At 38.3% G+C, this 72089-nt stretch overlaps 3 protein-coding genes and 1 long non-coding RNA gene across 7 annotated transcripts; all 4 read right to left on the bottom strand.

Moving 5' to 3' along the window:
- Window positions 1-14764: 14764 nt before the first annotated feature.
- Window positions 14765-15676, bottom strand: LOC107766850 (uncharacterized). The gene is made up of 2 exons (XR_001643792.2): window positions 15228-15676; window positions 14765-15101 (listed from the first exon to the last, which is right to left on the bottom strand). It is a non-coding gene; the product is annotated as an uncharacterized LOC107766850 (long non-coding RNA).
- Window positions 15677-17524: 1848 nt separating this feature from the next.
- Window positions 17525-22994, bottom strand: LOC107766847 (mitogen-activated protein kinase kinase kinase 5). 4 transcript variants are annotated; one of them, XM_075249715.1, is made up of 10 exons: window positions 22152-22994; window positions 20849-21466; window positions 20661-20748; window positions 20200-20262; window positions 19946-20109; window positions 19790-19865; window positions 19407-19466; window positions 19204-19329; window positions 18319-18532; window positions 17525-18212 (listed from the first exon to the last, which is right to left on the bottom strand). In XM_075249715.1, the coding sequence occupies exons 1-10, from the start codon at window positions 22628-22630 to the stop codon at window positions 18169-18171; spliced, it is 1932 nt and encodes a 643-aa protein (XP_075105816.1). In that variant the 5' UTR covers window positions 22631-22994; the 3' UTR covers window positions 17525-18168. The 4 variants fall into 4 exon arrangements, with proteins under 4 accessions (XP_075105816.1, XP_016441218.1, XP_075105815.1 ...); XM_016585732.2 differs by having other exon boundaries at window positions 18323-18532; XM_075249714.1 differs by having other exon boundaries at window positions 20849-21469; window positions 22152-22984.
- A 14043-nt stretch (window positions 22995-37037) lies between these two features.
- On the bottom strand, window positions 37038-38390 carry LOC142176786 (uncharacterized). The gene is made up of 4 exons (XM_075245133.1): window positions 38160-38390; window positions 37639-38087; window positions 37459-37539; window positions 37038-37329 (listed from the first exon to the last, which is right to left on the bottom strand). The coding sequence occupies exons 1-4, from the start codon at window positions 38388-38390 to the stop codon at window positions 37038-37040; spliced, it is 1053 nt and encodes a 350-aa protein (XP_075101234.1).
- A 3869-nt stretch (window positions 38391-42259) lies between these two features.
- Window positions 42260-45195, bottom strand: LOC107829680 (uncharacterized). Its single transcript, XM_016657144.2, has 3 exons — window positions 44710-45195; window positions 44235-44364; window positions 42260-42704 (listed from the first exon to the last, which is right to left on the bottom strand). Exons 1-3 carry the CDS (start codon window positions 45097-45099, stop codon window positions 42496-42498), a joined length of 729 nt encoding a protein of 242 aa, XP_016512630.2. The 5' UTR covers window positions 45100-45195; the 3' UTR covers window positions 42260-42495.
- Between the last annotated feature and the right edge of the window lie 26894 nt (window positions 45196-72089).

The following is a 72089-nucleotide window of genomic DNA, read 5'->3' as shown; positions in this document are numbered from 1 at the left end:
AAGCATTACAATACACGGTATATGAACCTGACGCTGATGGCAAAACTAACACTGGAGTTGTGGTCAAGGCTGTCTTGAGCATCTGAAAACTCTCCTTACACTCGTCCGACCATACAAAGGAAGCACCCTTCTGAGTCAACTTAGTCAAGGGCGATATGATAGATGAGAATCCCTGAACAAACCGGCGATAATAGCCTACCAAACCAAGAAAGCTACGAATCTCTATGGCTGAGGACGATCTGGGCCAACTCTGAACCGCCTCTATTTTCTTCGGATCAACCTGAATACCCTCGCTGGACACCACGTGCCCCAAGAACGCCACTGAACTGAGCCAGAACTCACACTTGGCGAATTTTGCATAAAGCTTCTCCTCCCTCAATCTCTACAACACAACTCTCAAATGCTCCGCGTGCTCCTCCTGACTACACGAATACACCAAAATATCATCAATGAAGACTATGACAAACGAGTCGAGATAAGGCCGAAACACACTTTTCATCAAATGCATGAACGCTGCTGGGGCATTGGTCAGCCCAAAAGACATCACCAAGAACTCATAATGACTGTATCGGGTCCAAAAAGCTGTCTTAAGAATATCCGAGTCCTTGATCTTCAACTGGTGATAACCTGAACAGAGATCAATCTTGGAGAACACTCTCGCTCCCTGACACTGGTCGAACAAATCATCAATGCTAGGCAAAGGATATTTATTCTTAATTGTTACTTTGTTCAATTGCTTATAATCAATTCACATCCTCATAGTGCCATCCTTCTTCTTCACAAATTGAACCATCGGACCCCAAGGTGACACACTAGGTCGAATGAACCCTTTATCAAGGAGTTCCTGAAGCTGCTCCTTTAATTCTATCAACTCTGCTGGTGACATACGATACGGTGGAATAGAAATGGGCTGAGTGCCCGGCACCAGGTCAATACCAAAATCAATATCCCTATCCGGTGGCATGCCCGGCAGGTCTACAGGAAACACATTGGGAAAATCCCTCACAACTGGAACAGAATCAATACTGGGAGTCTCAGCACCGACATCCCTCACAAAGGCTAGATACGAAAGACAACCCTTCCCAACCATACGTTGGGCTTTCAAGAATGAGATCACTCTACAGGGAACATAATCAGTCACACCTTGCCAGTCAATATGTGGCACACCCGGTATAGCCAATATGATTATCTTAGCATGACAGTCCAGAATAGCACGACATGGAGATAGTCAATCCATGCCCAAAATGACATCAAAATCTACCATACACAATAATAAAAGATCCACACGGGTCTCCAGACCCCCGATAGTCACCACATACGACTAGTACACACGGTCTACAATAATACTATCGCCCTTTGGGGTAGATACATGAACAGGTAAAGCAAGAAACACACTGGGCATGCCCTAATAATGAACAAAGTATGATGACACATAAGAAAATGTGGAACCAGGATCAAATAATACAGAGGCATCTCTGTGGCAGACTGAAACATACCTGTAATGACAGCATCGGAAACAATAGCATCGGGTCTAGCTGGAAGTGCATAGAAATGGGCTTGACCGCCACCTGATTGACCTCCCCCTCTGGGGAGACCCCTAGCTGACTGAACTCCACCCAGCTGGCTGTGCAGGTGGTGATGAAGTAACTAGCGCTGATGTCGATGACTGACCCCTCTACTGAGATGAACTCACAAGACGACGAGGGCACTGCCTCCACATATGACCCATCTCACCACACTCATAACAACTCCTAGGTGCTGGAGAAGGGACTGAAAAGGACCCCTCACACCGGAGTGACTAGCAGATGCACCTGGCATAGAAAAACCCTGAACTGATGGAGCGCAGGACAAGCTCTAATTTGGAAGGGCACTAAGGGATTACTGGCCCTAATGAGAACTATGAGAACCATGACCCACTAACGCCCCACGATAACCTAGGCGAGCTGGCTGAGCATGCCTGAATGGATAGCCTCTGCCGTGCTGAAATTGACCATTCGAAGTAGTACCACTGTAACTACCAAATCCTCGAGGACTCTTGGCCTCCCTCTCCTCGCGCTCCTGGCGACGAACAAACTCAATCTCCCGAGCAATGTCTACAACCTCCTCAAAGGTAGCACCAATCACCCTCTCCCTGGTCATAAGAATATGAAGCTGATAAATGAGGCCATCAACAAACCCCTAATCCTCTCTCTCTATCTGTCAGAACCAACCAAATAGCATGACGAGCTAACTCAGAAAACCTCATCTCATACTGCATCATAGTCATCTCTCCCTGATGCAACCACTCAAACTCCCTACGCAACTCCTCTCTACGGGACTATGGCACATACTTCTCTAGAAAGAGAACGGAGAACTGCTGTCAGGTAAGGGGTGTTGCACCAACTGGCCTACGCCTCTCAAAACCCTCCTACCAAGTGAAGGCAGCTCCAGAAAACTGATAAGTAGTGAAAGCGATCTCGCTTGTCTCCAGAATACCCGTTGTACGAAGCATCCTCTCACACTTATCCAAGAAACCCTGGGCATCCTCGCCCTATGCGCCACTGAAGGTCGGAGGCTGAAGTCTACCAAACCTCTCCAACCTATGTTGCTCGTCCTTTGGCATGGCAGGAACTACATAGTCTTGAGCAGCTGCAACCGGCTGGGCTAGATGTGTCCCTGGCGTCTAAAGTCCCTGCACGACCTGCTCAGGTGTGCGGGCGGTGGAAGTATGATTGCCTCCCCTGGCCTGAGAAGTAACTACGGCTGTAGTAGCTAAGACCGTCTGAGCTAGGCCAGTGCAAACTGATAGGATCTGAGCCAAGGCCTCCTGAAGACCCGGAATCATAATGGACACCGCTGGTGCCTGAGCTGGTGCTGCTGGAGCACCCATAACTGGGACCTGATCCTGAACTGGGGCTGCTGGTGGATCTACAGGTGCTGCCCTAGCTGCTGTACGGGTCACACCTCTGCCCCTACTGCGACCACGACCGGATCCTCGGCCTTTAGTGGCCACAGCTGGTGGTACTGGTTGTCGTCTATCCTGACTGGTAGCACGTGTCATCACCATCTATGAGAGAATAAAATAACAGAAGTTTAGTACTCGAATCAGCAAATTCGCACGACAAGAATTTCAAGATTATGAAGTTTTTCCTAAAGGTTCTGCAGCCTCTCGAGAATAAATATAAACGTCTCTGTACCGATCCGCGAGACTCTACTAAACCTGCTCATGACTCGTGATACCTATGTAACCTAGGCTCTGATACCAACTTGTCACGAACCTAAACCCGGACCCGATCGTGATGGCGCCTCTCGTGAAGACAAGACCAGCCGACACTTCCCAATTCGGTATTTAATAGTTAAACAGTAAGAAACAATCTAGGCATGATAAAATAATCTAAAGTTTAAGCAGATAATAGCATAATTTGCGCAATACAACCCAACACAGCCCGATACCGAGGTTGTCACTAGTTATGAGCATCTAACCAAATCCAGAATACTCAGAGAAAGTTTCAGAGTTTAATACAGAAACTAAGAACATGAAGAAATAAGATAGGAAAGAGCTCTGGGCTGCGAATGTCGACAGCTACCTAGAGACTCCTCGGATCTGCCTGAGCTGGAAATGATCACCACTCGGGAGCGGGACCAAATACTCCTGAATCTGCACACAGGGTGCAAGAAGTAAAGTGAGTACTACAACTCGATGAATAATAATCATAAATAAAGACTGAAAGCAGGAAATCACGTAAGGCACAAAGCATGCTATAATAAAACAGTAAAACAAGTAAAAACAGTAATTCAGTGAAAGATAGGTAAAAATACTTTAACTCAAATTAAACTTCATGAAAGAGCCTTTTTCAACAATTAAGCAGGTAATTAACAGGCAATTAAGGAAAATAAACACATAAAGGATCACCCCTCAGGCACAGTATCAACAAATCCGCCCCTCGGGCAATATCTCAGAACAATACTAGCCCCTCAGGCTATATCTCACATCACATTGGTACCCGCGCTCACTGGGGGTGTGCAGACTCCTAGAGGCCGCCTTACGGCCCAAGTGCAATATTAAACAATCTCGTGGCATCATCACTAGACTCTTAGCCTCATATCAATCAAGTCACCTCATGGCGTACATATCTCATGCCCTCGACCTCATAATCAATATCAAATGTTTCCTCACAACATAGGCCCTCGACCTTACTTAGTCAAAATCCTCACAAGCTACTCGGGCAATAGTAAAACATGATTCTCAACCCAAAATATCATTTAAAAGATCATTTAAGTGTTAAAACAAAGTAAACGTGGCTGAGTACGAAAACAATGAAATATAACATGACTGAGTTCAGGTATAAAGTCAAAATAGTGAGGAAATATCAATAAAAGTCCCCTAAGGGTTCAAATAGTTGGCACGAAGCCCAAATATGGCATTCAGCCCAAATAATGATGATAGCAAATAGATTTCAGTCAAATATGCGGTAAAATAGTCATTTGGGACGGACTAAGTCACAATCCCCCAACAGTGCACGACCCCACACTCATCATCTAGCATGTGAGTCACTTCAATATAGCACAACGATGTGAAATCTGGGATTTCATACCCTCAGAACATCATTTACAATCATTACTCACCTCAAACTGGTCAAATCTCTAGCTCATGACGCCTTTGCTCCTCGAATCGGCCTCCACTCGCGCCGAATCTATCCAAAATTAGAACGGGGGCGTCAAAATATGCTAAGGGAATGAAGCCCAAGCAAAAATAATCAATTAACAATATAAATCCCGAAATTACGAAAACCCGACCCCCGGGTCCACATCTCGAAATTCAATAAAATTCACATCAATAGGTTCTTTATCTTTATCCCCCCACGAGTTCATACATATCAAAAGTACCAAAATCCGACCACAATAGGTCCTTCAAATCCTTAAGCAAAGATCTAAGTTTTCAAGCCCTAGTTTTCCCCAATTTTAACCCTTAAATTCCATTAATTAGAGATATAATCCGTGACATAATAGCATAGGGATGAGTTTTAGGTCCAAATTCCTTACCTCAATGAAGTTCCCTTGAAATCCCTCTTCAAAATCATCCAAAAAGCTCCAAAGCTGAATTAGAAATGATGAAAATAGCTCAAAATCGCGAAGGACACAATTTATACCTTATGCCCATGAATTTTTGCATCTGCAGCCCTATTTACTACTTCTGCGGTACCGCATTTGTGGTTCTTGATCCGCTTCTGCGGAAATCACTTAAGCTTCCCATTATCCGCATTTGCGGTCCCATACCTGCATCTATGACATTGCAGATGCGGTCCTCCTCATCGCTTCTGCAGTTCCTGATCTTCAAGCCCCATTTTCGCTTCTGCGACCAATCTCCTGCACATGCGGCATCGCACCTGTTGTCCCCAATCCGCAAGTGCGGAAATACCAGAAGCAGCAAAAATCTGCAATCTCACAAAGTCGCAAACTCTTCCGTCAATCACCCGAAATCACCCCGAGGCCCCCGGGACCTCAACCAAAAGCACCAACATATCCCAACACCTTATTCAAACTTGTACCAATGTTCAAAACACCTCAAACAACATCAAATCAACCAAAACACATCGGATTCAAGCCTAAGTTCCCAAAAATCTTCCGCATTTCGCTTTTGATCAAAAACCCAACCAAACCACGTCCGAATGATCTGAAATTTTGCACACACATCCCAAGTGACATAAAGGAACTACTAAAACTCTTGTAATTACATTCCAACCCCTATATCAAAATCTCACCTATCAACCGGAAAACGCCAAAAATCCACTTTCGCTAATTCAAGCCTAAATCTACTCTGGACCTCTAAAACACATTCTGATCACACTCCTAAGTCCCAAATCACCTCCTGAAGCTAACCACCCCATCGGAACTCACATCCGAGCCATCTAACAATAAGTCAATATCCAGTTGACTTTTCCAACTTAACCTTCCTCAAAAGAGACTAAGTGTCTCAAACCTTACCAATTCCTTTCTGAATCCTAACCAATCAACCCGATCACATATAGAACCATTATACAAAGCAATAAGAAGCAGAAATGGGGAAAATGTAGCGGTAACTCATAAGATGACTAGTCGAGTCGTCACATAAAGATTTGTAATCTCCAAGATAACATGATAAACTTACGTTATGTACTTTCAAAAACGATCTCATTTCCGAGCTTACATTAATAGGCGTACGACGTACTCTCACATATGAAAATATTGTATGTACATCATTCTCCCCTTTGGAATATTCGTCCTCGAATGTTGACTAATGCATCTATCAGTCTCATAACCTGTAGCTCTTACGAATACTTTATATTATCCTTAACATCTAGGAAACTATTCTGTAAATAAATCCAAAGTCCAAGGTATTTCCCCCCCCTTTAGGCCTCTTTATCATACTACGACTTGTGGTCGGAATTCTTCCAATCTCGTAACTGTTGTTACCTTCTGTCATGCATCATGTACAACTCATGTACTTGTATGTGGGCCTATGAGACTCTTCTCTCCTTTTTCCTCCAATTTTTAGCCAATATCTAGGCCTCACTTTGTGAACATATACAGAACTATGACAAGATGTCCCTCTAGACATCTATAGGTGTACTAAAGTTCTTTGCATGGTACTTTCTCAAACTTACGATTGTTGAAATACCTTGCTTCATAGCCTCGGTTATCTATGCTTATGGTTTTACTACATCTAGGTAGGTCATACTATATCCTAACTCTTACTTCGGTTTATTATTGCCTAGGTATGCCACCCAGCTTCATGTTACTCTTTCGCTGCTTGTCTTATATGTATAAATCTAAGTCCTTTAATGCTTCCTCATTACTATTCATATTAACAATGACGGTCTAATATCATCTCATACTTTGCAACTTTTATCCATCCATTGGTAATTCACCTTAATATTGATCCATAATCTACCACTGATAACTTGAAACCTCTTATGTAATACATTGTCACTAGGGCTCACGTCTCATCGGGGAATATCTGAAGTGATTTGCCCGATCCACCTAGGGACATTACTATACTTCAATAACCGTATTTCATAGCATCCTAACATGATTCATCTTATGGGGGTATTTCAATCCCGTGCAATTCATAAAATCCTTTTTCTTTAAATTATTCCTCAATCAAAGGCCTAAATGTCATCCTCTTATCTATCACAATTACACCCTTATTTTGTTACCGGGGCAGCATTTCATATCTTCTAATTGCTCCTAGTCTTAGACTCCTCTATGTTCATTCAGGCTTTACCGAGCTTTTTATTACATATGGAAATCATCGGATCCCTTTTTTTAATGGGTTTAATCCCGAGGACTTACATATTCTCGTCACCTTCTCACTCATCTTTTCATATCCTTACTCCTATCTACCTAAAACCTTGTTTCTCTATGATACTTTATCTTACGACCTACACCTATCTATTTATACTACTCGCAACCTTCCTTTAACTTGCTAGCACCATAAATTTCCTTTCGTGCATTCTCAGTTGTCCTTAAATGTAAGCAATTATTTTTCTTGGTCGTTCTTTCACTTGTTGCATGAATACTTGGCTTGTCTTATTGCCCACAAATATTGTAATTTCCCGTACCTCACATGATCTCAATCATCACCTTTGATTTTTTTTTCCCATTCATTAGCCACGATAGGTGCCACTTTCTTATGGAGTGTATAGTATTTTGTAGTGAGACTGTTGTTACAAGATCATTTACTCTTTAGCTCACTATGCTTAGGTGGAAACCTTCTTCCTTATTTCCTCAGCTAGTCTTTCATTGTAGTACTTAGGGAGACCTTCTGGCTCTTGTAAAGTTGCAAGCTTGATATATCGTACACCTGAAGGAAATTTTCGTTGTTTTTACTCACCTATAATAATCCTTAGTTACATAACTTCGTGCCTTTGTGCTCGTACGGTTACTTCTAAGCTCAAATTTTGATTGTCTCCTTAGTGGCACTCTCTCTTATTTTCATAAAACTTAAATGGTACCTTTAACTGCCTCAACTTCTATCTGAAAATTTTTAGATGATTGCGATCTCGTATCTGCGAGACTTAATTCCCTATGTTGCGGTTCACTACATTTATCTTGCATGATCTATTGATTTATTTGTGACCTCTTGTCTAGCCATAACTGGGCTCTTCTTGAATCAACTACTAACTACTCATTGGTTCATTCTCATACATATATTCTGCATAATCTCTCTTGGGATATATCCTTTGTCTTAACTTACCTCTCGCCACTAACTTTTGATGTATCAAGTGTCCATTCATACTTATTTATCAATAACATCCTGGCCGAAAACTTTTACAGCCCCTCCCTGGTGTCGTGTTTGTATAATGTTCTGGAGTCGCAACATATCTATAGGAACTGAATAAATGCAACACCATTATTCGTCTGTTGTCTATTCTATTATTGTTGGAACACGATCTCTGAAATTCTCACGATGTCGACCATTATCAAATCCTCCGGTCCCTAATTCATGTTGGGTTTTATCTTGTTTACTAGACCATACTAATTTCTGTTACTACAGAGGGTCTAACTTAGCCTTCTGGTAATCGCGTTGGACTCACCAACTCATTTCTCAAAATGAGGATATGACCTTTGGCTTATACTCTATGATTGTCTCAAGGCCTGTTACCTATTGTCTTTTCCTTCACTTAACTATAGACTCTATAATCGTGTCATATTTTGATTTACTGTTATCACCCATTTATCACATCTTATTCATAATACTTTTTTTACTCTCTTTTTATTTTACTGCTAATATTTCCGTATATCACCTTATTCTGAAAACTTCAACAAAATATTCTTTTGCTTTTAGCTCCCCTTGCTCCATCCACTGGCCCTTCGGGTCTCCTAACATTCTCTCTTTACTAGGGACGGGAGCCATACAAAGGTAAATATTCATCTCTTCTAGGATTGTGTTAATCATCTACATTTTTCTGGACATTCTAGTATCATATCTAAATGTATTATTCTAGAGTGCACCATCGAGTTGTCTCACAAGGAGAACTATTACCACATTTGCAATATCCTTTGGGAAATGTCAGCTAATGCTAACAATCCATCCACCATTTTGGGTTGCTCTAACTCCAACCAAACTCTGATATCCTATATGTCTCTTAAATAATATCTGTTAGCTCCCGCAGGGCATAACTGAGATGGGTATGGCCAATTGTATAGATCTCTATTATTGTTGAAAGTAATTCATAATACTTATGTTTCTCTGCCTGAATTGTAAAAACAGATAATCTTCACTAACTAGAGACATCGTACCCTTCTTCACATTGCTTCTTTTACTTGTTGAAACTTGTATCTACCTTCTGATTCTCTTATTGCTTTTTACTATATGGGTGGATAGATATTCATGCTTTAGGGCTCCTTAAAAAAAGCTTACACGTCTTAATATACACATAATCTACTAAAGACCTTACATTTACTCATCATAAGCATGATGCAAAATCGAGTTCCTCCAACTCAGTTCTTCTAGAGCCACACGCAATCTCTTACCAATTGTCTTTGTGGATTTAGGTATCATTGTATTACAACTAAAGTCGAATTTAGGAGTTTGAATTCTTACAACTGAGCTCTACCACACGATCTAGAATAAGAAGAAAGAGTGACAGTCCTAAATTACATGTAGCCTCTTGCTTATAAGTGTGGTGCACAACACACCTATAAACAAGACTACGAGACACGACTTGTAGACTCCCTAGGACAGAACTGCTCTGATACCACTTTCTTATCATACTATCATGGGTAAATAAGCCAGAAAACCCGGCATGAGATAACAAGAATAAAACATACGGGAATACTCAATATATGATGACCCAACATGATATACAAACTTATACATGTGGCATACGGGCCTATAAGGCCGACATGACTATTTTTAAACTCAAAACATAGGCCGACAAAGTCATACAAGTATCCATACACTTGACATCTGTCTACAAGACTCTAAAAGTAAATAAAATCATAAAGGTCGGGACAGGCCCCATCATACCAATCAATACATATCCAAAGCACACTGACCAAATAGGCAACTCCGGAGCAAGTGGAGTGCACCAACACCTTTCGCTGAGCTGATAACCTACTAGGAGGACCATCAACCTATCAATCGAGACCTGCGGGCATGAAATGCAGCATCCCCGGGCAAAAGGGACATCAGTATGAATAAAGTACTGAGTATGTAAGGCAAGAAAGCATAAATAAGAACAGTAATGTAAAGAGAGATAGAGCAGATACAACATGTAACATATGAGTGCCTCTAGGGGCTACTGACATGAAATGCATAAACTTTTATATATATATACTTTTAAGAACATGTGCCTCTATGGGAATCATCATCATCATATCGTACCCGGCCTCAAAGAGGACTCGGTAAAACGTGCCCGACCATCATAAGGCTCGGTAGAATCGTACCCGGACACGTGGAGCTCGGTAAACCCAACTGATCAGTGGTTGAACAATAGGTGTCGTACCCGGCCGACTATAGTGCAGCTCGGTACAGTAAAATAGATACTATATATAATGCATGCTAGACTCATGGAATCACGTTCTAAACCTTTCGGAGTGACTTAAGGTCGTTGCACCTTCGATTAATATTATGGACATCCATACCCTCAATATGAACCTTAGTAGGATTTAAGGATCATACACACTTGCTTAGAATAACTTTATAAGGAAAGAACAACATGGACAGCTTTAGTTCCTAGGAGTAGATCTGTTATGAATTAGCATATCGTTTATGTTCCTATCGTTTTAGATCATGCGAAAAGAAAGAAGTAAGTGCCTTAATATACCTTTGAAATCTTCTATCCAATCTTCAAGCAAGCTCAATATGATCTTCTTACGTCTACAATGAGTAAACTGACTTCATCATCATCATATAAATGTTGTAACTCTCATATTTGGAAACCAATATTCTACAAGAAAATAGACAGCACCTCCTCTATTTTTACTACATCCCATATGTTACCAAAAGTCACCAAACAGCCCAAACAACAACAATATAATTCACAATAAGCTCTCCGATTGGTTCAACAACCATTGAGCGCCATGAATCTGCCTACAATATATATAGCATCGTACTTATGGTTACCATATCATTTTCAACCCAAAACATCATAAGCATAATCTTCAAATATAGTCCACACACATAGAACCTTAGCCTTTATCGTCAACATCTCATTTTTCATGTTATCTTCTTCAATCCACTAAATTAGCACATAGATAAGCTTAAAAACAGCAGCCACAACATAATAAAACTATTTATAAAAAATTTCAGCCACAACAAACCATATATATAGCCTCAATACAGCCCACAAAAAAGATAATGATTCCTTATGCCATGTCAATTACTATCTTGTAGATTTTCACTCAAACAACCCAACCAACACATGATTGAACTTAAGCACAACCAAGAACATGATTTGTTTACCTTAGGCAGTAGATACAACTTGAAATCCCTAGCTGGTGTAGCTCACAACAACCCTCAATCATACAACAACGCTGTAGGAGTTGTATTCTCTTCTTGAATCAACTTTTGTGTTTATGTTGGTGTGTAAACACTTGTATTTCGCCTTGAAACTCTAATATACATGAAAGATCTTAGCTTAATCATAAAGAACAACACGAAATCTAAGGTTACTTACCTTTAAAAAACCCTCCAAAACAGCCACAAGATGAAGAATTACGATCTAGCAAGCACCACGAGATTTCTGGCATTGGATTCATGTTTTTATCTTAGGTTTTCACCCTAGAATCATGAGGAACCCTTAGAGAGAATTTAGGAGGGTTTAGGAACTGTTGTGGATGAGAAAAATGAGTTAAAACGACATATAAATGACCTAAATACAAGCTGAAGTTTAAACCGACTTTGTAGGTCCCATGGGAGTTGCTTGCGCGGTCTCACAAAAATGCGAATATCTCTCTAGTCCGATGTCGTATCGACGAACGGTTTAATGAGTTAGAAACTAGACTCGTAGATATTCAATTTTATATGTAGATAATCCATTGATTTCAAGTATATTGGGATAAAAGTGCAACTATATTTGACCTAAATTTCAGCACATTATGAATGCAACTTGTGATGACCTTTGCCAACTTTTATTCTACAACTCGCTTGACTTAAAAACATAACACACAACTATAATATAACTAAAATAACTCATAACTTAACCTCCTCATTATGTTAATAACCCTAGTATCACCCCAAAAGCATATGTTATAACATTTCAAACTTGTCGACTTTCGACGAAACTTATTTTCTTCAATTCGTTTAGCGTCTAAGCTTTCCAACCCTTTTGGTACTTGTTATTCATGATCTTAAAGATTTGTAACCTCCAAGATAACATGATGAACTTACATTATGTACTTTCAAAAACGATCTCATTTCCGAGCTTACATAAATAGGTTTACGACGTACTCTCGCGTACGAAAACATGGGACGTAACATGATTGTTGAAAAAACTTCACACCATTTTTGATTTGTGAAGGAAATATAGTTTCTGCATTTGTTTTTATTCGGGTCGACTGGGTAGTTACGCTTCTGAAGGGATATATCGTGCAAGCATGAAGGATGGACAAAATATTAAAAATCTCCCCTATATTTAAGGGGTTATATAATCGTGTCTGTTGGGATTAGGCTATTTAATGCCAATTTTTTTGGGCTACTACCGCCAAACTAAATTTAAGGCCAATAAAATGCCCATTATAATTAAGCATTGTTATACGGTGTCTATTCCTCCAAATCAATTGAGACTAATATTTTCATGTAGAGCCATCAATATGGGCTTGGCACACTCGGCCGACCCAGCCCATGATTTAATAGTATTGGGCTAAGATTTTTTGATTCCATTAAAAATGAGACTTTTAAGCTCGGCCCAAGTAAGATCGTGACCCATGAGGCTTCACTGAGGTTGGGTTGGGCCGGCCCGTGAGCTTAATAACGTATTTAATTAAAAATATTAAAAAAAATAAGGAACTAAAAATAACAAGAAGAGTAGTCCAATCTCAAACAGATAATATTTTTTTATGTAAATATAAATATTTTTTGTTCTTAAAATTTGAGTTATTTCTTAACGTTTAACTAATAGCATATAATTAGACTTGGATGAAAATTAAGATATTAAGATTTTTTTTTTATAAGATGATTCAAATGTGCTTGGTAAAGATGATTTATTGGTGTTGGATATATTAAGAGCACCTTGAATTTTTTTTTTGAGTAGTTTATTTGAGTATTGACTTTTAATAAATGAAATATTGTCCTCATTTTTTGTGTTTTATAGTAATCTATTGGAACAATGTAAAAACTTATTAAGTTTTGCAAAAGCTTTATATATATATATATAAATTAAATTTTAAAAAATACAAAAAATAATTTATAAAAATGATGGGCCGGTCTCGTGACCCACGTAGGGTTGGGTTTGGCTGATCATTTAAGGCCCATCAAATGGACCGATCCAACCTAGCCCGTCAAATAGCATGGACTGGACTGGCTCATATTGACAGCTCTACGCGTTAAGTCGTTAATTACTAGCAACGGAAGCATGAACAAAAGTTATAGGTAGTAGCTTTTTCAACAAAATGTAAAATAACGGCGCTAAAAAGGAAGAAAAAATCATTCTTAGCATCATTAGAGTAATCGAGCCTGAGAATCAAAAATTTCTTGATAGAAAGCTTTTAACTTTTATTAGTGAATTTATCCGACACGAATCCAAACTAGTCAAATACGATTTGCAGGATCAAGGAAAGGTAAAAACTGCACGGGGCGCGCTATTTGGTCGTCCCCATTTAACCTATACCCATTTTTTTAAAAACTTTTAACTTGTACCCATTTTTTAAATAACTTCAGCTCCCTTTCTTCTCCTTCGTTTTCTTCTTCTTTCTTCTGCTGCTGTTGGTGCTGCTATGGAACTTCAGTTCATGGGATGATTTCCATAAATATGGGCTATAAAATTGAAAAGTAGGGAGCCCAATTGTTCTTATGTGAAATTTTCCCTATTTTATCTGCTTTGGATTGGATTGTGCATAGATAGATTTGTTAGATGGTAACAGTGGGACCGTGTATTTACATTTTTGCAAGCTAGTTCATTTTTACGTCCTTTCTTCACGCAAATCGTCTACTATCTTGAACTGGTTTGGAATATGCTTCCTTCAGTAGTTAAGTTTCTGGAATTCACTGTTGTTTGCAGCCTGTATTATTAATTAATAGCTAAGGCAAAACAAAAACTTCAGTTGTAGAGCTGAAGTTTGCCAGTTACAAAACAAAAACTTCGCCAGTTACAAAAACAAAAACTTCAGCTGAGTTCGCGAGTTACAAAAGTTCGTCAATTACAAAAATAAAAGAGCTGAAGTTCGCCAGTTACAAAACAAAAACTTCAGCACACTTGCTACTTTAGGCTCGTCTACTAGAATGCTGAAGTTTTGCATGATTGTTTTTGCTACTTCAGCCTCGTATGCTGAAGTTATGCAAAAAAATAGGTACGCTTGCAATTTTTTTTGCAAAGCGGACACAAATTAAACCGTGACACAAAAGGCGGATATAGATGCAAATGCCCAAAGAAAGTGGTATATAGGGCTCCACCAACAGTGGGAAACCCACTTTAGGCCAGAATGCCAATGGATGTACAGACCAGTATCCCTGGGCACTAGGCAGAAGGGAGAAAATACCTGACCATTCTTCAATAATTTATGACTAGTTATCATTTGTCAACTTCCCTTTACTTTATCTATTAAGGCTCACAACTGAAACACAAACTTTTTATCAGAAATGTGCTGAAAGAACCAATGCCTCTTTAATTATCAAAATTGATTAATGCACGATCAAAAAGGGTTCAAATTCTTTCTAGCATATAAGTTTATGAACCATAGGCATATAATTGGAAAAAGACCACTATAACCTAATAAGAAGCCAACGATAATCTCATTATAATTTTTTTAATGTTACTCGAGTAATGTACTGCAAAATAAAGCTAACCAAAAGCGAAAGAACATAATTAGTTCATCTAACAAGTTCCCTTTTGGAAAAATTGTATCCCTAGGAACACCAGAAATCATAGCAGCACAAGTACTCCAAAAGGCTATCAGTACAGTCGTAAAAGCAAGAACAACTGCAGAAACACAATAAAAAGATTAGAGTAAACCAAATCGGTCTAATTAAAACAGTAAGAAAATATAGAACAGAATAATAGTACTAAGTAGAAAGGAGCAAAACAGGGGAAGTTGGAATAATATACCATTGGTCGACTATTTTGTCTTGCTCGTCTTCAATTGGGGGATAGCTTTTGCTGGAGGTGTCTATGGCTTGTACCTGTGGTGGATCCATCTCTCTCTCTCAAACAAGATGAAGATGAAGGTTTAGTTTTATGGAAATTTTGGATATTGAAAGGAGATGGACGGGCAAAAGAAAGGGCACGTGATAGCACTTCGATTGGGGGATGTTTGTTTGATTTGGTTGGAGGGCCAAAAATGGAAAGAAGACCAAAAGTCTTTCTACTTTCTGTTTTTATGCTACAGCCTAAGCTACATGCTTTATTCTATCATTTTTATTTCTTTCATTAATGTTTCTCCACTTCTCTGTTGACCTAACTTTCCATATCTGCTCCAAACAAGGTTCCACTACGTGCCACCTCAATTTTAGCTTATTTTGTTTCATTGTTCAGTGCATCGTTCACTCCGTGTTCAATTTGTACTCACTCATCTACCTAATGAATTTTAAATACCAGTTACATCCTACCACCGAAAGGGTTTCCTGTACTTCTCTTTATTCAAGTTAATACCACTTTAATTGATTTTTTGGTTTTCTTTTTATGGTCCATAACATTTGATTTTTTTTAGATATCAAAAAGGAATTAATTTATTTTTTCCAAAATTATCCTTGGAGTAAAAAGCTTATGAATATTTGTTATATTTCCAATGAACAAATTCAAGAAATAATAAAGGTTAATATGATCAATTTTATTTTTAATTAATATTAAAAAGTGAATTCTTTAATATGTGTGAAAATAGTCAAAAAATCAATTAAAGTAGACCTGACGGAGTAATATTATTTATAATTACTGTTTAAAGACTTCTTTCTAGCACTATTCAGTTGGTCATACCGTTCACTTACAAGAAATTATATCAATTGACTTTGAAAATAGATGGTCTTAATTTTTTGACCTGCGCTTGCCTCATTGGCAAACCTTTAAGATCAAAAGTAAAAAATGTTGTCCATCAGGCAAGGGAGAGGCAATATTTGTTAAACTTGAAATTTTGCCTATGGGACAAGTGGGTCAAAAAATAACGGAAAAGGTCCAAATATACCCTTGTATTATACAAAATTGAGCACATTTGCCCTTCGTTAATACTTTAGCTCAAATATGCCCTTACCGTCACATAGTTGGTCCATATATGCCCTTAGAGAAAAGGAATTCACCCAAACTAATTAGCTCTTTCGTTAATTGTACTAAAGTGTATTACAAACACTATTTCCTTTCTATTAGTACTTTTTCTTTACCTTTTTCTTTTATTTCTTCTTCTCTCTTTTTTTCCCCTTTTTCTTTCTCCCATATCCGAGTTTCTCCATTTTTGATGCCTTCTCCATTTTCTTCACCAATTTCACTTGACAAAATTCATGAATTCATACTAATTTAACTATCACAAACCCCACAGGTTCTTCTGACCTAAAGGAGATGAAAATTGTCGCAGAAATTCTTTCGGTGGTGTTAATTGGGTGAAAATAGGATATGGTTATTCGGATTTTGAAGGTTTTGTTCCCTTCAGATTTGAAGCTCCATGGTGAACAACACCTTCAAAATCTGAATAACCATATCCTACTTTCACCAAATTAACACCACCGAAAAAATTTCTCCGACAATTTTCATCTCTTTCTTTTTAGAAGAACCAGTGCCTTCTCGCTAGGAAGCTTTTGATAGTGTAGGTTTGATTTTTAGGAACAAAATCACGTGAAATTGGTGACGAAAATGGAGAAGGCATCAGCAATGGAGGAAATCGGATATGGGAGAAAGAAAAAGGAAAAAAAAGAGAAGAAAAGAAAAAAGAAGAAAGAAAAGATAAAGGTAAAGAAAAAAAGTACTAATAAAAAGGAAATAGTATTTGTAATACGCTTTAATACAATTAAAGAAAGAGCTAATTAGCTTGGGTGGATTCCGTTTCGAAAAGGGCATATATGGATCAATTATGTGACTGCAAGGGCATATATGGACCAACTATGGGAGATCAATTATGTGACTGCAATATTAACAAAGGGCAAATATGTTCAATTTCATACTGTACAAAAGGCATATTTGGACCTTTTCCGAAGAATCAATACTGACACCGAAGTATCCTATTTGCGCAAATCACCCGTTTACTTAATCCTTTTACTTCAGGTTTCGTCTTGAAGTAATAGGGAACATGATGACATTTGACAAAACAAAATATTCTGGCCTCTACACACGAGTAGCAGTGCTTCAAGTTGCACAAAAACGACCATTCCATACACCATAAACACTAGACATGCTTGTCAAAATTTAAAAGAAAAAATGCAGAGTACGAGATTCAATAATGAATTGTATAAATGGTCAAAGCATTTCATTTTCTTTTGATTGTTGTTGAAGCTCCTCCTTTGGAAGTCATTACAGAAAACCTACTTCTAAACTCCAAGGTCTGCAGGAAAAAGACTTCCCTGGACGATAAAACTATGTTCCTCTCAAGGTGTAACATATTGAGACAAGGCGGAGTACCTACTGGCTCCAACTCGCTTTTCGCCTGCAAGCTATCTGTAGAGCACGTGTATAAAGGTCTCCATTGTATTCACAAATCCAGCTCTCATGGAAAGCGACACCAAAAATATGTCCTGCTACTTCCATTGCAAAATCAGTTGACGTTTCGTAATTGCACCTGGTTTTGGTAATTACTTACATTTATAATATGCTAACATCAATACACCGAGCAGGGTAGGAATTAACTGGGGACAGGGCCATAGGAGTTGAACGAGCGAAATGATGGGGCTCCGATGGAATCGATGACACACAGTTGGCCTGTCCCAATTGCACATATAGATTAAGTGTCCAGGCATGAAGAAATGCCCATATCAAGGATGTGTTAGCCTAAGTATTCCACCATTTGGAATGTAATTTTCACTTCATTGACAGTTCTTTTGAGAGCTACCTCTCTAGAGATAAACGCCCTTGGTCAAGATTGTATGTTGTCTGCTCTTTTTGAGAATTCAACTTTTCCTGTTACATTATATTATTGCATTAAAGATCATAACTCATACACCATAAAAAAGAAAAGGAGGAAGAAGAGCTGGAGAGGAGAGGAGGGGAGAGGAATTGAACGTACTTACTTTGATTCGTACTCCACCAGCTGGTTTGAGGAAAGAAGGAACATCTGGCTGATGAGAGATTCTCATAAATCGATGTTCTAATAACATGCTGGCCGAGGGCCTCTCCGCTGGGTTCCTACAGAAACACCAGCGTAGGAAATCTTTTCCTTCAGGTGATAATGTTTCCGGTATTGGAGGTGTATCTTTTAGAACCTTGAACATGGCTGCAGCCTGCAAAATGGATATGGTTAATGTGGTGCAGCTCTGTATAGTCAGTCTGACATGTTAATTTACAAATTAAGCCTGCAAGAATAGGAGATAAACTAGCATTCGACTTATTCGACTGTTGTAAGATTTAGCGTCCGTTTACGAGATCATACATTTGAAGAAAACTAAACGGTGAGTTCTGATTAGTGATTGGAGTAAAATTAAAGGATGAAAGAAACTATTGAACTCTGTGCTTGAGAGCAAAGACACAAAAGGAGGGGCAATTAGACGAGTTGCTTGACTTTATTGGTTCTATGCAGAGTCAGTAATGTATCTCTGCAGATCTTACTAATAAAATGAAATTACTTACTGATCCATGAAAGAAAGTCAAATATTTGTTTAACACCTATGAATTGGGAAACTATATGGACCCATCTACTGCGAACCAAATGAACCCAAGTGTAGTGAAATCGAACAAGCTCCTCGACATGATGCAAAATATAGTAGAATCAGTCTTAATGAATGTAATTACAACTACGAGAAAACCTCCTTCTCACTCTAGATAGGGTTGCACGTGAACCTACAGGAGCATGCAACAGAAACGCATGTCTTTCAAGTAAGATTACATGTGAGCTAAGCATGAGAAAACCAAAAGAGTATGTGTGAGCTAAGCATGAGTGAATCAAAGTCCTTACTGCTTCATATTCACTCCAAGGTGGTTTGCCATTTAGCATTTCAATTACAGTACAGCCCAAACTCCATATGTCAGTAGCAAAGGCGAGATCACTGTTAGTATCCTTCTGCATAACTGACTGCAAAAGCTGCCAGGTAACAAAAGGTATAAGCATGAGAGGTAAGAGAACGTAATCAGGCAGAAGTAATGTTTCAAACAAAGCACCTCAGGAGCCATCCAGTAAGGACTTCCCTTCAAGGAGAGATTAGCTGCTTGCCCATTAAGCTGCATAGAAAGAGTAAAGGTTCAAGATCGAATATAAAACTAGCAAAAATCAGCAGTACAACACAGTCAGTGTAAGTTATAAAGGTTAAAAGAACTGCAAGCTTTACAACAAAACAGATTAAGTATCCTTGTTATAACTGTTATAGTTGCCATTCTAAACATTAATTTTCCTACTGGGGTTGTTATTCTAGTCATGAGTGTAGTCAAAGTGATTGGTAATTCTACATTTACTGGCTTCCAGGAATAGGGAATCTCCGAACGACTTGTTTACTTCCATTATTGAAACAAAATGAGTATACTCCATATTTGAGTTGAGAACTTACATGCTTAGCCATCCCAAAATCTGCAAGCTTTACAACCCCATAAGCATCAACAAGCAAATTAGCCCCTTTTATGTCCCTATACATGTAAAAATTTCCAATTTGTTCTTCAGAATGTTCTGTATAGTCCTCATCATAAGTGAAGTCTCAGACTGTTACCTGTGAATGGTTTTTTTGCTATGCAAGTAAGCCAATCCACAAAGAATATGGCGAGTGAAATTCCGTACTATGGATTCTGTAATTGCTCCACAATGGTCATGGATGAATTTATTGATAGAACCAGGATGAACATATTCCAGATAAATGTAAAATCGGTCACCAACCTGCACAATCAAAGTAGTAAAGACTCTCATTGAGAACAACATGCTCAGATGGATATATAACTTAATTGGAGAATAACAATTAGTACTTACTATTTCACTGCCGTAATACTGGACAATATTTGGGTGCTTGAGTTGACTGAGAACATTAATTTCCTATACCATCATAAAAATTGGAGAAAATTAGAAGTCGAAACAATTTTACAATAGAGATGTTTTCATGTGCTCATGATAGTGCTTGGCGGCTGCTATCGAGATGTATTCACATTCAAGTATTCATACCCAATGTGCTTGCTACTGCTGCTTTGAACACACAATATAAATTATTATTCTTTTAAAATAGAAGGAGAACATGTTGTACTTGTTTATCATTCATGTCACTAACTCATAAATGTGTAGAAAAATCTGCAGATAAGAAGCTCCACAGTAAATATTTGAATCAGTTGCAACAGATAGAGAAAACAATTTAATGATGTCACTATGAACAATCAAAATCAAGACACAAGTATAAGTATTAAAGGACTAAGAAACGAAGAGAATGAAGGAAATATAACCTGCTGTAATTGCCTTATGCTCTCAGCAGATTTTGGGTCATCCGGTAATAATTCAACTTCTTTCATTGCACATAAAGCTCCAGTCTCTCTGGTCAAGAGCAAAAGCCACCGGGCAACATTTAGAACTACACGTGTATGGACGAGAAGAAACAAACTTATATGCAATGAGATCTATTTGCAAATTATACCTGTTTGATGCAACATATACACTTCCAAATGTCCCACGCCCAATAAGCTTCCCTTTTTGCCATTGGCCTTTGATTGGCGTCAGCTCTGCGTTAGGGGAAACTGGTGGAATTGCCGTAGGCTGCTGTGACGGAGTGACACTTAAAGGAGGAAGTGGTAGTGGATGGACATTACCCTGAGCACTACTCTCACGGCGTGCTGAGCTCTCGTTTGGTAATAAGTTATGCAAAGGCGATGTAGATCCACTTGCAATCTTTCTACTCCTCTGAGGACTTGCTCTTGGACTATGATGAGGAGAATTATCAACACTAAAAGCATTTTTCTCCGGAATAACTTTGTAAGAGAAACCTGGATAATGAGGTGTGTCCGATGGAGGCATCTCCGGGGCAGAACAAACTTGAAAAGCACCAGGGAATGCCATGCAATTGGGATTTAAAAAATCCTCAGCTTTGAGCGGGCTGAGTCCAGGACTTGCATAAGGAGTGGTAGGAGCACTAATGGGCGCACTGATCCTGATATCAGAGACTCTATCAGTAACATGCAGCTTCTGAGGTGTCTTCCTAGACAATCGACTTCCCAAGTGCTCCTTTTTCTTCTTTCGAGCATCTTGGCTTGATAATCTGCTGAAACAGGATAACAGAAGAACACAAATACAGTGTCAATATAATCCAAAACTTACACGAGTTAGCCAACTGAATGACCAATTCCATGCTAAGAGAAAGCAGAATGTCCTTCCAAGTTATCTCTTTTTTTTCCTCTTATTTTGTAAATATCTGAAAAGAGAAGAAAAGCAAAAGTGCAAGATAATCTGAACTTCAATCATTTTTCATGGAAAATGCCACTACCAACAATGAGTCGAAAGTGGCCCATTTTGCTGAATGCTGACCCCAACCCCAATCTAATCATTGAAGGTCAGAGTATCCTTTCCACTAGGCTACGTTTCAGTGTCGAATCTATTAACTTCAATCCTTTCATCTCCAGCATTGGTTTCTTTTTCCTCTTTTTGGAGGAGTTAAGATTTATCCATAAACTAGACCATCCTCTCTAATTCAAGAGTTAATAACCATGAATTTTCAGCTCTCTCCTCGAAATGAGGAACACTATAAAAAGTCTAATTTTATAAAGAAAACCGAACACTCCGTATTAACGTAACCTGAGTTTTTTCAAAAAAGAAACACAAACATCCAATTCGGGATTCACAAGTAAAAACAAAATAAATAGGAATATAATGAGACAAGTAATAATCTAATCCTATGTGAAATTAAAGCAAAACTAAAAAAAATGTTGAGAAAAAAGATTGTATACCTTCCATGGGACGCTACACCATCCTTATGTGTATCCTCATCTCTTTCCTCTCCAGTTTTATGATGCGAATTATGCGCGTCTGTGGGGGACGGCAACGGAACGCTGGGTTCATTCGAAACCGCAGCATCGGCGTCGTGGCGGAGCAACAGCTGGAGTTCCGGCAAAGGCAAAGGTTGCGGAGGCGGACGACGGTCGGAGGAGGAAGAACATTTGGAGGACGACAAATTCTCGTTTTCTGAATAGTGCGAACGCCAGTCATCGACGTCATTCTCCGCGAGGTTCTGGAGTTTTTTGGCACGTGCGTGACGGCGTCTGCGGGCGAAGAAAAAAGCGGATTTTAAGGGGTAACGAATGCTGCCTCCTCCACCGGAGGAGGCAATAAGGCTATCGTCAGAGTGTACTTTGGATGATAAAGAGGATGAAGAGGAGGCTGATGATGAGGAAGTTGAAGATGAAAACGCGTTCTGCCACCAACGCATTGCCTGTTTTAGTTGTTGTTATGAAAAATATTACACAATGCATGGGTACGCGCGCCTAAATTAGGAAATGATAATACTGTACAAACCTGGGTTCAGGAGCATGGTTTTTATTTGGAGGAAGGGAATTAAAGGTGGGAAACTCGCCGGCGTCGTGTTCGTCGGCGTCGGTGGGTTCCCGGAAAAAGTTTCTAAAAGGAGGAGGGAATGGAGAGTTTTAAGGAAAAATGATACGAAAAGGACAAGAAGAAAAATATCTCCATCCTGAGGTCAAAATATAATACCCTCCTCTTCCCATTTCTATTCTTTCTTCTTCTTCCTCCTCCTTTTATTCTTTCTTCTAGTACATTTCTGTTTTTCCAACTTTAAATAAAAAAAGAAATACTTAATAGAAGATGTTTATTTTAATAAAACTTACAATAATTACATCATTTTTCAATATTCTTTTGACGGTGACAGGACCAACACATTGGACCCACCTCTTTGAATCTTTGAATGATTTGGGTCTTTTCCTTGTTCTTTGTACATTTACTTGTGTGGTACTTTGTTTATTACATTTCATGTAACAGCATTTTATTAAATTCAAAACTAAAGATACTAATTAAATTAGAAAAAAATATTAAAATAATAATTAAACAGGCTAGTATGTTATAGTTTAAATTTTTTCAACTTGTATCTCAAATTACTACAATTGTAAAATATAGGCAAACACTTTAATAGCCTGTTTGGCCAAGCTTCTCAAGACAAAAAAAGTGTTTTTTTTTTCAAAAATACTTTTTTTTCTAATTTGAGGTGTTTGGCCAAGCTTATTTGGGAAAAAAAGTGCTTTTGGAAGAAACAGAAGCAGTTTCAAAGAAGCAGAAAAAAGTAGTTTCTTTCCAAAAGCAGAAGCAGTTTTGGCTTTTCTTCTTACCTAAAATACCCTTAACAAAATATAGTATATACCAAAATAACCCTTAAACCCAATACTTAGGATATTAATTTATAAATATTTCTTCTTATTTTTAGGAAACTTTCTAATATATAGTGACTTTAGGAGTGAATGTTTTTATATTTGTTGAAGGAATTTTAATATATTTAACTTATATTAAAAGAATTAAGTACTTTTTAATTTTATTTTCATATTTTACTTAAATAAAATGAATTTTTTTTAATTATTGCATGTAATAACAAAATTTTGATATTATTTATTTACTTATATTAATTATTAAGTAAATCTATTCATGTCCTTATTCGTAATTTGACATTTAAAAGCACTTTCTAAAAAGTTTGGCCAAACACAAATTATTTTTCAAAAGTGCTTTTCAGACTGATTAGCCAAACACAAACTGATTCTCTCCAAAAAAGTACTTTTTTCAAAAGCACTTCTCAAAGTAAGCTGATTTTTCCAGCTTGGCCAAACAGGCTATAAGTCGTTCTAAACCCCAGAGTAAAGTTATTGGGTAGAGGGAGTATATTAGGCTGGTATGTCCGTATGACCAATTTTAGCTCTCTGTAATATGAAAATTGTAAATACGACGTATCTCAGAATTTGTTATACCGTGGAAAAAGCACAGATCACTATTGGAAAGGACAGAATAGAAAAACATGCACAATAAAAGCTGTAATTTAAAGATTTCAATAGCTCGAAAGCAACGAATTTCTTAGTTTTTGCTAAGCCAGGTTGCTCTTATGGAAATTTCTTTCTTTCTTTCTTTTTTTTTTGTCTGGGAAAATAGTTCGTTAGAAATTATAATGTTTGTGATTGGTTTTTCATTATTACCCTCAACCCAGTTTATTTATTCTTAGTTTTAAGATAACAGATCTTCCGTATATTAATTGTGCACACACCCCACAGGGCTTGTAAAGGACTAGAGAAATTGTGAATGTCACAAAATTTAAGAGAAGATTAACAACCAAAAAGCAAAAACAAATACTTTCTCCGGTCCAAAGTAAGTGATTTTTTGGCCTTTTTCTTGTGATCCAAAATAAGTGATTTTTTTAGATTTCAAGAATTAATTAATTATTTTTTTTCTATATTGTCCTTGGAGTAAATAGTGTTGGAATATGTGTTAGGAGTATTTATGTGAGATAGTAAAGGTTAATATGGTCAATTTCATTGTTAATTAATGCTAAAAGGTAGATTTTTTAATCTGTGTGAAAACATCCAAAAAATCACTTATTTTGGACCGGAGGAGCAAGGTGTTTTTCGTTTTTCCTCTTAAAGTACAGAACGTGTTTTTCATTTATGCTTATCAAGCATTTCAACGATTTATTTCGGCATCTATTTCTCAGGAAATTGCAAAATCTGAAAGGGACAAGATTTGTACGGAGCAAGGACTTGGAGTAGACAAAAATTTATATGAAAGTCAGCACAAAACAAACCAAAACATGCCAGCGAGATAGCGCGGCTTCTGTGTTCCCGCTGGCCTGTCCTTTTTATATTGATTTGTGAACAAGTTATGATCAAGAGTCGGACTCAAGATTTAAAAGTGGGAGTTGCACCATTATCATTAATGTCAATTTTTTTTTTTTGGTATGCTGAAGTGGGAATCAAATGTCTTGTTCACCCAAATCAACCAATGCAGGTGTCATACCTTTGTAGTTTATGGTGCCAATTCAAATATATACCCAAAATAAATACGCACATTTCTCCCGAGGTTATCGAGGGCCGGTGGCCTCCTACCGTTGGGGTGAGTTCGCCTCCAGTTATACTGAAATTATATTATAGTATTTTACATGAGTTAAATATTGAAGAGATTATTAATCAATATATAATTTTATTAAGAGTTAATACCATCAAACCTGTCTAAACTATACAATATTTGTCAGTTTCCTACCTAAACTATCACCTGTCCCCGAAACTCCCATGAACTATATCCTCCTTCATATTAAAATACCCCCCCGTCTCATCCTTACTAGTGCGTATGATACACACTCTAAATAATTTTTAAAACCTTCCATGTGGCAATCCACGTGGATATTTGATTGCGTTAATCTTAAAAACATGCTTAACTAATATATGTTAATCTAATTACGTGAAAAAAATAAAAATAAAAAGGGGATTTTGTCCGTATTTAACTCTCAAAGTATGGTTGTGTTGCTCTCATCGGAAAAATTCTCTCATTGGGAATGAGAGACACCTACTCTAAGTAGCAATTCTCTTCATTAATCAAGGTTTTTACCATCAATTTCTCTATCTATTGTTGTTGCTACTCGAAATCGGGATTATATCTAGGGTTTTGTAATTGTTTATTGAGATTTTAGATTTGTGATTTTTATCAGTAGAAGAAGAAGAACAGAAACAGAGAAGACGAATAAGTATTCAAATATTTGTTGGGTAAGAAACAGAGAAGACGAGTAAGAAATATTTGTTGGGTACCATTGTGTTTTGTTAAAAAGGTTTTATGCATTTTCCTTTTTGTTGGGGATTTTGTGTTCCTTCTTTCAAATAAATTTGTGTAAGAATGAAGGATGGATAAAATGAGAAAGATAAGAAATAAACTCAATAATAACAAGAGAAAGAGAATTTCAAATGGATTAAGATGAAGAAATAGAGAAGAAAGGTGAAAAGATGGAGAAGAAAGGTGTGATATAAAGAAAAAGAGGAGAAAATATAAGTTTTGAAAAAAGGGGGCTAATTAACTCTTAGTTGGGTAAATTGCAGGGTGCCCTTTTTTAACCCGTAGCCGCTTTGTCTTTATGTTTGCACCCGTACCTGTTTTTATGTGAAAAGCCTTTTAAAAAGACTATTTTGTCATTCTTTATTAAAAGACTATTTTCTCTCCAAGTATACGCTAGTCCTCTACTGTCTCTGTCTCTCTCTCCCGTTATTCGCGTTTTTTGATTTGTTCTTCTCTGAAATAAAACAATTTTCGTCGTTGTTTTGATTTTTCAACTGCTAGTCGTCGTTGTTCCCACATTACGATTTAATCACAGGTATTTTACGATTGGGAACACAATCGTTGTTCCCACATTGCATTAACTTTCTAGGTTTTATTTTACGATTTCTGGTTTTGGTTTTGATAGTCATGTATTTATGATTAAATAGTTTCTTAGGGTTTTAGTTTGATAAGTGCATTAGTTTTACTTTTACGATTGTGTTTTTAGGTTTTTTGAACGAGTTTTTATGTTGTTGATGAAAATTCTATAAATTCTTCAGTGATTAGACGTCCAAATTTTTAAAAATTTTGAGAGTTAAATAGATGATACTATTAAAATAATGATACCTTAGATAGGAGTTGAAGTTTTTTTCATGTTTTGGCATTTATTTTTGGATTTGAATTTGTGTTTTGTTTTTTGTAAAAACTACAGCATGTTTTTTTGCTGAAATGTTTTGTGTTTTGTAACTAGTGAACTTCAGCTTTAGGAGCTGAAGTTTTTGTTTTTGTTACTGGTGAACTTCAGCTCTAGAGCTAAAGTTTTTGTTTTGTAACTATCGAACTTCAGCTCTAGAGCGGAAGTTTTTGTTTTGTAACTATCGAACTTCAACTCTAGAGCTGAAGTTTTTGTTTTGTAACTGTTGAACTTCAGCCTTCTTAGAGATTGAAATTTTAACTGATCTTTTTGATAATGTCTTGATGTTATTTTTTGTATATTTTACTTTTTTTGAACAAATTGCACCTAAAGTACCTAGACAACCTAAAGCACCTAGACAACCTATAATACCTCCAGGTCCTTATGTCACTGCTCCTCCACCTACAAGACCAGAGCAAAGATATTTTGAGTTTCGAGATTAGTTTAACTGTAAGGGTTACTAGAAGGGGAACCACGATTTGAAGAGTTTAATTGTAAATTTCTTGACTCCTACACAACTGGATAAGCTTAATAATGGTACATTTCGATACATTATGGATATAGAGAATTTCAAATACAGCAAGAAGGTGGCTCATTGTCTGTGTCTTTCTAGAATATTCACCAATGATCGAGACTCCATTAGTTTCAAGATTTTTGGCCATGATGTTTCCTTCACCCTTGAAAATTTTCACATTATGTGCGGTTTGCGGATCACAACACATAATGTTGAAAAAACCAATTAATCGAGAGAGCAATATTCTGAAGCGCTATTTTGGTAAGTCCAAGGGTGTGATTTTGAAGGATATTCGAGATTTTATGACTCGGAATGAAATTCCAAAGAATGTTGTGAATCACATACACGTATGAGAGAGCGATGATGATGCTGTGAAACTTATGAAAATTCTTGTTGTAGAGTCTATTTTGTTTGGGAAAAAGACCGAGTCATTTGTGATGGAGGAGTATGCATCTATTATTGAAGATGATAAGGTTTGTGGTGAATATCCTTGGGGTAATGTGGCTTATGAGAAGCTCATTTACTCACTAAAACATGTATTGGACAAGCAGAACAAATTACGTTCAACTGAGTATAAACTTGGTGGATTTCCATATCCGTTATGTGCTTGGTTCTATGAGCGCTTCCCAGATATTCGGGAGAAGTATATAAGAGAGGATGAGTACCTTGATACCCCTCAGGTTCCCAGGATGTTACGTTATGTATGTGTGGGAGAGCCTAAATTTCCCGAACTTTTTGATATGTTCAGTAGTCATGAAGTAAGTTACTTTTTTTGTCTTTGTGTTAATATGTTGACGTATTAGTTTTTTTCTTCTCATAATATACTTTTTTGTATTAAACAGAGATATCGTAACTTTAAGGTATTGGAAATAATTCCTACAGAAGAAGAATTGAATTCAATGCCTTTAATTGGACAATCACCATGCACCCGGATTCGTTCAAAGGTACTTAACGTGGTTCCTTCAACTAGTGAATCATCACGTACTCTGAGTCGATCAAAAGAAGTGAATCGAACTCATATTATTGGTGAATCACCACGTAGTCGAAGTCGATCAAAAGAAGTGAATCGAACTCATTTTATTGATAAATCATCTCGTATCCAGAGTCGTTCTAACCATTCTACAACTGACTTTGATGACAATGAATTACTCGACACAATATGTTCTGTAAGTTTTGATTTGAAGTTTTTTGGTTTTGTTGTAAAAATACAACATATTTTTGAGCTGAAGTTTTCTTCTATATCTGAATTTTTGTTGTGTGTCTATTCTAGAGGTTAACGATGGAGGTTCAAAGGCATGCAGAAAAAGAAAGAAGCACGATCGTGAAAGAAGTTTTCAATAAATTTAAAAAGGAGGAGCGATCTGCTATTGTGGATGCGGTTTTTATAAAAGTGAAGGTAAGCTAATTTATAGAGAAGTCTTTTTATTTTTGCTGATGTTATTCAGATTAATCATTGTTAGTAATTATTTTTCTAGGAATATTTCGATGAGAAGTTTGAACAGTTGGTTAAGATTATCAACAAATCAAATGGAATGGACTATGACAATTTTGATTTGAGTAACCATCGAGAATATGATAGGGTGAACGACTGTTACGAGCATCCATCGGATATTAATGTTGTTGATGATGCATCAGATAAAGTTGTAGATGTAAATGTTACACGTGAGGAAGCGGCTTTTGAAGGCGATCAACCGATTTGAGTAACCATCGAGAATATGATAGGGTGAATGTCTGTTACGAACATCCATCGGATATTAATGTTGTTGATGATGCATCAGATAAAGTTGTAGATGTAAATGTTACACGTGAGGAAGCGGCTTTTGAAGGCGATCAACATGTTCAAGAACAAGTTGAAGAGGAACGTTCCAGTGCTGATAGATTGAGCAGAGATGGAAATGATGAAGCACAATTATCAACTGAGAATATTGGAAGCAAGCAAGGTGCCAATAATCAAGTTGTTGAGACTGAAGAACATACTGCTCATGATGCATTGCGTAAAGTCGCAGATGATAATGCTACACGTAAGGAATCGGCTGTTGAAGGCGATGAACATGTTCAACAACAAGGTGGAGAGGAACAATCCAGTGTTTGTAGATAAAGTAAAGATAGAAATGATGAAGAGTTAGCAACTGAGAAAGGTGCAGATGATCAAGTTGTTGGTACTGAAAAACATGCACCGAGTTGTGCTTTGGAAAGTGATATTGCAAAAGGTAATTTATTTGGCGATGGAGATCAAGGACCTGTTGGTACTTTAGAACTGAAAGCGAGTGATGTGTCTAGCACTATTGGGAAAGACGATCGGTATGCAGGAGCACTAGCTATTTGCAAAGAACTTCTAGGTGGTGATACACAGGAAATTGTTACTACAAGTATAAAGTGTGAAGTTTATAATAGTTCAATGATACCTTAGATAGGAGCTGGAGTTTTGTTTCATTTTTTGTGTTTTTTGTAAAAACTACAGCATGTTTTTTTTGCTGAATGTTTTATTTTGTAATTGGTGAACTTCAGCTCTAGAGCTGAAGTTTTTTTTTAAACTGTCGAAGTTTTTGTTTGTGACTGGCAAACTTCAGCCTTCTTAGAGTTGAAGTTTGACTGTTCTTTTATAATATCCTGTAGTGAAATTTTCACTATAGGTATAAATTTTTTCTATGTTATATATATAGAAAAACTAGTTGATCAATTCCCCCTCTTTATGAATATGCAGTGGAAGTTGAAACTAGTTGTGCTTCAATTGACACAACTCAAAAACTCTCTGATGATGCTGAATTGAATGAAGGTAGAGTTGAGAAAAACCTTCCAGAGAATACTCCAATGCTCCTCGACGTTGGTTCACAATTGAATAAAGCTGGAAATGCTGATATCGTGAAAGGCATGTAGCCTGGGGAAACCACAACGGAAGACAAACATCAAGGTATTCTATAGATCATGAATTTATTATATTTGATCGAAGTATATTTTTTACAGTTTGAAATTTTACATACTTTATTTTCTTTGTTATGTTTTTGAATGATTTTTCAGAAAGACTCGAGGCAGCTCAAAAAGAATTTGGTGAGCTTATGCAGCTATATCAAAAAGGAGAAATACATATATTCACACATGTTGCCTCACAGACAGGTGTGAAGTGTGTTGGTATTATTTTATAAAATTTAGTCAATATTTTTTTTTGCATGAAGATACAGGATCTGGTGGAATGCAAACACTATCTGTGTTTCAACACTTAGACCAGATAGTTATTTTCTGTAGTTCGATTACAAACTGTTTTTTGTGTGTTTTGTATAAGTTTTATTTATGTTTATATTTTCCTTGTTTTTGCAGATCTCATCTGATGCATCGCAACTTCTTCCAAATCCTAAGAGAAGGAAGATTTCCAGTTCTCCTATGTGTGACACCAGTGATATCTCCAACTTTAATTTATGTTCATTTTCACTTGGTAGTACACAAGGGACTAATTCAGAAGGTAATTCTGTTGATGTTGTTGTTCGTGAAGAGAGATAAGAACATCGTGAACAGCAGGGAGTTGGTCAAGCATCTGCCACAATGGCTGTGGTTTCCCCCCTGCTGCTGAACAACAGCAGTTAGTTGTGACGGAACAGCAGGAAGAGTAAGCAAAAGGAAAACCAGATAAAAAAGGGAAAAAGATTCGTATGGAGAGTATTTGGTTGAGATCTCCTTACGTAGTTCATAAACAAAAGCAAAGGGGTCAAGATTGGAAAGTAGGAAAGAATACACGAAGGTGTCCCTTCCATTATGTTAATCAAGACAATGGATTGATGCAAAGATTTACAGAGTGGTTGGAGATGGATGCTAGTGAATATGATTCCAATCGATTCAGATTAGCTGGAGTTGATATTGCAAAATCATTCTTTACCGAGCTTATGGATCCTAACTCTGATCTTGCGAATGAAGTAAGTTATTAAGTTTGTTTTTTAAATTGGTTTTCAACTGTATTTCCCAAAACTTCAGCTTATTTTTCATAGCAAAGTTTTTGTACTGTAATTTGAAAACATCAACTTTATTCATAGTAAACTGCTGAAGTTTTTTAGCTTATTTGCTAATACTTCAGCCTAACACTTCAAACTGAATATGCTTAAGTTTTCGTCATGCTGTTTGTAGTTTTGTAATGCATTTTTTCTAAACTTCATAGTTATGCATGCTGAAGTTGTTATTTCACATGTTATCATTTGTTGTTGTTCATTTGCAGCATATTGAAGTGGGCATATATTACTTGCGCAAAGAATACTGCTATCACCTTTCAGGTTATCCAAAATCAAAATGTGCAGTAACAGATTTACTTTTTGATCAGTATATGACTAAGCTGGCTGGTATTCATCTTTCAGTATAACAGATGGAGATAATTAAAAAAATGAAGCAAAAGAGAATGGATGATCAAAAAAAGAGCAAATCAAAGAGAAAGAGGATATCCAAACAACAGGCTGAAGAAGAAGAAGCAGTTATTCAGCCACTTACAGACTTTAGTTGGTTTGAGGAAGAATTAACGAATGAAAAGGTGGCCAACTACATAAAATGCCTCGACCTTTCCTGTGGTATCTCATGGGCATCTGCCAGAAAAGTATTCTTTCCATTTCGACTTAAGCCAAGGATGGGCCAGACATCTATGCACTACTTTTTTGGAATTCTGGACGTTAAAGATAAGATTATATATGTGTATGATTCTATGGGCAGTGTAACATATGAACGTGCGCTTGAACATGTCAGAAATTATGCTCGGTTGATCCCATATCTCAAATGCTTGGATTTTGGGGCACACAATAGATTTTATGGGAAACGTCCTGTGGAATATTTTCAAATTAAGTGGATGAACACACCGTAGCAGACTAACAAGTACGTGTTTCGCATATGTTTTACGATGCATCTGATGTTTATTATTTTTTGCCCTTGTGTTAACTATTCTTCAATTTCTTTTTCATGTTCTTTTTGTATTGTTGATTGTGGTATATTTGCTCTTAAGTTAATTGATATGCCGTTGAAGAAAGAAGATGTCTTCAATTTCGATCAAAGTCAGTCATTGACATTCATGAGAGAATTGGCTGCCAATCTTTGGGCTCATGGAAAGTGGAAAAAAGATAGCAGCTATGAAACTCCAGAAGAACAAGAAGGACATGATTAGGGATATTTTGAAGAGACTGTGTGTGAATTTTTTGATTAGAGGATTGGTTTCACATAATTTGGATTTTGTGAATATACATTAATTATTTTTTTAGTTCACTTTTGTTCATACAAATATGTTTGTGTCTTTTATCATGAATTTTAAGTACATTTTTGTTGAAAAAGCTTAAGCATGAAGTAAACGACTTCTGCTTTTTAAGCTGAAGTTTTGGTTAAAAGTCATAACAAAAGTGTCGATTGTAGGACAAAAACTTCAGCTTATCAAGTGCTGAAATTTTTAGAAATACACTAAAAACTTCAGCATATTGGGTTGAAGTTTTTTGAAAAAGTTGTACGAAAAAACTATTGAATCCAACACAAAAACTTCAGCTTATCAGGAGCTGAAGTTTTTATAAATACACTAAAAAACTTCAGCACATTGGGCTGAAGTTTTTTGAAAAAGCTTTACGAACTTTAGCATGTGTTTCACCTATATCACCTACTTTTTGTGGCCTTATTTTTTACTATTTTTTTATTGCATTTACCACTTACTTGTTTTGCCAACTACTTATCTTGTTACATTCAATTTCTCTGAACAAAAAACAGTTAACAATCTCTTCAGCATTTATAGATATTAAATTGATTAGGTTCACTCTTTGGCTATATTAACAATCTCTTCACTTGAAAATTTCGTAGTCATCCATAGACTTCTATCATATTTCTTTAAATTTGTATTCAAAGAAAAACAAGAAAATGTTGGCAAAGACATGCTTATTGGGTGTAGCACGGAGTTCATGGAAAGCAAAGATAATGACGGAAAAGTCAAAATACTTCATATGTGAAGGAGAGTGGCCGATCAAAAACTTGAGCTCCAAGACAATTTGCTCTTTTTACTAGTTGATAAATCTAACTTTTAGGAAAAAGAGCAAATTTCCTAGGGCTCAAATTTTTGATGTGGCCACTTTCCGTCACATATGAAGTATTTTGGACTTCTCCTTCATTATCTTTGCTTCCTACGAATTCCCAACTGCACACCAGTAAGCATGTCTTTGCCAATATTTTCTTTTTTTTTTCTTATGAAAGAAGACGGGAGTTACTAAAAAAATCATAGTACTAAACTTCGTCAACATGTGTCTGACAGAAAACGCTTTGGTGGAATTAAATTTGGTGAAATGGAGCGTGACTGTCTTATAGCTCATGGTGCTGCAGCGAATTTGAATGGACGCCTTTTCACACTTAGTGACTCCTCCCAGATGCACATATGTGGAAAATGCAAGAATATGGCAAATGTAATTCAAAGGTCCGTACAAGGTGGTAAAGTAAGGTGCTCGTATTGCCCCTTCTGTGAATCAGTTGAAGACATAGTGAAGGTTCATGGAATGTGGTTAAGAAACCCAAGATGAGCAACTAGGATTTGACTATGGAGAATATGAAGACACTGGGAATTTTTTGAATAGAGAATAACTTGTAAACAAAAAACTAATTTTTTCTTTTTTTTTTCAAGGATGTAAGTGAAAACAAAATTGGATTTTGTGAATATACATTATTTTGTGTCATTTATGTGATGTCTTTTAAAAAAAATTTCTATTCGCATTAATTAGTTTTTTAGTTGACTTGGATTGATTCAAATATGCTAAACTTCAGCATGAAGTAAATAACTTCTACTTTTTAAGCTGAAGTTTTGGTTAAAAGTCATAACAAAAGTGTCAAATGTAGGATAAAAACTTCAACTCATCACTAAATACACTAAATAACTTCAGCAGTTTCTGCGTAAGTTATTTGAAAAAGCTTTACGACAAAAACTATCGAGTCCAGGACAAAAACTTCAGCTTATCATGTGCTGAAGTTTTTAGAAATGAACTAAATAACTTCAGCACATTGGGCTGAAGTTTTGAAAAAGCTTCACGACAAAACTATTGAATCCACGATGAAAAATTTCAGCTTATGATGTGCTGAAGTTTTTAGAAATGAACTAAATAACTTCAGCACATTGGGCTGAAGATTTTGAAAAAGCTTATGACAAAAACTTCAGCACGTTTTGGTATTTTATTAAGTTGATATTTATCTTTTTTGCATTTACTATCTACTTTTTGTCTTCTAACACCTACTTCATCTTTTATTTAAATTTGTTTGACCATATAGTAAATGATCCGAAAAGTTATTTTTCAGGCTAAAGTTATTTTTTTTACTATAGAAAAACTATGGGCTTATTAGGGCTGAAGTTACATTTTTTTTTTGTATTTACCACATACTTGTTTTACCACCTACTTATCTTATTTCATTCAATTTCTCTGAACGTAAAACAGTAAAAACAGCTGAAAAATTACTTTTACATTTATAGATATTAAATTGATTAGGTGAATTCTTTATCTATATTAACAATCTCTTCACTTGAAAATTTCATAGTCATTCATAGACTTCCATCATATTTCTTTAAATTTATATTCATCCTTAGTCTTTCAGCTTTTGTTAAAGAAAAAATATCTGGTGCAAGCGGAAGTAGGAAGCCTAATATGGATGAAATTATGCAGAAGTGGGAGACTTTGAAGTGTGAGTGGTACAATAACAAACCGATGGCTAATCTTATGCTTTTGTGGGATCAAATAAAGGCTGATTGGGAGAGAATCAGACCACAGTTCTTTGCCAATGAATCATTCCAGAACAGGCTTAACCCGGAACGTAGTTGTGTAGGTTATTCAACCTGGTTCGACAAGGTTGTGCAGCAGTTTGATAGTTTTAAGTTTCCCATCGGGGACGACTATTCCAAGCTGCAAAACAACCTGAAGACTCTTCTTTCTCTTATGGACAGAGTAATCATCGAACAAAGTCAGATGTGTGATGAATTCAACAAGTTGAAGAATGATCTCGTTGGACTTTGTGGTCTTTTGGCTGAGTACCCTATAGTTATCCCCGATACTGATGATGATGAGAAGTTTAGAGAAATTGAGGAGTACTGTGATGATGATGATGGTGATGATTGTTAGTGTTTGTAATCCTTTTTTTATGTTTTAATGCTGTGATTTTTTGTTTACTTCAGCCGAGAGAGCTGAAGTTTTTAGGTTCATTTTGTATAACTTCAGCCCAAAGAGCTGAAGTTTTGTTTGTACTTTGTGCGTTGTTCTCATCTCTTTTTATATCAACGTAATTCTCATCCTCTTTCTTCTTAGCTTTCTATTGCATTATCCTTGTTATTTGTTGGTATTTGCTTTATACTTCTTAGTTGGTTTTTATGTTTAGTTTTTGTAATTATTTTTTATGTTTTTATGCTGTGCTTTTTTGTTTACTTCAGCATATTCGAGAATATGCTGAAGTTATAAAGTTCTTTTTCTATAACTTCAGCTTAGAGATGCTGAAGCTTTTGTTTGTACATGCGTTTCTTTTGTGTGTTATACATGTATGCGTGTGTGTATGTGTGTGTGTGTGTTTGTTAAGGATATGTATTTCACATATTGTAACCTGAAGTTTTTTCTCGCAGAAGTCATTGCGTACTTTTTTAAAATGCAACCAAACCTGTAAGCCTGCGCAACAAAAATGAGTGATTTGTACTTTAGCAGTATATAAAATAGTCCAAGAGCTTATTTTTTTATTCCTATGAAGAAAATCACATTTCAAATATGTCATACAATAATGAAAGTCTAAATTCAGACCAAGGATTATTGAAGGTTGGAGTATTTTTCAGTGTGTTTCTTGGAATATGGATGAGGTGCTGGAGAAGACAAGCAAGTTGTTCTGTTATGTCCAACTTGTTTACATCGACTGCATTTGGTAGACTTGAATGGTACTGATTCAGTCACAAGTATATGTCTCTTCTTTTGTCTTCTTCCTTGTAAAATCTCTACATCGGGAGGTTTTGTGATCTCAGATTGTACATTTTGTGGTATATCCCATGATTTTTGATCTCCCACGGTATTCACATGTCCTTCATATGTTTTCAACCATGTTTCCTTTGAATACCAATTTGAGAAGTAATTAGATTTCTGTAGATATATCTCTTATTAATAGCAGCAATTGCATGTGGACATGGCAATTCATCAAGTTGGAATTCCAGGCAGTCACAAGTTCTCTTCTTTAAGTCCACAATGAATTCGATTCCTTCACTATTTATTCTAAACAACATTGAATCAAGGTTGAACACCTAACAAGGAATAAAAAATTAAGACAAACTATATTAGTGTATTGTTGCTTCAAAAAGAAAAAAGTATGAATTTTTTTAAATGTAAGCAGTAAATGACTGCAACAGATATAAAAGCTAAAGTTAATAAATATACTCACAAACATTTTGCAAGCCAAGTCTATCTTCTTAGTCATCTCTTCTTCTGCCCATATTGATACTCTGTGAAAAGTTTCATTTGCCTTTTTTCTCCGTTCGTAAAACCACTCTCCCAACTTTTCTTGGATGAAATCTAACATCCTTAAAATAGACATTTCTCTCCCTTTTAGTAAAACGGAATTCATTAATTCTACCATGTTTGTTGTTAGCATATCATAACGTCGTCGTGGTAACCACGATCGATCCTATCTCTCTGGAGGCTCTTCCATTATGTAATTGTATGTTTTCTTGTCAATACTTTTGAGTTGGGGCATTAACTGATTAAAATCTTTACGTTTGTATGACCTTGCATCACTTTGAAAAAGATTTATTACCGTGGCTTTTGGATGTCTTTGCTTTAAATTTTTCTCAAAGTGATAGAGGCAGATACCATGGTGAGCTTCAAGAAACACTTTTCTAATCCCATTTGCGATCGATTGGTTTCTATCTGACAAGAAAACCAGTTCACGACGGACTTGAATTGCTTTTCTCATTTCCCTGAAGAACCAAATGTATGTCTCATTGTTTTCTGAATCTGCTACACCAAAGCATAGAGGAAAGATTTGATTGTTTGCATCCTTTGATACAACAACAAATAGAACACCACGATATTTTGACTATAAAAACGTTGCATCTACTGCAATAACGGGTCTACAGTTGAACCAACCAGCTACTGATGCCGCAGGAGCAAAGAACATGTAAGCAAATCTGTACAGTAAAACACACAAAAATAAATCATAAGGTGTGAAGTTTTTCAAATAGGAACATTTGAAACTTCAGGCTGATGGTTAGTATTGTTTTGCTTACCTATTCTGCTCATCTCTTTTTATGCTTGTGTACGTTCCTGGGTTTTTGCACACCATCATGTGTAGGTATGAAGGAAGAATCTGGTAGTTCTCTCCAGGTGTTCCCCTTATGCAAGCAATAGTTTTTTGAATAGCACGCCATGCCTTGTGATAACCAATGTCAATTCCAAATTTCTTTTTCATTTCATTTTCTACAAAAGCTAGTGTAACCTCTATCTTTTTGTATCGAACATGTTCTATAATTTGTTCACTTATAAAATTTGATGTAGCATGCTTCTGATATGATTTTCTTGCATCAACCGAGCATTCATAGAAGTTATGATATTTTATCACCCTGAATAGCGTGGAATTTTTTATTCTGGTAGCACGTACATTCCAACCACATTTGTCCACGATGCATTTCAGCTCGTATCTCTTTGAACATGATCTAACAGCAGTGAATTCAACTTTCTAGTTTATCTCCAAGCTGCAGAAAAATTTAGTCATGTTTTGTTTGTTCTCAAAAATTGATCCAACTCTTACTTCCTCAGGCAACGCATCGTGCCTAAGTATTTTACATAGTGGAGATTCTTTCAGCTTTCTCCTCACTCTTTTTCTTGATTTCTGAGAAGCATAAGAAGTTTCAGCAATTTCTTCAATTCTATCTGATGTTATCGGTATAAGCTCCATGTTTACTTCATCTTCGTTGTTGCTTATCATTGCAGAAGATAACAAAAAACTTTCTTGGATTGTATATTGGTTGTCAATTTGCATTATTAGTTGTCCTTCTTCTTAGTCATCGACAAACTAGTATGAATTTATTGGAGGAGGGGGTAATTGTTGCATCATTATATATTCTGAAGGAGCTGTAATGTTAGAAGGTTGTTGCTCTTTGTCTACTTCCATTATTGGTTGTCCTACTTCATGTTGATAATCAGCAAAAGGTTCTGAATCTATCGAATATGCAAGAGATTGTTTGAATGCTGCAGATTCTGAAGGTTGTATTTTTTCGATGGCGAAATGGCAATTCTTGTAGGCTGAATCAGTTGTAAGAAAATATATACAGGTACTGAGTTCTTCATCTAAAGTTACAAGCATTCCTTTGCTTGTATTTAGTTTGATATCAAATCATACTTTTAGTGCATATATGGTTGAATCAATATTTGCAACTTCACTAATTTTCTTCAGGAAAGTATTGAATGATATGTGCTTATTAAGTAGAACAAGTTTTGTATCATGATCCAAGTATTTGAAATCAAAAGTCCACCCCCCATTGAAAGTTATAACAACGCAAATCGAACTCATCCTGCAAATTCATGTTTAGTGGCAAGTATTAGGAAAGTGAACAGAAGAATTTTTAGGTTGTTTGTGCTGAAGTTTTTACAAATGAACTAAATCACTTAAGCATCTTCTGTTGAAGTTTTTTGGAAAAAGATGTATGACATAATTAATGAATCCTGCACAGAAAACTTCACCTTATTAAGTGCTGAAATTTTTAGAAATAAGCGTAATAACTTCAGCATATCAGCTGAAGTTTTTTTGAAAAAGCTGTATGACAGGGATTCATGAATGCAGGGAAAACAACTTCAGCTCATTAAGTGTTGAAGCTTTAGAAATGAATTAAATAACTTCAGCACATTGGGCTGAAGTTTTACCAAATGAATTCAACAAACTTGAGCATGTTTCAGCATTAATTGCATAGTATACAGGAGTAAACATAACAAATACAATTAAAGTAGTAATTATATTGCGTTGGGGGTATGTGTTAGTGTAATAATTACATTCCTGTCACATTCATGCAGGCTTTTCATTAGACAACGTTTAAAATTCTTCTTTTCCTTTTCATATACCATGCAGAAGTTTTTTTCCCATATATAAGCACGCTATACCTTGTGAGTTTATTCACTCAAACACATATATTTTAGCAGACATAAAATACAAAAAGGAGAAAAATGAATGTTGTCATCAGTCAAATAGTGGAAGAAATCAAGCAAGACATTATAGAGGCTTTTGAGCTCAAACTGGATGAGCTCATAGACAAGTACGACAAGGAGCTGGAAGAAATCAACAACAAGCTTGATACGCTTGTGATGTATGCAAGATTTGATAATCTTGCTGATGAAGATGCTCGTCCATCTGGTAGTGACGACGATGATGATGATGATGATATGGACGATTAGTTTTTTTTTTTTAATCTTATTTTGTTATTTATGTAATTTAATTTATCCTTTTTAATGTTTAATGAAATATTCAGTTTTTATTTTAAGTTTTTTGTGCGTTTTTTTAATATTAATTCTATTCAAACTCGAAAAATAGGAGAGGAAATGAACTAAACAACTTCAGCAGGAATTAACAAAAACTAATCCGAAAATTAAGCATTTTTTGGTATGAAGTTTTTCCAAAAAATCATAATAAAATACACAGTGCTTGATGAAAACTTCAGCTCCCTTTGTTGAGTTTTCAAGCATGAACTAAAAATTCTATTTAAACTTAAAAAATAACAGAGCAATTAACAAAAACTTATCTTAAAATTACATATTGCACGACAAAATATTAAGCATTTTTAGCAGATGAACTAAAAAAAACTTCAGCATACAAAAATTTATATGAAAAATGTTTTACATATTCCTGAAAACATAAGCATTTTTTGGTATGAAATTTTTCCAAAAAATGATAATAAAATACATAGTGCGAGAGGAAAACTTCAGCTCCATCAGCCGAAGTTTTTACAGATTAACTAAAGAACTTCAGCACCTGTGCTGAAGTTTTTTGTGCAATATGAAATTTTAATTTATGTTTTATTTTTTAATTTATATTTTATTTTTTACCCAGTGTAGGAGGAAAACTTCAGCTCCTCCTGCTGAAGTTTGTAAATATTAACTAAAAAACTATGCTGAAGTTTTTTGTGCAATATATAATTTTAATTTATGTTTTATTTTTTTACCCAGTGTAATAGGAAAACTTCAGCTCTTCCTGCTGAAATTTTTAAATATTAACTGAAAAATTTCAGCACCTATGCTAAAGTTTTTTGTGAAATATGTAATTTTAATTTATGTTTTTTTTACCCAGTGTAGGAGGAAAACTTCAGCTCATATTGCTGAAGTTTTTAAAGATTACGTAAAAAACTTCAGCAACTAATGCTTAAGTTTTTGAGCAATGTGAAATTTTAATTTATGTTTTATTTTTTAACTAGTGTAGGAGGAAAACTTCAGCTTGTTTTGCTGAATTTTTTAAATATGAACTAAATAACTTCAGATTGTTTAGCAAATAAACAACGATAACACTCATATAATGTTTTAATATAATTTTTTCTTCGTTGTGTTATTTGCCAGCTCATTTTGCTGAATTTTTTAGATATGAACTAAATAACTTCAGCTTGTTTAGCAAATAAACCAAAACTTTCAGCATATTTGTCGGATTAGAATGTTAGAATTCAACGTCAAACAGATTTAGAATGCAAATTCAGCATATCAGTGAAGTTCGTCAAACAACTTCAATCAATCAAAATTATTTTGAATTCTGAAGATGAATTTGAATACTTGCAATGTATTTTGTAATTTTGAATTTGGAATTTGAATTTGGTTCAAAACTGATTTGCGAGAGGCGATCTCAGGAGAGACGGAGCAATGGAAGAGATACGAAGGAGTTTTGGAATTTGAATCTGGGTATGCTTGATGCATCTTTTATATGTTTTGGAAGGGTATAATGGTCATATTATTATGGATTTTTTGTTAGTTGGTTACGAAATCAATAATTTTTAAAAATAGGGTATAGGTTAAAAGGTGGAATAAATATAGGGTACGGCTGCAAATTGCCCCTCTTAGTTGTTGTCGGGGGGTGGGGAGGGGGGTATTATGAAGGGGGATATAGCTCAGGAGGTTTTCGGGGACAGACGATAATTTATTTAGGAAACTGACAAAGATTATATAGTTTAAGCGAGTTTGAGGGTATTAAATTTTTTATTAATAGATGTTTAATCCTTTTGGACTAAAAATAAAACATACGGAGTATAACATAAAATATGAGTTTGCTTTAAACTAGATGAACCTAAATAAATTTTTATGTTCAATTTTAACCTTGACTTTAAAAAGACTTTGGAAGAAAAATATTTGGAAAAGGGCAAAAGTATCATGTTGTTTTATCTTGGGAATAGTAATCCTGGAATTGTTAGACCACTTAAAATATGGTACCAAAAATAACACCATAATTTGGAATAAACAAGCCCGGAATTGATAATTCTAGAACAAAAATTCTACCAAACAGAAAATAAAATAATCTCACATTTTATCTCAAAATTATAATCCTTTTATCCTTGTAACCACGACCCCTTAGTTCAGCCCAGCAGTCAACTCACTCCCTTCATCGTGCTGACCCGTTCATTCTATGCAGCAAAACTGATTAGTTGCCAGGTCTTCCGGTCATCCGGTGGTTAGATGAAAGGATATATTTCTTTATTTGGGGAAATTCGATTTTAGAATAAGTCATATAAGACTATCAAATTTCAACATAGTATCCTCTAACAATAAGAGCGCGATTCCTGCTTAGAAACAAATGAACTCATGTCGCACACCACCGGTGACTAAAGTTGTATCAATGTGTGATTCCCTCCGCAGTGGACTTGAAAATTATTTGATGCAAAAAACTTAAAAAGACTGCAGTTCCAGTTGCCATTTACTCTTTAACGCACAAGTTTATTATTCTAGAACAAGTCCCTATAAAAAAACAATTTACTGCAGTATAGCAAAAGCTTCAAATTTCATTTGACCAAGCACCATATACAGTACTCAACCTACAAAGCTTGGTCAAATTAGAACAAACCTTGTTGAACTAATGGACTTCAAATGCCTCTTGCAGTAGTTGCACAATAGCTTCGACAAAATTAGCTATCAATTGAAGTTGCCTTAATCTTACAAACAGGGATCGCCTCATTCTTGCTTAAGAGCTTCCACGTCGGATGAAGATCGATATCATGCAGGGACACTTTGTCTTCAACATCAAGCTGACTTACATCAACCTCAATTTTTTGAGGTATATGCTCAGCTGGGCACAAGAACCTTAGAGTAGGTCTTATCTTGTTTAAAGAGCCACCTGCTTTCACATTAAAAGATAATAATCATCTTCTTTGAAATTGCAATAATCATCTGCATGCCGGATTATCTCATGGAGTAATGCAAAAGGCAGCACAGCACTGTTTCAAAGCATATCAAAGAGCAATAGTAATCTAGTCCAAGACAATCTATGCATTACAGCTCCCTATTAACATTTGTAACAATTGACAACAACAACATACCCAGCGTAGTCCCACAAGTGGGGTCTGGGGAGGGTAGAGTGTATTTGTAACAATTGACAAAATAACAAAAATAGCACGTCAAAGAAACTAAGAAAATGATGGTACCATAATATTTCGAACAAAGAATTGCCATTAGTTTCCACTTTCGAATGTCAAGACAACAAGTAGTATATAACTTAAGAAGGCAGTTACTTCACAGAATTTGGACAGAAAAGTTAATCTCATTAAACAGGATAACCCTTCCACATGCAGTTATTGAGAAGGCATGTTTTTGGAGAAAGCATATACAAAACAGCTTTGGTAACATATCTAGGTTTAAGCCAAATTTAGCTTATCATGGGTTTCTATTAGAGAAAGTTCAGGCTTTGCAGTATCTTAGGTGAACTACTTGGAAAATTCTCGTTCACATATTTAGGAGTTCCTCTTATTATGTTCCAAGGATACAAAGATAGGAGCTTACTAACGCCAGAACAGGAGTTTGGAATTAGACAAATACAGTAGAGTGTTATACTTGTTTTCTTTATAAGAATGTTATACGTGTTTTCTTTATAGGAGTATTAAACTTGTAGAGACCATCTGCTTCCTTTGATATTTAAGTTCAATGTTTTAAGCTGTTTGCTAAATGCAGTTAATATCTCAATGGATTAAATGAAATACTCCCCTCGATACCCTTCAAGACAGCATATATGCCATGAGGTTGCAGAGTAATTAAATTCCTCAGTTTACCTGAGTATGCTCTTCCACGGTAATATTACCTCATAAGGTTATTAACAAAGAAAACAGTAAAAATACTCTCTTTCAAATGATCTTCCTTGGTCAGAAAAGGAAATAGGAGTTCTTGGATGTTTGGACATGCTGGCTTTGCAGGTTCAAATGAGCCCATAGGTGTTTCTGATAATAATTGGCAATACTTTAGCAAACTACCGCATATATACAGAAGCTCATATATATAGTTACAAACTCAAAATGTTACAATATGTCACTCTTGTTCGATAATAATCATTGTTTGACGGTTTAAATTACGACTAATTTGAGATTGAGGTGTAATTGATTAGTTGGTTTCACAGAAACAATTGGCAAACAACTACATATATAAAAAATAGTGTTGTGAAAGAATTCTAACAAGCATGCTTCACCATTTTTCTTTTTCATCAGTCTACAAATGACACACTAGAGTATTTCAAAAAACAGTTTCCGAAATGAGATAGGTCCTACTAATTACAAATGATTGACCTTTCTCAGAACAATACGCTTGTCCATAAGCAAAGTGGAAAGGAATTATGGAGAAAATAAAACATGGAGATACAGGGAGAAGAAAAAGACTAAACCTTTCTTGAGACCAGGGCACTCTTCCTCCCCTTTGAATACAACAGGAACGTCCACCTTTAATTTTGTTCCCTCTTCCGCCCATACGAAGACCAAATTCAATATCTTCCCAGTCTCTTCATCCCTATGAATCTATGTAAATAACAGAAAGAAACCATGAGTTAAAACTACCACCAACTACTATCCCTACGACAATCCATTTGCAACACTGCCAAATGATTGACATAACTCTAATTTTAAAACAATTTCCTAATTCAAATTCATTAATCTATTAAAATGTAACCTTTAAAGTACTTTTTTCTATCAAACTAATTCTTCAACCATTCTGGAGTACATTTTTTTCTTTATCACTACAAGTCAAATCAATATCTTACACTCCATACAAAGCCAAACGCAGTCATATTAACTAGAACAAAGGGAGTAGCCGACTAGCACATGAACGAATGTACTGAATGAACACGAACAAGCATCACTTGCCTTAATGGGAAGCACATTTCCGGATTCAAGTAAAGTTGACGAACCCGAACCTGCCCGGATCTGAAGGGGAAAGGTCGTAGAATAGAAGAAAGGGAGATCAACCGACTTAAGGATCGTTTTTATCTGCTTCTTTTCAGTTGTAAGGAGGAACTTTCTAGAAACAGAACTTGCGGCCACAATAGAAGTAGGATCGTTAGGTTTTGATTGGACGTAGTTCTGTGCGAATACGATGGCCGGAATACGACCTTGGGCTCGGTCCCTGCTGGAAACTCTGTTTCCGGTGACCTCTCTAGGAATGGCTTGGATTGTGAAATAAGATCTCCGGTTTGTTTCCTCCGCCGCCCTCCTAGCTCCGGCGGTGGTTGCCACCGCGCGCCACCATTTCGACATGATCTTCCTGTGAAAGCGTCTATGGGGAAATGGGTAGCTTCAGTTTGGAAAATCCGGGTTAGGGTTCTGTTGCATACAGTTTGGAGGGTTTAAGCTTTCTGGGCTTTTGTGGGCTTCTGATTGAGTGTCTGCCCGACCTTTAATATGGACTATAACTTCTCTTTGGGCCTTAGGATAATGGGGAAGCCCAAATCTTGAGCCTTTGCATCAGATGTGGAATTTCTAGCAAATGATAGTGTACTCTCAATCCGTTCATAATTTAATGACTAGGTAAATATTCATTTTGGGTCAAAATGAGTTCTTATATTAACTCATCCAAAAGATTAGGTTAATTTGGACTAGATTTCTAATCCAAATAAACCCCAAGACTGCTTTGTCAAAAAGAAAAGAATTCAAACGACTGATTTTTGACCATTTGATTTAGTTTTATTGGGTACACAAATTTATCGTTTTTAACAAAACAATTCGTATTTTGTTATAAATATAATTATATTATGAATGTTCATTTAGTACTCCGTTGTAAATAAGTTTCTTGAAGAAGCTTATCCATATGTGAATTCGCCGTAAATATGTTTATCTATTTGGTACTCTATTGGAAATAAGCCTCCTAAAGAAGCTTATCATTTCGGTACTCCGTTATGGATAAATATTATCCCCGGTAGAAGATTATCTATATCTGGTACAGTATCAGCTTACAAGCAACTTACAAGTAGCTTACACAACAGCTTGTAATAGCAACTTACAAACAGCTTACACAGCAGCTTGCAGGAGCAGCTTACACAACAACTTCCTTTCTTCTATAAATAGAGGAGATTTCAGTTCATTATGTACATCAGTTTGAAAATTGAATAATACATTAGTTTCTCTCTATACTTGTCTTTACTTTACAGTCTTTATTTTATAACACATTATCAACATGAGACTCTACCATTTTGAGCACTTACTTCGAATTTAATTTCTGTTTTAGTGTTCATCTCCGGTGTGAGGCTATGCTTTTACGTCCGTAGTTAAATCTTGTTCATTTCAAGCATCATAAGGAAGATTATATCCTTAAGGTGGTGAACAATACGTTGGTTTTGTTAATTTTCCAACTCTATGAAGAGATGAAATCCTTCTGATGTCGTTTCTCAAAGATAAGCCTTATTAATTTATAATTTTATTTGATTTCTTTCATGAACTTGAAAAATTATGATTATTATTTGTGTCCATCACATGCTAATGCTAAGAAACTAGTGATGCAGGACTTCCGGGTATATTATGATTTGAAATACAAATTTGAAGACTAAGAAGGCAATGGTACGTTGAATCAACTTGCTGTGTTACGTGTTATGTATACGTATTAGCATATAACAACTAATTTTTTTTATACTTGTTTTCATGATGTTGTCATCTCCATACAAAAATGACAAAGTGGATAACATTGTTAGGTCCACTTAAACTTCAGTAGAGTCTCCAAGAAATATATAGCAACCAGTAGTGGCAATATTTCCTAAGTCTTGTTATTGCTTAATTTTATGGTTCACTTGGACTCTAGTAGAGTACGGCCGCTAAAACTGGCAATGATTCATATATCTCATTGTAACTAAATTTTATTAACCATCAAAAGTGGTATATGCCTATGACCACCAGAAATGATAATTTAGGCTTATTATGGTTACAATTGAAGATAAGTTTCAGAAAATTCTCTATATTATATTTTCACGACCCAATTTCCCACCGTTGGATTTCGTGACGACACCTACTCTTAAGGACTAGGTAAACCTAACATTTACGAAAGAACAACAATAACAAATAACATCTTAAACTTCTTCTGGAATGAATCCTTTATACAATGAACATATTTCCAAAACCCGGTAGTACAAGTCATAAGCTCTACAGAATTAACTACCACTTCTATATAAACTGTTTAGAAGAGAGTGAAAACAGTTGAATACAAGTAAGAAGGTGACTCCGAAGCCTACAAACACAGCAGCAGGTTTACCTTGAGTCTTTTCAGCAATAATCCGCATAGCTACTAACGATCAATACCTGGAATCTGCACAACAAAATGTACAGAAGAGTAGCATGAGCACATCACGGCGGTGCCCAGTAAGTATCAAGACTAACCTCAGTGGAGTAGTGATGAGGAACAGTCAAGACACCTACCGGTCCAATAAACTGTGCAAGTATAAACATAGGAACGACGGAACATGATGTATATATATAAAGACTACACAAAATGACTAACAATACTATAATCACAATAAGGGAAGAAAACAACAAGCAATAGCGAAAATACCAAAATAATGATATAGAAGAGCGAGCGAAAACACAAACCCAAGTCCAAATTTTCAAAACAAAGGAAAAGTAAGCCATAACCCAGAACCTACGACAGTGTTCACATAAGGTTTTAGCCAACAAACTCCGCGAAATACCAAATCTCAGACAAATTGCAACTCACTGGTCTCAATACCGGAACCCTAATACTTGGCCTCTTGTGCCCTCATCACACCTCATGGTTATGCTGACAACTCACTTGCTAACTAGATCCACTCTCACATATATAACAAGTAAACGAGGGTGTACATCTATACTCAACTATATCAGGAGAACTTCATATCCAAAGGGGAGTGTTCAACTACGTGTATGCTTGTGCAAGTGCTCTAACATAACTCCTACCAACTAATAAGCATAAGGAAAAGAACGGACAACACGTAAGATGTTTTCTCACAACTTTCACGAGATAAAACTCATACAGGTAAGCGTACCACAACACAGTATCAAACAACAAGAATTCCCTCAGGCCATCACAAAACATCACAATCAATCCCTGGCATAACCCACCTTGTCTCGCCACATGTGCTAATAATAACATAATAAGTGCCCGCCTTGTTTCGCCACACGTGCATCATAATATTCCCACCTTGTCTCGCCAGATGTGCAACCCACATATAAGCATATATATATATATATATATATATATATATATATCACGCCGCATGTGCAATATGTCAATAGTAGCAATAGCAAGGCAGTAACCTCATGCAACCCCATAACAATAACCGCACAACAGAAATCTCGTGCATCACAATATCAACAACCGCACGACAGAAACCTCGTGCACAACCACAATAAGTACCACAACAACAATGACAATATATACAACACCACGACAACTAAATCAATTCGAGAACTTTCGATCACAAGGAGACGGTAAAACTAGCTCACAAGGAATAACCACAATAGAGAATACTAAGCGTAATAAGAACAACTTAACAAGGGAGAAAATAATGTGAAGCAACGATCCCACAATATGTAGTTCAATAACAAGGAAGCTAACATGAATCAAATGATTCCAAATAAGAAAATGTCAACTAAATATAGGATACCTAAACTTCTTGAAGGTTGGGCAAATTACGAAGAATATACAATAATTTCAATTAAGGATGAGCAGTGGGAAGATAATCATAACCTCAGTTAAGACTAAACAATTACAGGAGAGATAATAATGGTTTCCAATAAAGACAACCAGTTATGAAAGATAGCATGACAATAAAAGAGGTAAAAATCTTCAATTAAGCAAAATAAGAGTCAAATAGGCAATTAGAATGAATCATACAACAATTAATTCCAATTAAATCATGTAGAGGTGAACCTAGTAAATGAAAGCTCAATCATATCAAGAACAACTTCATACTCAGTGAATACAAGGACCTAAGAACTCTAAAATGCCAACTTTTCACAAATAAGTCTGAACACGTACTCGTCACCTCGCGTACATGGACTACAATCAACATAGAAGACTCAAATCTTAAGGGGAAGTCCCCCACACGAGGTTAGGCAAGATACTTACCTCAATCCGACCAATTCAATACTTAATTTAGCTTTCCTTTACCAATTCATCAACGTTTGTCTCAATCTAGCCAAAAACAACCTGAATACATCAAACAATGCAAGAGAAAACAATTTCAATTGACAAAACTATGATTCTTATATAATTTACAAAAAGTCAACAAAAGTCAACTCTCCGGGCCCGCACCTCGGAACCCGACAAAATTTACAAAAACTGAACACCCATTCACCCACAAACCCAAATATGTAATTGGTTTTGAAATCCGACCTCAAATCGTGGTCTAAATCCCGAAAATTTAAAAATCCTAATCTCTACCCAAAAATCCCAATTTTTACCATAAAAACTCTAGATTTTTTTGTTGAAATCTAGTTAAAAGTTGTTAAGGAATGAAAGGAATTAGTTAGAGATCACTTACCAATGATTTGGAGAAGTTTAGGTTTTTGAAAAAGCGCCTATGGAGGTTTAGGGTTTGAGAAAGTTGAAAAATGGGTAAAAATCCCGTCAAAAATCTCACTTAACAGGCCTCAGATGTCGCATTTGCGACCCTGCGAACCCGCGCAATTTGGGAACAAGGCAGGGCTGGCAGAAGTCACATTTGCGATAAAAAGTTCGCATTTGCGAACTGGGCATCGCAATTGCTATGAAAAAGTTTGCATTGCGACCACACTAGAAATCAACAATTTTTCCCGACACGGAAATGAGCATAGCTTTCTCATACGATGTCCGAATTCAATGATTCTTTTTCCTATGGCTCCATAATTTCGATACGGATTTGTTGGTTTAATAAAAACTGAATTTGGATCTCATTTTCTCAATGTAGTATTATTTTTGCTTGAAGAAATGATGATGAAGCATCCAAAAACAAGCGCAACATAACCTAAACCTATCCGAAACTCACCCAAGCCCTCGTGGCTCCAAACATGCACGCAAGTATAGAAATATCATACGGACTTGCTTGTGCGATCAAATCATCAAAATAACATCAAAACTATAAATTTAACCTCAAAACTCATGATTTTCTAACTTTTCAATCGGACGTCCAAATCACGTCAAATCAATTTCGATTCTCACCAAATTTCACAGATAGGACTTAAATATCATAACAAACTTGTACCGAGATCCAAAATTAAAATACGGTCCCGATAACAATGAGTTCAAATATTAATTCATTTCTTTATTTCTTTTAAAAATCAGCACAACCATTTTCTTCAAAAATTGTTTTCTAAAGCTAGGGACCTCGAAATTCAATTCCGGGCATACACCCAAGTCCCATATTTTACCGCGGACCTCTTGGGATCTTCGGAACACAGATTTGGGTCCGTTTACTAAAAATATTGACCAAAGTCAACTAAAAACCAAGTTTTAACTCTAGAAATTACTATTTTTATATTTTCACATAAAAGCTTTCCGGTTTCACACCCGGATTGCGCACACAAGTCGATACACATATATGAAGCTGCTCATAACCTCAAACTGTCGAACTGGATGCAATTACTCAAAATGAGTAGTTGGGTCGTTACATCCTCCTCCACTTAAACATATGTTCGTCCTCAAACGTGCCCGGAGTCGTTCCAAGGCCATCGAACCACTGCATGAGCTCCTCATACATACACTCAGGGGTGATTCCCCATCATCCAACTTATGCAGAACTGACAATGCAAGTTAACTGAAGGTCTCATCTCCTACTTAGTCTATAACCTTAGAACATGACCCGAACCTCAACATCCGAAATTCATCATAGGACCCGAATTCCACATCATCACACTGAACACACCCAAACAAGCTGAATCGAGCCAAAAATTCCAATCCAGAATACAATCACATGTTGTTCCACACAACTCACATACTCGAAGCAATAACCTCTAACCACTATAGCTGCTCAAATAACATCCTGGATGCTGACAATATACTTCATATTGAATACAACCTTGTTCCGGACTTCCACAACACTACCCACGATAAAGAGACATGTGGAAACTCATAGCTGCCCATGAAGTCAACAAGTCACGAAACTCTCTCGCCCGCTAGGGCCATTACCCAAATCTAAGCAGAAACATCGTCTCACTTCCAAACACTCACCATAGCACTAATCTCAGGTCTAAGAACGTCATCTCAGTCAATACAAGCAATCCAACTAACAACTCATTGTCACACCTCCTTTTTCCGCACCCGCGAGGGTGCCAGAGGAGTTTTTCCAATTAAAGGACAATCGAAACGGGATTGGTTTATTTATTTCAGAGTCGCCACTTGGGAGATTTAGGGTGTCCCAAGTCACCAATTTTAATCCCTAATCGAGGAAAATAATGACTCCATATTACAGTCTGCGTACCAGAAATCCGGATAAGGAATTCTGTTAACCCGGGAGAAGGTGTTAGGCATTCCCGAGTTCCGTGGTTCTAGCACGGTCGCTCAACTGTTATATTTGGCTTGATTATCTGATTTTATACGAATATGAACTTATGTGCAAATTTTAACTTTTAACCGCTTTTATTATTATCTTTTACGAGAATTGCAACGTCGTGAAAATATATCTCGAACCACGTTACATCAATGCACCCGTGGTTATTGACATATCTCGACTCGGTTGAGATTTGGATTTGGGTCACATAGATGTGCACCCGAATTAAGAAAAATAAATTATTAAGACGCGCCTAAAGCAACTAACGTATTGTTATTTTGGGGAAAACCGTAAAATTTGCTAAACGGCGTGTCCCGAATTCTAAGTATTTTAATATATATACATCTAGAGGGCCCCGCAGCTTCTACATTTCTTGTTTGTCGAGGCTCGTCTCACTTTGTTATTAAAAGGAATTTACAACGTCATGAAAATGCATCTCGGGCCACGTCACAATCAATGTGCCCGTGACTAGAGACATATTTCGACTCCGTCGAGATTTGGATTTGGGTCACATAAATGTGCACCCGAGTTTAGGGAGATAAGATTATTAGATGCGCGCTTAAAAGAGGCTATCGCGTTATTATTCCGGGAGGGTTGTGAGATTTGCTAAACGACCTGCCTTGGAAACTGAATGCTTCGATATATACATTTAACGAGGGCCCCGCAGCTTGTGCGTTTTTATTTGGCGAGGCTCATCTCGTCCTTATTTTAAAAGGATATCCTATAGCAACTACGTTTCTTGTCGCGTTTGTCTTTACTAACTGAAAACAGAGATAGTCCTAGTTAATTGCATGCTTGCAGGTTATTTATAGCAGGATTCAAAATGCTTTTACAGAATAGGAAAATGTGGCTACGCGCACGGACAGCTGATCGAACATTATGGGCCCAAATCCAGCTCATGCGAGATGGGCCAGACCTGGGCCACTGTTTATCTGATGCGGGCCTGCTTGGTCTGTTTCGACCTGGGCTCGACCCCCATGAGGTTGAGACCGTAAACTTATGTTCTTTGTTCTAAAGGTGTGGCTTATCAATAATTATAACAAAGCAGTTTATCAAAAGGAGATGAACTTAACTAGTAATGGATAGTTTCATGCTTGGCATGTATTAAAGAATATGTTACACAATTAAACTAAGTCTGGGATACAACCTACTGCATTGGTAATATTTTTACCTAACAGCATACATATACAACTAACATTCAATCACCATACATTGATATCTACTAGGCGTGCAAGTTACCTTCAGTATCCATACAAAATGTAAACTATTATGCATTATATGATATTCAATGTAACAGTCTATGCTTAAAATAAACAATCTTCAATTCTTCTCTTTTTGCATTCATACTCAACTTCAAGTTACATTGACAGTATTAGTCGTGTACCTGGATGTTTGCACAATAAGAAGAGTAAGAGAAAGAGTATCAGCAGCAAGCAACCAACAGCAACAACAAATAGCAACAACACAGCAACACAACCAGCAACAACTATGTAGCCCACAGGTGATCGAGCATCAGACAGACAAATCCCAGAAAAAGAGTAATGAACCAGCAGAAACAACAGAGTATTAAATGTAACAACACCAGCAGTTCAACAATCACAAGCAGCTCAACATGCAACCAACAGCAATTGGCCAAGACAACTTGACCAACTTGAACTCTTATGTAGTTTTTAGACAGGGTTTGGTTACAAAATTCTGAGACTTTATGTTTCTTGTTTTCTCTGAAGACTAAAAAATGTCCACCCTTTTAAGTTTTGCAACAGCTTTATTTATAGGCAGAAATGGCAAGCACTCAGCTGCCTTGAACCCCTCCCCTCTTTCCTGCCCATAACTTCCTTTTCTAAACTAATCAAAATATTCCCTATACCCATCCATTCGACAGGCTTTTAGCCTGTATTTTCTGCCCAACAACATGGGCACCCCTTTTTTATTCAATCAGCCCCATACCACAAAGTTTGGCTCCCCACTATTACCTTATTTTAATCCTAATCCAGTACCCTATTTGTCAGCTCATTTAAACTAATCATTTCTGTTCTTTTCAACACCCAAATTACCCCTGTTAATCCCTGGTTATCACTGTCTTGACCCATTGCAACAGTATGGCATTTTTGAACTTCTGAAAGTTTAGATTCAGAACTGCCCTGGACTGAAGCTTTTCAGTCGTTTTGCAATGCAAACAAACCAATTTCAAACAATGTCGGGCATTCAGTCAACGACAGGGTTCAATCAGTCATGTGAAGTTATTAGTCCATTTGATCATTTAGCCCTAGAAAATTAATCGACGACGTTTATTAGGTCGACTATACTAATGATAACCAGATATAACAAGTCGATTAAATAAACAATACGTACGGGGTCCTGAATAACTTCAGCTAACTTTGCACAATACTGGGAGGCCATACGAATTATTTATATGACGACTAATCTAATCGAACGTGGATATCACAGAATGCATTCAGACATGTACACAGAAGAACAAATGACCAAATAAAAGGTCTTTACAAAGACGGAAGAAATTAAGAAAAATACCAGAAAATACCAAACAAACACAACAGAACATGCTAACAGACTCAATCACTATTCAAATAAAACAAAAACAAAAAAGGAAAACTTACTAAAAATGTTCAAAGCAGGCCGACCCAAGTCCGAATTAGATTTGACCATTTGAGGACAAACAAACTTAACCAGGGTGTTCTCAACCGAGAACACCTTGGTTAAGGTCTATTAGACCTCAAACCCTCTATGAAGCAGGTCGGATTCCTCAGGTTCTTGTGTTCTAAGGTTTGAATCCTCAGATTTGGGGTTTGAGGATTTGTGGGTAGATTCGGACCAAACCAAGCTTGGTTTGGTCACGAGGGAGGTCAGGGGGTTGTCTAGTGTGAATCTGGGGTGGTTTGGCATAGATCGAGTTTTTGTCTCGAATCTTCAAATCCAGATTCGAGACGATGGAAGGTGATTCGAGGTACATGGTTAGTGGATTCGTGTTCAGGGTGGTTGGATGTATCGGGGGTGTTGTTTTAGGAGTCACCGGCATCCTTGCCGCCGGCTTTTCAATGAAGGTGAAGGGGGGCGGCTAGGGTTTGGGATATTAGGTTTAGGCTTTGGAGATGACGAAGCCGGAGGGGGGTGTTTGGATGGGGCGTGGGGTGCGATGGGGGGTTTATATACGGAAAGGGAGGATATATCGGGGCCGTTAGATCAAATGATCTCAACGGTTTGGATCTACTGGTGAGTGACTGGACGGGGTCGTTTGGTATAGAAACGGGGTCGTTTTGGTTAAGTGAGGGGTTGGGTTGGACCGGTTAAACGAATCGGATTATGGACGCGGATGTGGACCGTTGGATGAGTTTGAACGGACGGCTCCGATTAGACGCCCTATGCGGCGTCGTTTTGGGTCCAGGCCTGGGCAGCCTGTGTTTGGACTGGACTTGTGTCCTGGACTTGGGCCTATTTTTTTTCATTTTTGGCCCAAACCGATTTTCATCACTCTTTCTTTTATTTTCTAGTTTTAAACTAAATGAACTAAAATAAAAATAAATAAAAAATGAAATTAAAACAAACAATATTGTAACACAATTATCACACGCATATGAAAATATTTAAGTAGGCTAAATCCCAACCTAGAATAAAGATGCATGTATATATTTTGAATTTCCTTTTAATGACCGAATCGTGGTTTAATTACACATGACATACATATTTTGTATTTTGTTTGATAAGATTAAACGAAAAATGGACAGAACCATAAATGACTGCCAACACGTGTCACGCAAAAATCGAAAAATTGTACAGGGAGGCCATTTGCCATTATTTTTGATTTCTTTTTGATTTCTTTTTGGAGTGATTGTCCGCGGAGCAAAAATCACGTGCTTACAGCTACCCCTCTTTGCCCGAAGACACGAAGGGTTTTCGCGCAAAGATAAAACGAGCGATTTTTGCTCGTCCGAGTACTCCGTGTGAAGCGTTTTTTGAAAAAAATTTGACCGAACCTTTGCTTCAGAGGTTTCCTACATATCCTGGGCTGAACAGGAATTAGGTCAATGTAGTTCAGGAAAATTCTGGTAGCTGGGACTACCGTGTGACTGTAGTGTTTGCCGCTGTTGTGTGCTGCTTATACGCTGCTGTAGAATGTTATCGCTCACCGATCTCCTTGTTACATTGTTCTAAAAGGGAAAAACAAGAAGCTAGGCTAGACTGTGGATTATAAGATCTCCTCTATCTTCAACTTGTTCTTGTCGCCTTGCTTTCTTGTCGGCTTGCGTTTTCCTCCGATGCTTTTATCTTGTGAACTTGAGGGATGGTACTGGCCTTTTGCTCTTCTGAGTACCGGTTTTCATCATTTTTCTTGGTCTGCTGGGGACATGGCCTTCTTCATTAAGCTTTTCAATGATTCCTTCGGTGGTACAGCTTTCTTCATCAGATTTGTTATGCTGGGCCTGGTCTAATATTCACAAGCTGCTTCTTTCAAAACGCATCCTTTTGACTCGTGCGCCTGAGTTTGCAACCTTCTGCTTCCCGATGCTGGGGATTTTTGCTGTTTCCTGCTGGATATTCCTGCTGTAACCTTCTACCTTTCAGTGGGGTTACTGCTCTCAAAACCTGAAATATTTAAACAAAAACATAAAATTATTCCTCTCGTTATACAGGTGGGTGCCTATTTAAACTAAGACTGAAAATTATTCCTCTCGTTATACAGGTGGGTGCCTATTTAAACTAAGACTGAAATTATTCCTCTCGTTATACAGGTGGACGCCTATTTAAACTAAGACATGAAAGTTATTCCTCTCGTTATACAGGTGGGCGCCTATTTAAACTAAGACTGAAAAGTATTCCTCTCGTTATACAGGTGGGCGCCTATTTAAACTAAGACATGAAAGTTATTCCTCTCGTTATACAGGTGGGCGCCTATTTAAACTAAGACTGAAAAGTATTCCTCTCGTTATACAGGTGGGCGCCTATTTAAACTAAGACATGAAAATTATTCCTCTCGTTATACAGGTGGGCGCCTATTTAAACTAAGACTGAAAATTATTCCTCTCGTTATACAGGTGGGCGCCTATTTAAACTAAGACATGAAAATTATTCCTCTCGTTATACAGGTGGGCGCCTATTTAAACTAAGACATGAAAATTATTCCTCTCGTTATACAGGTGGGCGCCTATTTAAACTAAGACATGAAAATTATTCCTCTCGTTATACAGGTGGGCGCCTATTTAAACTAAGACATGAAAATTATTCCTCTCGTTATACAGGTGGGCGCCTATTTAAACTAAGACTGAAAAGTATTCCCCTCGTTATACAGGTGGGCGCCTATTTAAACTAAGACTGAAAAGTATTCCTCTCGTTATACAGGTGGGCGCCTATTTAAACTAAGACATGAAAATTATTCCTCTCATTATACAGGTGGGCGCCTATTTAAACTAAGACTGAAAAGTATTCCTCTCGTTATACAGGTGGGCGCCTATTTAAACTATGACTGAAAAGTATTCCTCTCGTTATACAGGTGGGCGCCTATTTAAACTAAGACATGAAAATTATTCCTCTCGTTATACAGGTGGGCGCCTATTTAAACTAAGACATGAAAAATTATTCCTCTCGTTATACATGTGAGCGCCTATTTAAACTAAGACATGAAAATTATTCCTCTCGTTATACAGGTGGGCGCCTATTCAAACTAAGACTGAAAAGTATTCCTCTCGTTATATAGGTGGGCGCCTATTTAAACTAAGACTGAAAAGTATTCCTCTCGTTATACAGGTGGGCGCCTATTTAAACCAAGACATATTTGATTTTGCTTTCTTGTTCCTCTGAGAAAATATTTGGTCATGGCAGGAAATTTCCTGCCCCGGTTTTGGTGACCTTTCTAGTATCGCGTCCGTCTGCCATATCAACCTTTATTTCCCTGCAACAGACAAAAGGATTTAGTTAGTTTTAATCATGGTGGGGCAACGTGACCTTTCTGATGGGAGATGATTTTTCCCTTTTCTTTCCCTTGCTCTATGCTCCACCAACCGGTTGGTGGATGACGCTGCTTGCTGGGGGTGGTTTTCCCTTTATCCCCTTTTCTGCTTTCTCTTTTTAAGACATGCTGTGGGAGTCTGCTTTTAATCCCTAAACTACTCCCTTCAGGGGTTTACTTCCTCTCGGAACTGCAAGGCATAGACTTGCATTGCCCGGGGATATCTCGCACCGGATTGATTTCCCTTTCTTGTGGTGTCTGACCACTTCGGATTCGGGTCCGGGATTTATCAACATTCTGCGGGGAAACCTCTTCGGAACTTGGTCCACAAGTCCTTCACCCGTGACTTTTGTCTTATTGCCTTGGCTCTTGGCCTACCCTCTTCGTATTTTGCTTTCGTACCCCTTCGGCCTCTGGTAGTAAACTTTGAAAAATCTTTTTCAAAACGAATTCTTAGAAAGAAAAATGAAAAAGATAGAAAAGGAGGAAAATCTTTCTGAACCAATACTTGAGGAAAAGAGAAGAACTTATCTGGATAACATGACTGGTCCTTGTGATCATGACGTGCACCATAGATTCCCGACCCAGTCTATTTGTATCAATCAACTTGCCAGATGACCTTACTTGCTGGGGATAAATGGGCGTCCATTTCTTTGTGAATGTGGATCCCTTTTGTTGATTTGTCTCATCGCCTCATAGTGCCCTTCGAGGGGTTTTCACTAATGAGACTCTCTCTTTTCTCTCAGCTCCCGGCGCCTTATGGTGCCTGTGAAGGTTTTCACCAATAAGACTCTCTCGTTTTATATCCCTCATCTTTCGTCGCCTTGTGGTGCCTGCGAAGGTTTTCACCGCCAAGACTCTCTCATTTTATTATATATTTTTTCCAACGGAGGATTGAGTGCTGTCGATATGACCCTCTCTTCTGGAGATCAACTCATCTCCCGTTTTATGCTCCTCTTCTTTGTCGGGGATCAGTGTATTACTCTCGGCTTTATTTTCCTGACTTGGCACCTCTTGGATATCGATCGAGAGGTCTTTTGGACGTCGATGTTGGTTTCGGTGTGGGGCAAAAAGAAAGGCTAACAAAATGAAATAACTTGATGGGCGATACGCTACAACTTTTGGAATCAAACCTTTGTTGGAACCTTAAAACATAACCTCTGCCCCAGTTTTCTTGTTTGGGGGATTTTACTTTTTACACTATGTTGGGCTATGTGCGTTATGCACACTGTGCCTATTATGCACGCTATGGATATTATGCATACTATGACCGAGCCGCGAGGCGCCTACGTATCCTCTTTGAGGAATCAGGTCAAACGTAGTTCCCACAGTTTGTGATTTTTATCTTTTTTTTTTCTTCTTCAAAATTTTCTTTTCTTCTTCTTTCTCTTTTCATATCTTTTCCGTTAGTGATTCCAAAAGAGGGGTATGAAAGAATAACTTAAGGCTCAAAAAAGGGGGAAACGAGGGTAAAAAGTGTTTGGATAGAAGAAAGAATTGCCTCCGTCATTTCATTATCCAATAAGTACCAAGTACAAACAAACGAACCAATAATTGCCATAATCAAAGAAATTACGCATAATATCTCTTGACTGCATCCGAATTGATAGCCATGCCAACACATCTTCCCTCGATATCCGTCAAACACAGAGCTCCATTGGACAATACTCTGGTCACGATATAAGGCCCTTGCCAATTTGGGGCGAACTTGCCTTTTGCCTCGACCTGGTGTGGGAGGATCTTCTTCAATACCTGCTGCCCTACTTCAAACTTCCTGGGGCGCACCTTCTTATTATATGTTCTCGCCATTCTCTTTTGATACAGCTGACCATGGCACATTGCTGCCAATCTTTTCTCGTCTATCAAGTTCAACTATTCTAGTCGAGCTTTGACCCATTCAACATCATCAATTTCGGCTTCAGCGACAATCCGGAGGGATGAAATTTCGACCTCCGCTGGTATTACAGCCTCAGTTCCGTACACCAACAAATAAGGAGTTGCACCTACGGAAGTCCGGACGGTAGTGCGGTAACCCAACAAAGCAACGGGTAATCTCTCGTGCCATTGTCTAGATCCTTCCACCATCTTTTGCAGTATCTTCTTGATGTTCTTATTGGCTGCTTCGACCGCTCCATTCGCCTTGGGACGATATGAGGTGGAATTGCGGTGTGTAATCTTGAATTGTTGGCATACCTCTCTCATCAGGCTGCTATTAAGATTCGCACCGTTATCCGTGATGATCACTTTTGGGATCCCAAATCTGCAGATGATATGGGAGTGCACAAAATCCACCACTGCCTTTTTAGTTACCGACTTGAAGGTTTTAGCCTCAACCCATTTGGTGAAGTAGTCAATGGTTACTAGAATGAACCTATGACCGTTGGATGCTGCTGGCTCGATAGGTCCAATGACATCCATGCCCCATGCCACAAATGGCCAGGGTGCTGACATCGTATGTAACTCTGTTGGCGGAGAATGAATCAGATCTCCATGTATCTGACACTGATGGCATTTTCTCACGAAAGTGATACAGTCATGTTCCATGGTGAGCCAATAATACCCTGCCCTGAGGATCTTCCTTGCCAATACATATCCGCTCATATGTGGCCCGCAAACTCCAACATGTACCTCTGCCATAACCGTCGTGGCTTGACCAGCATATATACATCTCAACAATCCCAAATCCGGGGTTCTTTTGTACAAAACTCCTGCGCTGAGGAAGAAACCATTTGACAAACGCCGAAGGGCTCTTTTTTGGTCTCCAGTGGCCTGTTCCGGATATATCCCCATTCTGAGGTTTTCCTTGATATCATGAAACCAGGGCTCGCCATCTAGTTCCTCTTCTATGGCGTTGCAATAAACGCGCTGATCACGGACCTGGATGTGCAGAGGATCAACATGCATTTTGTCAGGGTGGTGCAGCATTGATGCTAAGGTGGACAAGGCATCAACAACCTCGTTATGAACTCTCGGATATGTTTGAACTTCACCGATCGAAATCGCTTGCTCAGATCATGCAAGCATTGTCGATATGGTATGAGTTTCAGATCCCGCATTTCCCATTCACCCTAAATCTGATGTACCAAGAGGTCCGAGTCTCCCAAGACCAAGACGTCTTGGACATCCATGTCCGCAGCCAAACGCAGACCCAGAATGTAAGCTTCATATTCGGCCATATTGTTGGTGCAATAGAAGCGTAATTGAGCTGTAACAGGATAATGGCGTCCTGTTTCGGAAATGAGCACTGCTCCTATTTCCACCCCTTTCGCATTTGCAGCTCCTTCGAAGAAAAGCTTCCAACCCGGTTCCTCGGGTAACTCCAGCTCATTTGTATGCATTACCTCTTCGTCGGGAAAATACGTTCTTAAAGGCTCGTATTTTTCATCTACGGGATTCTCTGCCAAATGGTCGGCCAGCGCCTGGGATTTCATGGCTGTCCTCGTCACATAGACAATATCGAAATCTATGAGCAGAATTTGCCATTTTGCCAACCTCCCTGTGGGCATAGGTTTCTGGAAGATATACTTCAGTGGGTCTAAACGGGATATGAGATAAGTAGTATACGAGGACAGGTAGTGTTTCAACTTCTGAGCTACCCAAGTTAGGGCGCAACATGTTTTCTCGAGTTGAGTGTACTTGACCTCATATACTGTGAATTTCTTGCTAAGATAGTAGATGGCCTGCTCCTTCCTTCCTGTGTCGTCATGTTGCCCCAGTACACAACCAAATGAATTTTCCAGGACTGTCAGATAAAGAATTAAGGGCTGCCCTGGCTTAGGCGGGACCAATACGGGTGGATTAGACAGATACCCTTTGATTTGGTCGAAAGCCTCTTGACACTCTACCGTCCAACTTACCGCAGCATCCTTTTTCAGCAGCCGAAATATAGGCTCACAAGTTGTTGTGAGTTGGGCGATGAACCTGCTGATGTAATTGAGTCTACCCAGCAAACGCATTACCTCTGTTTTGTTCTTTGGCGGTGGCAAATCTCGGATGGATTCAATTTTGGATGGGTCTAACTCAATCCCCCGTCGACTGACGATGAATCCTAGCAGCTTTCCTGATGGAACCTCGAATGCGCATTTGGCCGGGTTGAGCTTGATATCATACCTTCGGAGTCTTTGGAAAAATCTCCTTAGGTCTGCTACATGATCTTCCTGATGCCAAGACTTTATGATCACATCATCTACGTACACCTCAATTTCTTTGTGTATCATATCGTGAAACATAGCAATCATTGCTCGCATGTACGTTGCCCCGGCGTTCTTCAATCCGAACGGCATTACCCGATAGCAGTAAGTTCCCCATGGCATAATAAATGCTGTCTTTTCCGCATCCTCCTCGTCCATTAGGATCTGATGATAACCCACATAGCAATCCACAAAGGATCCGATCTCGCGCCCAGCGTAATTATCGATCAGGATATGAATGTTGGGCAACGGAAAATTGTCCTTGGGACTTGCTTTGTTGAGGTTGCGGTAGTCGACGCACACCCTGATTTTTCTATCCTTCTTTGGAACTGGTACCACATTGGCCAACCACTCGGGATATCGAGTGACCCGAATGACCTTCGCCTGCAACTGCTTAATCACTTCTTCTTTGATCTTTACACTCATTTCTGTTTTAAATTTCCTTAGCTTTTGCTTGACCGGAGGGTATGCCGGGTCAGTAGGCAATTTGTGAACCACTAGATTGGTGCTTAATCCCGGCATATCGTCGTATGACCATGCAAAAATATCTTTGAATTCCACGAGGGTTTTGATCAATTCTTCCCTGACATTCGGCTCAATATGGATGCTGATTTTGGTTTCTCGGACATTATCAGCGTCTCCTAGATTCACAGCCTCAGTGTCAATTTAGGTTAGGTTTGGGTTTTTCTTCAAATTGGCACATTTCTCGATTTATCTATTCGAAGGCTTCATCTTCGTCACATTCAGAGTCATCGTCGCAAACGACCTCTTGTATCATTAAGTCGGATTCAGATTGATTTATTAGACTAGGTCAAAGATCCGCTGTGCATGTCATGTCATTAGAACCAGTAAAAAGAGAAATGTTCAGAAAGAAAAAGAACAAAACAAAAATTAAAATGGGACAAAAGGAGAGAACTTTATTAAACTTGCGGGATAAAAGGGTTCACACTTTTACAAGACAAAAGTAAAATTTGGATTACACCCTGGAATAATCCGAACAAAACAAAACAAACAAAACATAAATCAAAGCCTACTACCAAGACTCCCCTCGAACAGGAAGAGGAGTAACCGTCCAATTGTTGGTTTTGGCCTCATGCCCCAAAAACTGTATCTCTGCTCTGCTGGAACCTTCTCCAGCTTCTACCACACTGACATCAGCGAATAGCCTCTCGAAACTCTGATTCGGGTCCCCATCCATACCAATCAATGGTCCTAGAATCTTTGGGACTGGTGTCCCTTTGTCGCTTGCTCTGACAAAAGATCTTGAGAGACGTGGCACGGGTTTGGGAAGATACCAGACTTTCTTCTTCATTTTTCGCGCTTGCTTTACATCTGCTGCGGTTGGTTTGAACCCCAATCCGAAAGTTTCCAGATTTTTAGGCAGGGAAACAGGTTGGACAATCCCCTGAAGCTCAATTCCCAGGCCCTTTCCTGGCACGAATCCGTTACCCAGCATTTCCGAAACCATCATGACTGTCGCGACAGCTACCCTAGGGTGCGGGATGATTTCTCCTTCAGAAATTTTGTTTGCCGACACTGTATCGAAGATCTAGTAGACCTAGGGACCTTTGTCATTATCGGTCTCTATGAAAGGTACAATGGCGCCACCCATGGTGCACGCCGTGTCCTCGCCGTGTAGCACGACCTCTTGTCTTTCCCACTCGAACTTCACCATCTGATGTAGGGTGGAGGGCACTTCTTTGGCTGCATGAATCCACGGTCGTCCTAACAGAAAGTTATAAGATACTGTGGCGTCTAGCACCTGGAACTCCATGTTGAATAGGACTGGACCGATGGTCAATTCAAGTACAACATCCCCTACAGTGGCTGTTCCGTTTCCGTCAAATCCACGAACACAGATGCTATTCTTGCGGATCTTTCCGTGGTCGATCTTTAACTGGTTCAAAGTGGATAATGGGCAGATATTGGCACTTGAACCGTTATCCACCAATACCCGAGTAACTACCGAGTTTTCACATTTGACCGTTAGGTAGAGAGCTTTATTATGCTCCGTACCTTCCACCGGCAGATCATCGTCTGAGAATGTTACCCTATTCACCTCGAAAATCTTGTTTGCAATGGTTTCCAGGTGGTTTACAGAAATCTCGTGGGGCACATGAGCTTCGTTCAATATCTTCATCAGGGCCCGACAATGCTCCTCAGAATGGATCAGTAATGACAGCAGTGAGATCTGGGCCGATGTTTTCCTCAGCTGTTCGACCACGGAGTAGTCCTGTACCTTCATCTTTCTCAGGAACTCCTCAGCCTCTTCTTCAGATACAGGTTTCTTGGTTGCAGTTGGGTTGGTTCTTCTTAACTCCACCGGAGCAAAACACCGACCTGATCGAGTCAACCCTTGCGCTTTGCAACTAACTTCCTCCACCTGTTTTCCTTTGTACATCACTACTGCCTTCTCGTATTTCCAAGGCACAACCTTGCTATCAATCATTGGCAGCTGGACTACGGGCTTTATGGTTACCAGATCTCTGTATACCCCCTTCCAGCACAACGGCGGGTGTGGGCTTAGTCCCCAACTGGTTTGACTCAGGTTTTCTTGTCTTGGCGGACGGGCTCTTTCCCAATATTACTACTGGCTTGACGCCTTCTCCCTGCGACTGTACCCCCAATCCTCCACTGGTCGATCCTTCTTTCGGAGCGGCCTGGATCATCATCACTGTTTGCGAGGGCTTTCTCAACTCTTCTCCCTCATACACCAACTCGATCATATGCGTCTCGTGGTGCGCTGGCAGTGGGTTCTGATTGATGTTAGGAGCCTCCGGTGTCTGGACCTCAATTTTGTTAGTGTCAATGAGGTCTTGTATTGCCTGCTTCAGCCTCCAACATTTTTCAGTTTCATGTCCCAGCATCCCTGAGCAATATTCAGAGCTTATCGTCCTGTTCATATTTTGAGGCGGGGGGTTTTACTCTCTGGGTTCGACAGGACTTACCAAACCCAACCATATCAATTTGTGGAATACTGCGGTATAGGACTCTCCCAGCTCAGTAAAGGCTCTATGTTTCTGTAGCCTATCATTTTTAGCTGCTTGACTCCCTCGAAAACCTATCCCTGGAGGGTTCCTGTATGCTCTGGGCGGAGGGTAGGTATTTTGTGGTGGTGGGTAGGTATTATATGGAGCTGGGTATGTATTGTGGGGAGCCGGCGCACACCATTGTGGGCGAACCGGAGGTTGGGTGTATGTCTGGGCTTGATGGACGGTGAAATGCGGTTCTTGGGGTGGATAGTAGTGATGTGGTGGGTTGTATGGGTAATTTGTCCTGTGAGGTCGGGGTTGGTTGTAATGTGGCCTGCCAGACCCGGACCAACTACCTGTCTCGATCGTGGCAACTTCTTCTTTCTTTCTTCTCAGCTCACCTCCCGTGCCATTCTGAATAGCCTGGGTCGTTACCTTGAGTGCCGAGTAGTTCAGGATTTTGTCAGACCTTAGACCTTCTTCTATCATGACCCCTATCTTCACCACCTCGTTGAAGGATTTTCCAACCGTTGTCACCAAGTGACCAAAGTAGGTTGGATCCAGTGTTTGTAAGAAATAGTCCACCATCTCTCCCTCTCTCATGGGAGGATCGACTCTAGCTGCTTGCTCTCTCCAGCGGAACCCGAACTCGCGAAAACTTTCCCCGGGTTTCTTCCCAGTTCTCAATAATGTGAGACGGTCAGGAACTATCTCGAGATTGTATTGGAAATGACCCGCGAAAGCCTGCGCCAGATCATCCCAAGTGTACCATCTACTGGAATCCTGCCTGGTATACCATTCTAGTGCAGATCCGCTCAGACTTTGGCCGAAATAAGCTATTAGCAGCTCATCCTTGCCGCCTGCCCCTCTTATTTTGCTACAGAATCCCCGCAAATGTACCATGGGATCACCGTGCCCTTCATATAAATCAAACTTAGGCATCTTGAACCCAACCGGGAGTTGGACGTCTGGGAAAGGGCACAGATCTTTGTATGCTACGCTGACCTGGTTGCCCAAACCGTGCAGGTTCCTGAAGGACTACTCCAGGCTTTTGAACTTTCTCAATACCTCATCCTGTTCAGGGGCTTTAACCGGCTTTTCAATCTCTGCCGGTACCTCCAAGTGTGGATTGTAAGCATGTGGTTCGGGGGCATGGAATGTAGGCTCAGGGGATAGTATTGCGTATCGTGAGCCTGAAACAATGGCTCACTGGTCGTTCTTTGTAAGGGGGCTGATGTGGGTCCCACAAAAGTGGGAATATTGGGTGTTGGGAGAGGTTGATGGGGTGGTGGAGCTTGGGAATCATGAGGGCTTCTTTCTTGATGATAACGGGGATTCGGAAGGCTTGTTGAAGGGCCGGAGTGAGGGTATTCCGGCATGTGCCCCAGTGTCTCAGGGCTCTTTTGTGTTTTGGCTAGGGCTAGCTGCATTGCATTCATCTCTAGTCCCATCCTTTCAATCTTTTCCATCGCTTCTTTTAACAACTGGCTCATCGGCCTTTCTTCCTCATTACTATTCTCTGAAGTAGTCATGCTTGTTGTTACCGGTCCTTTGGATCTGGTTTGATAGGAGTGTGTTGCCAGAGTTCTTTAACAACTAACTTGTCTGGATTCAGACAACAACAAACTTTGTTAGCGTTAGAGCTTAACAGATTTGATCATAACACATAGAGGATGCAATGCTCCTAGGCAGTTAACCGTTTCTACATGCTTTGCTTCAAACAACATACGTCATCTCGGCTTGCTCATTTGTCCCTTTTTTAAAGTACTTTGGGAAACCCTGTGTTTTATTTTATTTTTGTATTTTCTTTTCTTTCTTTATTAAAAGCGGTCGAATCTTATGGGGATTGCCTACGTATCATGTCCCCGCGCGAATCAGACCAGACGTAGTTCTGCCTCAAAGTAAAGACACATAAAAATTCTTCCGGAGTCACTTAACTTCATTATCAAAATTTGCTATTACACATTACTTCAAACAAAATAGCAACAGTACAGACTCCACAGGTTTTAACTTGATTTGACTAAAAGAAAAGAAAACAACATATGGGAAAACAACAAAGCCAAATAAACAGGACTTGACCAAAGATTAATTCTCCAACTTAAGGGCCCGCGAGGCATCATTCGGCCTTTTCACAGCCCTTGGTGTGAGGTCCCTCTGCAAGCTCTTCAACTCATTCATAATTCGGTGGACGCAGCCCATGATGGAAATAAGGAGGGTTTTCCGAGGTATTTGCTCCCTTGCTAGGCATTTCATGCAGATGTAATGCCCAATTTCGTCGATCCTTCCTCGAATGTTGTCCCTCTCAATGAACAATTGCCTGATTTGTTGGTTCTTCAATCCCAGTGCCTGAGCATTGTCAGCAAGTCGGTCCTGGAACAACTCCATTTGTCTTTCCATGCAAGCCATTGCATCGTAACAATGTCTCATGTCGACCTGAGCGTCTCGTGCTTGTTTGATGATCCGCTCATGTAAAGTGGAGTTCGTTTCCCTTAATATCCCGATGCTCATTTCACAATCCCTCATGACTTGTTGCAGGCGCTGCCTTCGGGCCATTGTGCATCTTGCCCATCTGACCTTCATCCTTGCTGCGCGAGCTTCTGATTGTTCTAATTCTTCTTGGCTTTGGACGACCTGATTTTTCAAACTTGCTATCAACCTTTCGTCGGAGCGACGTTTCTGTCGGTCAATGTTACTCTTACTGGCTTGGCGAAGGCGGGCCTTCAAGGTCTGGTTCTCTTGGGCTAGCTTGTTCTTTTCGCCCTGTTTCGCGGCGACTTGCACGTTGTTCTCAAATACAAGCCTTTCGACTTGTTGCTTTAGCCTCCCGATTTCAGCCCGGTAGCCCTCTTCTCTTTTTAACCAACTCCACTCTGCCTGTGAAGATTCCTCAAAGCCTTGGATGTGAGCTCTCTTAGTTGGTCTCTGATGTTCAAGCTCTCTTTTGTACCACGGGAAGTATTTCGGAGTCACTTCGCCCTTAGCCCGATCTCGTACACAAGTGTCTAACTTCAGGGCTTTGACACTTATTCCAGATCCTCCGAACGAATGCTTCAGGGAACTGCCCACCTGGTCTAATTTCGATCACCTGTCTGCTGAGATCTTCTTCCTTCGGGATCACTTGGTATCGTCCCAATTGCCTCAACACCCTGCATGGTGCGTAGGGCTGGATACTTTGGAGACCCATCACCAGCAAATAAGATTTGGTGGCCGCCATGTGTATGACCTAATCTAGGGGTAACCACTCGAAGGCCCACTCTATCTGGTTTGCTGACACAGAGCGCAGTAGCGTGACCCATTCGGCGACCCCTTCCGGCAATCTGAATCCGTCGATCCTGGTGGGAAACTCTTCTATGCAAGTCTTTTGTGATGACCCAAACTTCAGAAATTGAGGGCGATGACATAAATGCTCTATCATCCACATTTTTAGCAGTATATTACATCCCTCAAAGAAATCTCCTCCGGTTTTGCAAAAGGTGAGTGCGCGGAAAATTTCCGCAATTATCATTGGTGCCAAAGTGCTATTTTCTTGTCTGATCAAAGTATTGACGACCCCAACAATTTGTATGTTAATTTTTCCGTCTCTTTTAGGGAACACCAAAAAACCCAGAAAGGCTATCATAAAAGCCACACGCCTGTGCCTTTCCCATTCCAACCGGTTCTCCCCACTGCGGATCTTACTCTCGGGATTGTTGAACCCTCCCAGATGACCGTACCTGTCGTATAGAAATGCAAAACTACAAAACCCTTTTGATAACTCTGGGTTATGTACTGTTCTGCGGATCTTTACAATATCCAGAAATTTGTGTATGGTTACGGCCCTTGGCGCAATGAGGTACTGTTCTTTCATAGGGATGTTAGGACATCCGATGTACCCCGCCAACTCCTCCAGTGTCGGGGTGAGCTCGAAATCTGAGAAGTGAAATACGTTGTGGGCTGGGTCCCAAAATGAAATTAGAGCCCTGATAACGTCCCCTCGTGGATTGATATCCAGCATTCCGACCAAATTTCCCAAGTATATCTTGACCGTATCTTACCCTGATCTTCCCAAGTCGCTCCACCACATGCGTAAGCCCAGAGGAACTTTGTTTATAATGGCCTCAGATGAACTCCTACTTGTGCTCATTCTGCACATTTATTAAGGTGTTTTTTTAGAAAAGAAACAATAGGCGTACATGGGTAAATAAAATCGGGGAGTTGGACCCGATGAGGGTTGCCTACGTACCCCACATTCGGTGGGAATCAAATCGACGTAGTTCGGTAATTTAAATGAACAAGCATCTCTTTTTTCATTTTTTATTGCAAGACGAACCATTTTTGGACACCAGGTAAAATAACCCTTTATTTTCAAAAAGATAAAATAACCTATTTTTCAAACTCATTTTGTCATTTTCTTTTCGACAAACGATTTTCCAAAATAAAGATAAAATAACCTATCTTTCAAAATGACTCATCATTTTTTTTTGTTTTTTTTTTATTTTTATTTTTCCTTTTTGTAAAATAATCAATTAGCACCTTAACTGTTATGTCTCTTTTTGTTTCCTTTTTTCCCTCTTTTTTCTCAACATTCCCAAGGTTCAGAATTCAGTCAACATGCAGGTTTGAAACAAATATGTGTACGCAGCAAGTAAGATGCATCAGGATGGTCTTCTCCGTTTTAGGTTACTATTCCTAGACGGACCCAACCCCTGTGTTGAGTCCCCTAAATCAAAATGCACATGATGCAGATAAGCGTTCCTACTAGGGATCCGTCATGAAGTCACGTTATTCTATGTTCAAAACCTGGGTCAGTGTTCTAGACAGTGTACCCGAGCGGACAACTCGAGTCGAGGAGGGGGCTACGTACCGGGGACCCGCGGGGTCGTCCGGCTTTGTAACTTGTCCGGCCTCTTTCTTACTTCAGGTATTGACATTAACAGAATAGGGAGTCTCGACCAGCGAGCTTCTCCCCGGAGGTAAGAAGAGAAGGGTTTCGGCACAATTTATATGTACAGTTCAAATAATATCAAAGCGGTAAAAGCAGCATTTAGCACATTAGGCTCAAACATGTAAAAATCAGATAAAACCAAATATAACAATTTATCTAAGCTCGAATTTCTAACCCTGAACCAGTGGTTCTGGGTCGCAAATCCCCAGCAGAGTCGCCAGAGCTGTCACACCTCCTTTTTCCGCACCCGCGAGGGTGCCAGGGGAGTTTTTCCAATTAAAGGACAATCGAAACGGGATTGGTTTATTTATTTCAGAGTCGCCACTTGGGAGATTTAGGGTGTCCCAAGTCACCAATTTTAATCCCGAATCGAGGAAAATAATGACTCCATATTACAGTCTGCGTACCAGAAATCCGGATAAGGAATTCTGTTAACCCAGGAGAAGGTGTTAGGCATTCCCGAGTTCCGTGGTTCTAGCACGGTCGCTCAACTGTTATATTTGGCTTGATTATCTGATTTTATACGAATATGAACTTATGTGCAAATTTTAACTTTTAACCGCTTTTATTATTATCTTTTACGAGAATTGCAACGTCGTGAAAATATATCTCGAACCACGTTACATCAATGCACCCGTGGTTATTGACATATCTCGACTCGGTTGAGATTTGGATTTGGGTCACATAGATGTGCACCCGAATTAAGAAAAATAAATTATTAAGACGCGCCTAAAGCAACTAACGTATTGTTATTTTGGGGAAAACCGTAAAATTTGCTAAACGGCGTGTCCCGAATTCTAAGTATTTTAATATATATACATCTAGAGGGCCCCGCAGCTTCTACATTTCTTGTTTGTCGAGGCTCGTCTCACTTTGTTATTAAAAGGAATTTACAACGTCATGAAAATGCATCTCGGACCACGTCACAATCAATGTGCCCGTGACTAGAGACATATTTCGACTCCGTCGAGATTTGGATTTGGGTCACATAAATGTGCACCCGAGTTTAGGGAGATAAGATTATTAGATGCGCGCTTAAAAGAGACTATCGCGTTATTATTCCGGGAGGGTCATGAGATTTGCTAAACGACCTGCCTTGGAAACTGAATGCTTCGATATATACATTTAACGAGGGCCCCGCAGCTTGTGCGTTTTTATTTGGCGAGGCTCATCTCGTCCTTATTTTAAAAGGATATCCTATAGCAACTACGTTTCTTGTCGCGTTTGTCTTTACTAACTGAAAACAGAGATAGTCCTAGTTAATTGCATGCTTGCAGGTTATTTATAGCAGGATTCAAAATGCTTTTACAGAATAGGAAAATGTGGCTACGCGCACGGACAGCTGATCGAACATTATGGGCCCAAATCCAGCTCATGCGAGATGGGCCAGACCTGGGCCACTGTTTATCTGATGCGGGCCTGCTTGGTCTGTTTCGACCTGGGCTCGACCCCCATGAGGTTGAGACCGTAAACTTATGTTCTTTGTTCTAAAGGTGTGGCTTATCAATAATTATAACAAAGCAGTTTATCAAAAGGAGATGAACTTAACTAGTAATGGATAGTTTCATGCTTGGCATGTATTAAAGAATATGTTACACAATTAAACTAAGTCTGGGATACAACCTACTGCATTGGTAATATTTTTACCTAACAGCATACATATACAACTAACATTCAATCACCATACATTGATATCTACTAGGCGTGCAAGTTACCTTCAGTATCCAAACAAAAATGTAAACTATTATGCATTACATGATATTCAATATAACAGTCTATGCTTAAAATAAACAATCTTCAATTCTTCTCTTTTTGCATTCATACTCAACTTCAAGTTACATTGACAGTATTAGTCGTGTACCTGGATGTTTGCACAATAAGAAGAGGAAGAGAAAGAGTATCAGCAGCAAGCAACCAACAGCAACAACAAATAGCAACAACACAGCAACACAACCAGCAACAACTATGTAGCCCACAGGTGATCGAGCATCAGACAGACAAATCCCAGAAAAAGAGTAATGAACCAGCAGAAACAACAGAGTATTAAATGTAACAACACCAGCAGTTCAACAATCACAAGCAGCTCAACATGCAACCAACAGCAATTGGCCAAGACAACTTGACCAACTTGAACTCTTATGTAGTTTTTAGACAGGGTTTGGTTACAAAATTCTGAGACTTTATGTTTCTTGTTTTCTCTGAAGACTAAAAAATGTCCACCCTTTTAAGTTTTGCAACAGCTCTATTTATAGGCAGAAATGGCAAGCACTCAGCTGCCTTGAACCCCTCCCCTCTTTCCTGCCCATAACTTCCTTTTCTAAACTAATCAAAATATTCCCCATACCCATCCATTCGACAGGCTTTTAGCCTGTATTTTCTGCCCAACAACATGGGCACCCCTTTTTTATTCAATCAGCCCCATACCACAAAGTTTGGCTCCCCACTATTACCTTATTTTAATCCTAATCCAGTACCCTATTTGTCAGCTCATTTAAACTAATCATTTCTGTTCTTTTCAACACCCAAATTACCCCTGTTAATCCCTGGTTATCACTGTCTTGACCCATTGCAACAGTATGGCATTTTTGAACTTCTGAAAGTTTAGATTCAGAACTGCCCTGGACTGAAGCTTTTCAGTCGTTTTGCAATGCAAACAAACCAATTTCAAACAATGTCGGGCATTCAGTCAACGACAGGGTTCAATCAGTCATGTGA

This window comes from Nicotiana tabacum, chromosome 3 (assembly GCF_000715075.1).
Source record: "Nicotiana tabacum cultivar K326 chromosome 3, ASM71507v2, whole genome shotgun sequence".
NCBI lineage: Eukaryota > Viridiplantae > Streptophyta > Magnoliopsida > Solanales > Solanaceae > Nicotiana > Nicotiana tabacum.
This window is presented reverse-complemented; position numbering and strand designations above follow the sequence as displayed.

What these genes read in the sequence shown, in the direction of transcription:
- LOC107766847 (XM_016585730.2), bottom strand. Translation starts at nt 22,630, where the DNA reads ATGCGTTGGTGGCAGAACGCGTTTTCATCTTCAACTTCCTCATCATCA. An exon ending in GGTGTAGCGTCCCATGGAAG is followed by an intron (nt 21,470 to 22,151) that starts GTATACAATCTT and finishes ATCCTGTTTCAG; the next exon opens with CAGATTATCAAGCCAAGATG. An exon ending in AGTATTACGGCAGTGAAATA is followed by an intron (nt 20,110 to 20,199) that starts GTAAGTACTAAT and finishes TTGATTGTGCAG; the next exon opens with GTTGGTGACCGATTTTACAT.
- LOC142176786 (XM_075245133.1), bottom strand. Translation starts at nt 38,390, where the DNA reads ATGCAAATTGACAACCAATATACAATCCAAGAAAGTTTTTTGTTATCT. An exon ending in ACGATGCGTTGCCTGAGGAA is followed by an intron (nt 38,088 to 38,159) that starts GTAAGAGTTGGA and finishes GAGATAAACTAG; the next exon opens with AAAGTTGAATTCACTGCTGT. An exon ending in AAAAGAGATGAGCAGAATAG is followed by an intron (nt 37,540 to 37,638) that starts GTAAGCAAAACA and finishes TTTACTGTACAG; the next exon opens with ATTTGCTTACATGTTCTTTG.
- LOC107829680 (XM_016657144.2), bottom strand. Translation starts at nt 45,099, where the DNA reads ATGTCGAAATGGTGGCGCGCGGTGGCAACCACCGCCGGAGCTAGGAGG. An exon ending in GAAATGTGCTTCCCATTAAG is followed by an intron (nt 44,365 to 44,709) that starts GCAAGTGATGCT and finishes TTATTTACATAG; the next exon opens with ATTCATAGGGATGAAGAGAC. An exon ending in GTGCCCTGGTCTCAAGAAAG is followed by an intron (nt 42,705 to 44,234) that starts GTTTAGTCTTTT and finishes ATGTGAAAGCAG; the next exon opens with GTGGCTCTTTAAACAAGATA.